Below are 72,089 nucleotides of genomic sequence, written 5' to 3' on the forward strand. Positions count from 1 at the left end.
CGCGCTTGAATAGGTCGGGGCTAGGTATCAGTCTGATCGTCTGGGGAAATGCATTCCAGAGAGCTGGTGCAGCATGAGAGAAGTCTTGGAAACGGAGGTGTGAGGTTCGGATTACAGGAGATGTTAGTCTTAGGTCATTTGTAGAATGGAGGGCACGTGCAGGGCGATAGACAGAGATGAGAGAGGACATATAAGGTGGTGCAGAACTGGAGAGCTTTGTGGGTGAGAGAGATGAGTTTATATTGGACCCTGTAGCGAATGGGTAGCCAGTGTCATGACTGGCACAAGATGGAGGCATCGGTGAAGTGGCTGGACAGAAATATGACTCTGGCTGCAGCATTCAAGATGGATTGGAGAGGAGAAAGTTTGGAAAGAGGGAGACCGATGAGAAGAGAGTTGCAGTAGTCCAGACGGGAATGAATAAGAGCGACAGCAAGAGTTTTAGCAGTTTCTGCGGTGAGGAAAGGTCGGATTCTGGAGATGTTTTTAAGATGCAGGTGACAAGAGCGAGTGAGTGATTGGATATAGGGAGTGAAGGAAAGTTCGGTGTCGAATATGACCCCAAGACAGTGGGCATGCTGCTTGGGAGTTATGGTTGATAACTCCAGGGTAATTTCGATGTTGGGTATAGTGTGGTTAGTAGAAGGGAGAAACACAAGAAGTTCTGTTTTGGAGAGATTTAGTTTCAGGTAGAGGGAGGACATGATGTTAGAGACAGCAGACAGACAATCCTTGGCATTTTGAATTGGGGTAGGGGTGATGTCGGGGGAAGAAGTGTATAATTGGGTGTCATCAGCATAGAGATGATACTGGAACCCAAATCCACTGATTGTTTGTCCAATAGGGGCCATGTAAAGAAAGAAGAGGAGGGGGCCTAGGACTGAGCCTTGCGGAACCCCGATAGTAAGGGGACGAGGAGAGGAAGAGGAGCCGGCAAAAGATACAGTGAAGGAGCGGTCAGAGAGGTAGGAGGAGAACCAGGAGAGGGCTTTGTCCTTGAGGCCTATAGAGCGGAGCATAGTGAGTAGGAGCTGGTGATCCACAGTGTCAAATGCGGCAGAGAGATCCAGGAGAATCAGCAGAGAGCATTGACCTTTGGATTTAGCTGTTATTAGATCATTAGAGACTTTAGTGAGGGCAGTTTCAGTAGAGTGTAAAGAGCGGAAACCAGATTGTAAGGGGTCAGGAAAAGAGTTATCCGAGAGACAGCGGATTAGATGGGAGCGGACCAAGCGTTCCAGGAGTTTAGAGATGAAGGAAAGGTTAGAGACATGTCTGTAGTTAGCAGTGCAGTTCTGGTCCAGGGATGGCTTTTTACGTAAAGGGGTTATGATGGCATGTTTAAATGAGGAGGGAAAGATACCTGAAGAAAGAGAGAGGTTAAATATTTTAGTCAGGTGAACAGTGACCACTGGTGAGAGAGAATGCAGGATATGTGAAGGAATGGGGTCACTGTTGCAGGTTGTAGGCCGAGCAGAAGCGAGGAGCTTGGAAACTTCTCCTGAAACAGGCTCAAAGATGTCTAGTGAGCTTGAGGTGCAGCAGGGAAGGGGATCCAGGCACTGAGGAGATTGCGCTGAGATATTCTGATGGATGTGGTTGATTTTTTCTAAGAAATAAGTGGCCAGATCCTCACCACTGAGATTGGTGATGGGGGCCTGTACTTTAGGTTTTAGGAGGGAGTTTAAGGTTTCAAAAAGTCATTTTAGGTTGTTGGATAGTGAGGTGATGAGGGTGGTGAAGTAGGATTGTTTGGCCAGATAAAGGGCAGTGTTATAGGTTTTGAGCATGAACTTATTGTGGATGAAGTCTTCTGCTAAGAGAGATTTTCTCCACTGCCGCTCTGCACACCTTGAGCAACGCTGAAGAAAGCGTGTTTGCATAGTGTGCCAGGGCTGCCGTTGTCTGTGTCGGGTCTTTCTGCGTGTAGAAGCAAAAAGCTGCTGTGTGTACTTTGCAACCCCGCCTGCGGGAGTACTGTGCTAATAAGCCTCTGGGTGTACTCTGCACCCATATCTGTGGGAGTACTGTGCCAAAAAGCCACTGTATGTATTCTGCAACCTCACATGTGGGTTAGCCAAACACATTTCTTTAAAATGACAAACTGCTAAATAAAAGAGGCTGTGACAAAAATCACTGTGTTTACTCTGCAAACCCGCCTGCAGGAGTTTTGTGCCTATAAACCTCTGTGTGTGTTCTTTACCCATATCTGTGGGAGTACTGTGCCTAAAGCTGCTGTGTGTACTCTGCAACCCCGTCTGTGTAAAAAAAAATATCAGCTGTCATCTCTTTGCCATTTGTAGGCCAAACAGATAATTTTACTGTACTGTGTCTGTACGAGTATTGTGCAAAAAATAAACCTATTCTTCCACCTTTTCCGTGGGTGTAATGTGTAGAAAAAACACTTCTAAAACTGAGAAGAGCATCAAATATTGGACATGGATATGGCCGTAGTGGTGCCAGTTTAGCTGCTGATGGTGGTGGTATTGTAGCTGCCGCAGGGAGAGGACATGATATTTCTGTGCCTACTAGGTGCCTAAATACAACACCTTCCTCTGGGCCATGCAAGCGACGGGACATTGTGCATCCTTTTGTAGAACAAAAAACCTCTGCACGGTATTGCATGAGGCTACATGATGCTGAAAAGGTGTTAGATTGGATGACTGAGAGTGCTTTCAGTTCCTTCATACCATACTCCACAGGGTCCACTACAGAACATGCAAAGTTGGCACATGAGAACCATGGTCATCTGGCTTCCACCTCACCCCTTTGCAAATCAGCCAAGCAGTCTGAGCCCCAAGTAATGTATAGTCCCTTGTGTTTTTTGATGACTCCATTGGCTTGTGTTTCATGGTCCATCCACCTGGCCCTGCCCCAGAAGTGGAAGAGACTGAGTGAACTTATACCCAATCACTTGTTAGGTTGAGGAATGAATATGTGGGATTGCCAGTGCACATGGTCCGTGGACCACCGCAGCATATGTCAGAGGATGATAAAACACAGCTTCCAACTGCAGCATCTTTCTTCAGTGTGCAGACTGGCAAGGCGGGCAGGGGTGGGGAGTGTGTTTAAGATGATGCTGGGAATTATGAAGTACTAGACCCACATGGCCCAAAGGCCATCCTAGTGACGTGAGCAGTTCCAAAGAGCAGGAGGTGGCCATACTGCCCCAGCAGCACCGAAAAACTCAGAGCAGTGTGCAAACGCATTGCGTGTAGCCCCAAGTCAATACATCGGTTGCTACTGCTCACTGCATCACTGAAATCTGAACACCGAAACTAGCTAAAAAGAGCTCCCTGGTGTGGCATTTCATCAAGGAATGTGCTGACGACAAGTGATTGGTGGTTGGAACGCTGTGCCATCAGAGCCTTAAGCAAGGCATAAATCATCTGAACCTGAGCACCACCTGTATGACAAGGATGAGGCATCTGAATTTCAAGCCCGAGGTTCATTGGAGTACACACCTTAAAAAATATACCAGATCTTTTCCTCTTCCTGCTCCCTCTTCTGCCGCAGCCTCTTCCTCCTTCTCACGATCAATAGGACCACCTGCCGTAAAGAGAAGATGTGACAGCACAACCACTACCACACTTTAATTAACCAATCTCTGCTTCATCTCGATGATTTGCTGAATGGTGGCATGATGAGACTGTTCAGTTTAGAATCCAGGAGACACTGAGGTGAGCATCAGAGCACAGCTTCAGTGACCTGCAGTGACATCATTGAGGCTACCGCAAATTACTGAAGCTGCGGTTCCCATGGCCAGCTAATGGTGAGCGGTCCAATGAACTGTGGTGACCTCAATGCAATCACCGCTTACATGAGGAGAAAATTTCTCACTGTGCCAGCAGTGATCTCATTCAGGTCACCGCAGTTCATCAAGCCGCTCACAGTGAACTGAACCTCTATAACGTTATCGCACATCACTGAAGTTGCAACCCCAAGGTCAGCTTAGTGTGTCCTGGATTCATGGCTGAGCAGCGCAGTCTCTACTTAATTCCTGGCTGAGCAGTCGCATCATTCCTCTGCTCAGCCATGTAATCCAGATGTAGCAGAGATGGACTTCATTGTTGGACAAATGAATTGTCGTCAGACAGGTGTGGACTATGTATTTTGATTATTTTCATTTTTACAGTAATAAATAGGAACATGAGGGTGGTGAGTTTTATTTCAATTCAAGGACTTTACTCTTGCTGTGTCTTTTTTACAATATAACTACTGTCTGTTTAGCCTTTGCTGGTTAGAAGTTATAGGGGGACCGTACATCATTTTTTTCTGGGGTCCACCATAAACTAATCAGTAAAGACTAAGCAAACAGCTGTTAGATGTTATTAATAGCCCGGGAACCTTTTGGGATATTGTCGCCTTTCCCAGATTAGTAACATTAGCCCCAATCATGGGCTTTCCCTCTGCTGGTTATTAAAATTATGTGATTGCCCAGGCCAATGTTTTTATTAAATTCTTAATTTTACACAGGAGGGACACAGAAGTTGTTGAATACAACTCCTATCATTGTTGCCTGATCACTCTGATCTCAGGGAGAACAGGCAACAATGATCAGAGCTGTCTTCAGCATCTGGCGCCTGTTAATAGCGTAAACTGTACTGCTTTTTCCCAGGAGCCGGTATGTGCAACGCACGAATATCATCCTTGTGTCTTCAGTGTGTATTGTGCTGGTAAAAAACGGACATGTTTGCAAGTTTTTCACATGGACCATTTGACATTGGCACATCACCATTGAATATAATGGGTGTGCCTTAAAAAACAGACCACGCACTGACATGAAAAACGGATGTGTGAAGGAGGCCTAAATGGGTGTAATTCTGCAGCAGCAGAGAAGAGGAACAATGAGGAGCTGTGAATCTGTTTAGACAGGTGAAGATTCATCATCAGGGTTGAGGTACAGTGAGGAGCTGTCAGTCAAGACGAGGGAAAATGAGGAGCTGTCAATCAGAGTAAATGGGTGTAAATTCTGTTGTAGCAGGGAAGAGGAACATTGAGAAGCTGTGAATCAGTCTAGATAGGTGAAGATTCCACAGAAGGGAAAAGTAACAGTGAGGAGCTGTCAGTCAGGCTGGATTGGTGAATATTCAGCATCAGGGAAGAGGTACAGTGAGACGTTTTTAGTCAAGATGGATACTTGAAGAATCAGCAGCAGCAGAGAGGAGGGACACTGAGGAGCTGTGAATCAGTCTAGATAGGTGAAGATTCCACAGAAGGGAAGAGTAACAGTGAGGAGCTGTCTGTCAGGCTGCATAGGTGAATATTCAGCATCAGGGAAGAGGTACAGTTAGGAGCTTTCAGTCAAGATGGATATGTGAAGAATCATCAGCAGCAGAGAGGAAGGACACTGAGGAGCTGTGAATCAGTCTAGATAGGTGAAGATTCCACAGAAGGGAAAAGTAACAGTGAGAAGCTGGCTGTCAGGCTGGATAGGTGAATATTCAGCATCAGGGAAGAGGTACAGTTAGAAGCTTTCAGTCAAGATGGATATGTGAAGAATCATCAGCAGCAGAGAGGAGGGACACTGAGGAGTAGGGTTGAGCGAAACGGGTCGAAATTGTTCAAAAGTCGCCGACTTTTTGCAAGGTCGGGTTTCATGAAACCCGACCCGACCCCAGTGGGGGGTCAGCCATGAAGTCGGCGATCTTTTGAATCTGGAATCGGAATTCCGATCCCGATTCCCGATATGTTTAAGATATCGGGAATTGGTATCGGAATTCAGATTAAAGTGTAAAATATAGAATTAAAATAAAAAATATTGCAATACTTACCCTCTGACGCGCCCTGGTACTAACCGGCAGCCTTCCTCCTTCGAATCCGCGCTTCTAGGACCTTGCCGTGACGTCGCGGCTTGTGATTGGCCGCGCGGCCGCCCATGTGACCGCTCGCGCGGCCAATCACAAGCCGCGACGTCACCCGCGACGTCACCGAAGGTCCTGGAAGGGCTGATTCTTAGGAAGGAAGGCTGTCGGAAGGAAGCAGGGCGCTTCCGAGGGTGAGTATATACCTAATAGGAATATACTCACCCTCGGAAGCGCTCTGCTTCCTTCCGACAGCCTTCCTTCCTAAGAATCAGCCCTTCCAGGACCTTCGGTGACGTCGCGGGTGACGTCGCGGCTTGTGATTGGCCGCGCGAGCGGTCACATGGGCGGCCGCGCAGCCAATCACAAGCCGCGACGTCACCCGCGACGTCACCGAAGGTCCTGGAAGGCTGATTCTAAGGAAGGAAGGTTCCCGGTTAGTACCAGGGCGCGTCAGAGGGTAAGTATAAGGATATTTTTTATTTTAATTCTATATTTTACACTTAAATATGGATCCCAGGGCCTGAAGGAGAGTTTCCGCTCCTTCAGACCCTGGGAACCATGGAAACCCAATGCACTGCATTGGGTTTCGAGTTTCGGCCGACCCCGACCCCGACTTTTTTATAGGATCGGCCGATTTCACTCGACCCGACTTTTCCAAAAGTCGGGTTTCGTGAAACCCGACCCGATCCTATAAAAGTGAGGGTCGCTCAACCCTACTGAGGAGCTATGAATCGGTCTAGATAGGTGAAGATTCCACAGAAGGGAAAATTGACATTGAGGAGCTGTGAATCAGTCTAGATAGGTGTAGATTCCACAGAAGGGAAGAGTAACAGTGAGAAGCTGTCTGTCAGGCTGGATAGGTGAATATTCAGCATCAGGGAAGAGGTACAGTGAGGAGCTTTCAGTCAAGATGGATATGTGAAGAATCATCAGCAGCAGAGAGGAAGGACACTGAGGAGCTGTGAGTCGGTCTAGATAGGTGAAGATTCCAAGGAAGGGAAGAGTAACAGTGAGGAGCTGTCTGTCAGGCTGGATAGGTGAATATTCAGCATCAGGGAAGGGGTACAGTGAGGAGCTGTTAGTCAGACTGGATAGGTGAACAATCATAATCAGCAAGGAACAAGGACACTGGGCAGCTGTCAATCAGGCTAGATAGGTGGATATTGAATAGCAGCAGGGAAAAGGAACAATGAGGAGCTGTGAATCAATTGTAATCAATTATAAGCGGGTGTTCACACTTATGCAACCACATTATTTTAGTGTTGATTTTTTTTTATTTTTTCCCTCAATTATTTCAGCTTGTTTCTCAATGGACCTGTACACATTATGGGTGACATTAAAGGTGGATAAAGTTCTGAAATTATTATTAGTGGTGTGATATTTTTTTATATGACAAAAACCTTGCATTTTTAAAAGGGTGAAGACACAAAAGAGAATGGTAAAACCAAAAACACTCAGTTTGAAAAAATGTTTGCAGTAATCCGCAAGTGCTAGTAAAAGATGTAAATAACAGGGTATTTGGTTGATACGTTTTTTGCAAAAAATGTATACTAAGCTGCTCTACCAATCTTCACGGTATACCCTTATCAGAGCAGTCCTAACTAATGTATGCATTCCCTATCTGATGTATTTAAAAACCTGATCATCTGTATATAACCTGTGTGAACAGGGTTCAGAGAGGAAAAATCCATGTGTGCATACAGGGCAGAACAGCTTTTGTGCAGCTATTTTTAAAAGGGTGTATAGACTTTTTATAATATGCAAATGGCCTCTTGCGAGAAAAAGAGGACTTAAACTCTATAGGGCCACCTGTTGGAAGTAGCGATCCTACAAGTCACAATCAACCCTTTAATGAGTCCTGCAATATGACTTAGGATAAAAGCCAAATCAGTATCTCAATTCGCAGACACGGTGTTTCGGGCTGTTGGCCCTCGTCAGTGCGAAGCATGAGAACTAATATGGCTAGATGAGAGGCTCTGGACTGGGGTCTAAGGGGTATCGTTTCTCCTTATGGAGAGTGGCATACCAGCTCTGGCTTGTCAAGGTTAGGTACAGTATATAAATGGTATATTAAAGCTGAAAAAACAAACAAATCCTCTTGTAGGTAAAAATGTCTATAAGATTGACCTGAAGTCTGTATGAAAGGAAGAAAGATAACGCATTTTTGGAAAATGTCTGCACCGATGATAAAATTCTATGTTGCTATGTTGTAGCTGTCACGGAAATGCAATAAATTCTAGATGTGGTGGAACAGCACAGCTTCGTCAGGTACATGGTATCCATAGTGAGGTACTGGAGATTCATCCATATTACTCATTTTCGCTATATATTCATTATTAGTGTTGAGCATTCCGATACCGCAAGTATCGGGTATCGGCCGATATTTGCGGTATCGGAATTCCGATACTGAATTCCGATACTTCCCGCGTATCGGATACCGGAATCGGAAGTTCCCAGAATTCAAATTGAACGCAGCAGCCAATGAGGAATGAATGAAAGTGTGGGCACATCCTGTTTAGCATGGTGGGCATGTAAGTACTGGCAAGGCTGGGATTGGCTGCTGAAATGATGTCACTCTGCACTATAAAAAAGCGCTGCCGCCATTTTGCGCTCACTCTGCTGTGATTTCAGTTAGGGACAGGACGCTGTGTTCTAACTGAGGGCCAGTTGAGCTTGCTAATTGCTTTATTTTCCTTTCCAAAGGCTAATTTAGCAAAACGCTGTGTGTTCTTCACTGTTCACCTTGCTCTTGCCTTGCAGCGCTGTTTTAACAGCGTTCTGCAAGGTCTCTGTGTGTGTGTGTGTGTGCAGCTCACTCTGTAGTCTGTGTGCAGCCATATACCCGGTTGTATTCAGCTCAGGGGGGGTTCACACTGCCTCACACAGTTGTTCTTTTTTGCTCTTAGTGCAGCCTGCTGCACATTTTTTCTCAAATTTCCTATTAGTGTTTTTCCACTCGTATCCAGCTAAATTGTGGAAAAACACTATATAGGATAACCTAGAGGGGGGTTTTTGGGCCTTGCAGCGCCGTTTACGGCTGTCTGCACGGTCTCCGTGTGAGCCCAGCTCGCCCTGTAGTCTGTGTGCAGCCATAGCCGGTTGGATTCAGCTCAGGGTTCGTTACTGGCTCATACCTTGAGAAAAATTTTCCTTTTTTTCAAATAGTGCAGCCTGTTTAAAATTTGAAAAAAAAAATTCCTATTAGTGTCTTTCCACTCGTATCCAGCTAAATAGTGGAAAAACACTATATAGGATAACCTAGAGGAGGGTTTTTTGGCCTTGCAGCGCCGTTTACGGCTGTCTGCACGGTCTCCGTGTGAGCCCAGCTCGCCCTGTAGTCTGTGTGCAGCCATAGCCGGTTGGATTCAGCTCAGGGTTCGTTACTGGCTCATAACTTGAGAAAAATTTTCCTTTTTTTGAAATAGTGCAGCCTGTTTAAAATTTGAAAAAAAAAAAATTCCTATTAGTGTCTTTCCACCAGTCTCCAGCTCAATTGTGGAAAAACACTACATAGGATAACCTAGAGGTTTTTTTTGGGGCCTTGCAGCGCCGTTTACGGCTGTCTGCACGGTCTCTGTGTGAGCGCAGCTCGCCCTGTAGTCTGTGTGCAGCCATAGCCGGTTGGATTCAGCTCAGGGTGCGTTACTGCCTCATACCTTGAAAAACAATTTCCTTTTTTTCAAATAGTGCAGCCAGTTTAAAATTTGAAAAAAAAAATTCCTATTAGTGTCTTTCCACTTGTATCCAGCTAAATAGTGGAAAAACACTATATAGGATAACCTAGAGGAGGGTTTTTTGGCCTTGCAGCGCCGTTTACGGCTGTCTGCACGGTCTCCGTGTGAGCCCAGCTCGCCCTGTAGTCTGTGTGCAGCCATAGCCGGTTGGATTCAGCTCAGGGTTCGTTACTGGCTCATACATTGAGAAAAATTTTCCTTTTTTTGAAATAGTGCAGCCTGTTTAAAATTTGAAAAAAAAAAAATTCCTATTAGTGTCTTTCCACCAGTCTCCAGCTCAATTGTGGAAAAACACTACATAGGATAACCTAGAGGGTTTTTTTGGGGCCTTGCAGCGCCGTTTACGGCTGTCTGCACGGTCTCTGTGTGAGCGCAGCTCGCCCTGTAGTCTGTGTGCAGCCATAGCCGGTTGGATTCAGCTCAGGGTGCGTTACTGCCTCATACCTTGAAAAACAATTTCCTTTTTTTCAAATAGTGCAGCCAGTTTAAAATTTGAAAAAAAAAATTCCTATTAGTGTCTTTCCACTTGTATCCAGCTAAATAGTGGAAAAACACTATATAGGATAACCTAGAGGAGGGTTTTTTGGCCTTGCAGCGCCGTTTACGGCTGTCTGCACGGTCTCCGTGTGATTTAAACTAGCTCTGTAGCCCGATCTGCACCAAAAAAAAAGTTAAGTTCACCAAACACAACTTAACACTTGTGTAGGCCACATTTGAAAAATAATAAAGTTTAGTCCACAATTTACAACATTAGTGTTTCTTACACCTGTTAGGAGGAGCATTACAGGAATAAGCACACTAAGGCCTTAGTACTTTTCTGCTTATCTTTATCTGTCAACCAAGATGAAGAGGGCAGGGAGTAAGGCACGTGGGCGTGGGCGCGGAGCAGGGAGAGGAGCAGGGAGAGGACGTGGTGATTCTGTGCCTGCTGCGGGCGCCGGTGACTCGTCGTCACTCAGTTTCAGCAGGGAACAGTCCTTCATGCGCAGCTTTGTCGGAGAGCGCCGTGCACCGCTGCTGCATGAAGACCAAATTGAAGCCGTTGTCGGGTGGATGGCAGCTAACGCCTCGGCATCGACTTCAGTTAGTGCCACATCCTCTCAGGCACAGAGCACTGGAGAGCAGCCATCTGTCTCTTCACCACCTGCCAAATTGGCCAGGCAGTCAGAGAGCCCAGGACAGGAGCCGTCTCTACTTCTGTTCTCTGAATCTCTTGGCTTGGAAACAGGGGGCCAGCCAAGCAGCATTGGAGAAATGGAAGAAGAGGCAGTGTGCAGTGATGCCCAACACCTTTTTCTCTCTGACTCTGAAGAGGCAGGTGGGCCAGTGCCTCCGGTGACCACAGCGCAGTACGCATCTGATGATGAAACTCAGGTGCCGCTTTCTCGTGCGTACTGTGCTGCTGAGACTACCCAGGAGGAGCAGTTGGTGGCAGAGGGTAGTGGAGATGATGAGGTCCTTGACCCATCGTGGCGTGAGGAACAGGAAGGTGGTGGGAGCAGCTCAGAGGAAGAGCTTCCTCTTACGGGCCAAAGAGGGAGAGGGAGGGGGAAGACTGCGGAGCCTGTAGCCTCCACTTTGGCACCCGTTAGGAGCCTGTCTCTTTCCAAAGCCAAAAAGGCGCTCCCAAGACTTGCAGTGCCTGGTCCTTTTTTGACACAGTTGCAGATGACATTTGTTTTGTCAAATGCAAGCTGTGTCATCATAAAGTAAAAAGAGGGAAAAATGTCAGCAACCTCAATACCACAAATATGTGGAAACATGTGCGGACCAGGCACGCGGTGGAGTTACAGAAACACACTGAAGATGTAGGCCAACCAACAGCGGCAGCTACCACCTCTTCAGCTCGTGTTGCCTCTTCCTCCAGCTCACGCACAGCTGGTTTGGCTTCCTCCCAGAGACCTTGTGTAATTCCACCCACAGCACCACCTTCCCAGTCATCCTCACACTCCCAGTCTACTCTACAGCCATCTGTAGTACAGGCATGGGAGAAAAGGCGGGCATTCTCGGCCAACCACCCCTGAGCACAGGCTCTGAATGCAGGCATTGCCAAACTGTTGTCCCTGGAAATGCTCTCGTTCAGGCTGGTGGAGACTGACAGCTTCCGTGACTTGATGGCATTGGCAGTCCCACAGTACAAGGTGCCCAGCCGCTTTTACTTCAGCAGGCAGGCTGTCCCTGCCCTGCACAGGCATGTTGAGGCAAACATAAAACATGCGCTACTGAACGCCGTCAGTAGCAAAGTCCACCTCACCACCGATGCGTGGACCAGTCAGCATGGACAGGGGCGATATGTTTCCCTCACTGCCCATTGGGTTAATGTTGTTGAGCCAGGTACAGATCGTGCGAGTGGCGCAGGACGTGTCCTGCCCACTCCAAGGATTGCAGGAATCCAGTCTGTACGCATCGACTCCTCCTCTTACACCAGTTCCTCTGATTCCTCTCTGCAGGATCCGTCACAGTCCACCCCCACATGGACCCGTGAACGTTTACCTATGACCGACATGAGCACAGCCGTGGCCAAACGTCAGCAGGCCGTCTTGAAACTAGTTTCATTGGGGCATCGAAGCCACACAGCGCAGGAGCTCTGGAATGCCATAAAGCAGGAGAGCGATGTGTGGTTACTGCCAGCGAATCTCCAGCCAGGCATGGTAGTGTGTGACAATGGCCGAAATCTGGTGGCAGCTTTGGCCCTTGGCAACCTCACTCACATCCCATGTCTGGCACATGTGCTCAATTTGGTTGTGCAGAGTTTTCTGAGGGACTATCCGGATCTTGATGCCCTGCTGCACAAGGTCCGCCTAGAGTGTGCTCACTTGCGGCGTTCCAGCTTGGCCGCATTGCTGCTCTGCAGCGCCGATTCCGCCTTCCGGAACACCGCATCATATGTGACCTACCTACCCGGTGGAATTCCACGTTACATATGTTGGAGCGGTTGTGTGAGCAGCAGCAAGCAGTTATGGAGTACCAGCTGCATCAGGCGCAAAGAAGTCGCAGTCAGCGCCGATCAGACTTCACAACCACAGAGTGGGCCACTATGAAGGACGTCTGCCAGGTTTTGCGTCCTTTTGATTATTCCACGCGGATGGCAAGTGCAGATGATGCACTAGTCAGCATGACTGTCCCCCTTATCTGCCTGCTTCAGCAAACTTTGCAAGGGTTAAGGGATGATGTGGTGGAAGAGGTGGAGGATGAGGAGTCACCTTTTCCATCAGCTTCTGGAGAGTCAGCGCCACGTGGTTCCTCACAAAGGGGTACGCAGGGGCCAATTTGTGAGGAGGATGAGGAGGAGTCAATGGAGGAGGAAGAGCTCCGTCCAGAGGAGGGAGCGACACAATTGTCCAGTGGTCAGTGTGTACAGCGAGGGTGGGGTGATGACGAGCGGGCAGAGATCATGTCTCAAGCAGGGGACAGCGTTTCTGGGCCAGTTGGCACTCTGCAGCACATGGTGGATTTCATGCTGCAGTGCCTGAGAAACGACCGCCGCATCGACCACATTCTCAACATGCCTGATTATTGGGTGTTCACCCTCCTTGATCCTCGCTACCGGGACAACGTCCAAAACCTCATCCCTGCGTTGACCCGGGAGCGTAAATTGCGGGAGTACCACGACACACTGGTGAATTCCATCATCTTCTCCTGTCCAACTGAGAGGAGTGCTGCTAGTGCTTTACAAAGCAGCTCAGTGCGTCGAGGCAGTGGGGGAGGCTCTGCCCAAAGAGGGAGCAGAAGCAGTGCCTCTACCCAAGGCAAGCCCAGTATGGCACAACTCTGGCACACTTTTGTGTGCCCGCCCCAAATGTCTACACCATCACCGGCGGCTCCAGTCAGCAGGAGGCAACGGTTCCGTCAGATGGTGACAGACTACATGGCTTGCCCTCTTACTGTACTCCCAGACGGCTCTTCCCCGTTCAAGTTTTGGGTCTCTAAGCTGGATACATGGCCAGAGCTAAGCCAGTATGCATTGGAGGTGCTGGCTTGCCCTGCGGCTAGTGTCTTATCGGAACGTGTCTTTAGTGCCGCAGGTGGTGTACTAACAGACCGTCGCATGCGACTATCCTCCGATAACGTTGACCGGCTTACTTTCCTGAAAATGAACCAGGCCACTCCTCTGCCTGATTAAGTAATTGGGTGTCATCCAGGTCTCCTGCTGTGTTCATCTTTCTACCACCTGAACTGCTATTCCTGGGCTCCAACACCGCCAGTTGCGGCTCAGAAGTGCAGGCTGCACAGTAAAAACATACGACCCAGTGTTATTGGGTTTCAGTAACGTCAGCTGATCCCCAGCTGTGTAGCCGGCAATGTGTCCTGCGACCGCCACGCTGGCACAACAACCTAAATGTAAGGGAACCTGTCCCCCCCCCCCCGTCGTTTGTTACTGAAAGAGCCATCTTGTGCAGCAGTAATGCTGCACAAGGAAAAGGTAGCTTTTTTTTTTTAGCTCTTTGCACACGCAGAACTTAACACTTATAAAATGTGTTCACTGATACCGTTATACCGTCCCGGAGCTGGTACTTTCCTCCGTAATGTGACGCAGCACAGCCGTCATTCCTACCCCCTTGGTGCCATGCGCTGCCTCCTCAGCGTTGTTTTAAGCTGTCACGGAGCCTGCGCTGTTCTGTTATCCCTTGGGCATGCCCTATTTGCGCTGCCTGTCTTCTGACATAATTTGGTGTCAGGCTGGCTGCGCCTGTGCGGCCGCGGTGCCCGAGATCCCGCCTCGCAGTGTCTTCTGATTGAGTCACACTGCGGGCCTGGGATCCATGGGCATGCGCAGTGCATATCTTCCCCTCGGGCTCTCGCTCATTTCCCTCCGCCTTCTTTAGACTGTGCGCCGTCAGCTGATCCCTAGCATGCCACGGCCGTGACACCGCACAGTCTGAAGAAGAGGGAAGGAGGGGAGTGAGAGTCGAGGTTATGCACTGTGCATGCCCATGGTTCCAAGGCCCGCAGTGGGATTACGTTAGATGAGACTGCGAGGTGGGATCTGGAGCAGCGTGGACGCACAGGCACTGACAGCCTGACACCAAATTATGTCAGAAGACAGGCAGCGCTAATTGGGCATGGCCAAGGGCTAACAGAACAGCGCAGGCTCCATGACAGCTTAAAACAACGCTGAGGAGGCAGCGCACGGCATCAAGGGGATAGGAATGACAGCTGTGCTGTGTCCCATTACGAAGGAAATTCGCACCTCCGGAACGGTTTAACGGTATAAAGGGACACATTTTTAGTGTTTACTTCGGTGTTTGCAAGGAGCATAATTAAAAGAGCAACCTTTTCCTTTTGCATCCTTAGTGCTGCACAACATGGCTCTTTCAGCTACAAACGTCTTGGGGGGGGGGTTAAAGGTTTCCTTTCAACTTGCTCCAATCAGGCTTCGGCCTACACTCTGTTCCTCTGCTCCTCCTGCTGTCCCTGGGCTCTAACACCGCCAGTTGGTGCCTGGAAGTGCTGTGTGCACAGTCAACAGTCGCTCCTCTGTTATTGGGGTTCAGTAACGTCAGCTGATCCCCAGCTGTGTGTGCGGCAATACCTCCAATCTGCTCCTCCTGCTGTCCCTGGGCTCTAACACCGCCAGTTGGTGCCTGGAAGTGCTGTGTGCACAGTCAACAGTCGCTCCTCTGTTATTGGGGTTCAGTAACGTCAGCTGATCCCCAGCTGTGTGTGCGGCAATACCTCCAATCTGCTCCTCCTGCTGTCCCTGGGCTCTAACACCGCCAGTTGGTGCCTGGAAGTGCTGTGTGCACAGTCAACAGTCGCTCCTCTGTTATTGGGGTTCAGTAACGTCAGCTGATCCCCAGCTGTGTATCCGGCAACGTGTCATGCGACCGCCACGCTGGCACAACTAAAATGTAAGGGGACCTGTCCCCCCCCCCCCCCCCTAGGCGTTTGTTACTGAAAGAGCCACCATGTGCAGCACTAATACTGCACAAGGGAAAGGTCGCTCTTGAAATTATGCTCCTTGCAAACGCTGAACTACACACTCATGTAATGTGTCCCCTCACACCGTCCAACCGTCCCGGAGGTGGGACTTTCCTTTGTAATGTGACGCAGCACAGCCGTCATTGCTACCCCCTTGGCACCGTGCGCTGCCTCCTTAGCGTTGTTTGATTCCGTCATGGACCCTGCGCTGTTATGTTATCCCTTGGCCATGCACAGTTTGCGCTGCCCGTCCTCTGACATCATTTGTTGTCGTCCTGGCTGCGCCTGTGCGTCCACGCTGCCCGAAATCACACCTCGCAGTGTCGTCTAATGTGATCCCACAGTGGGCCTGGTATCCATGGCCATGCGCAGTGCATATACTAGCCTCTCACTCCCCTTCTTCACGCTTCTTCAGACTAGGCGGCGTCAGCTGATCCCTAATAGCATGCCACGGCCGTGACGCCGCACAGTCTGAAGAAGCAGGAAGGAGGTGAGTGAGAGGCGATGATATGCACTGCGCATGCCCATGGATCCCTGGCCCGCAGTGGGACTACATTAGATGACACTGCAAGGTTGGATCTCGGGCAGCTTGGACGCACAGGCACTGCCAGCCTGACACCTACATGATGTCAGAAGACGGGCACCGCTAACTGTGCATGGCCAAGGGATAACATTACAGCGCGGGCTCCGTGACAGAACCAAACAACGTTGAGGAGGTGGCGCCCGGCACCAAGGGGGTTGGAATGACGGCTGTGCTGTGTCACATTACAAAGGAAAGTCCCACTTCCGGGATGGTTTGACGGTGTGAGGGGACACATTATATGAGTGTGTACTTCAGCGTTTGCAAGGAGCATAATTTTCGGAGCCACCATTTTCCATGTGCAGTATTACTGCTGTACAAGATGGCTCTTTCAGCAACAAATGCCTGGGGGGGGGGGGTTAAAGGTTCCCTTTCAACTTGCTCCACTGCAGGCTTCGGCCTACACTCTGCTCCTCTTTGATTCCCTGGGTTTCAACACTGTCAGTTGCCACCTGGAAGTGTTGTCTACACAGAAAAAACACTAGGTGATGTGTCAGTGGGGTTCAGCACCGCCAGCTGTTCCCCTGCTGTGTAGTCGGCAACGTGTCCAGCACAAGCCACGCTGGCACAACAGAACAAAAGCTGCCACCAGTGCAGGCTTCGGCCTACACTCTGCTCCTCTCCTCCTCCTGCTGACCCTGGGCTCAAACACCGCTAGTTTTTGCCCGGAAGTGCTAGCTGCACAGAGAAAAACACCAGCCAATGTGTTAGTGGGGTTCAGCAACGCCAGCTGTTCCCCTGCTGTGTAGCCGGCAACGTGACCTGCAAACGCCATGCAGGCACAGGAACTGAAATTAAAAGGGAACCTGGCCCCACCCCCCCAGGTGTTTCTATGTATAACAGCCACCTAGTACAGCAGTACTGCTGCATTTGTACAAGGTGGCTGACTTTTTCTCCTTGCCCACGTGGAACTCAACACGTACAAAATGTGTCTCATTGAGACCATTCCACTGTCCCTGAGGTGTGACTTTCCTTTGTAATGATACGCAGCACCCCCCTTGGTAGCGTTTCCCGTCTTTTGTCATCATGGTTAGCTGGCTGCGCCTGTGCATCCGCCCTGCTAGTAACAACGCCCCTCGTTGTCATATTTATTTTGTCAGCGAGGGTGTGGTTTATGGGCACGAGCAGTGCATATGTTCGCCTGTCTTAACTCATCTCCTTCCGCCTTCTTCAGACTGTGCGGCCTCCTGGCCGTGGTAGGCGATAAGGGATCAGCTGAGGCCGCCCAGTCTGGAGCAGGTGTAAGGACATGTGTAAGCGGCAAACCTATTTACTGCACAAGGCCACGAATCCCAGCCACGCAGTGTGATTTTTTGAAAACACACTGTGGGTCTGGGATTCATGTCCATCGCTAACCGCAACGGCCGACATGAAATGAGGTCAGAAGACAGGAAGCGCTCACAGCGCATGGCCAAGGGATCACAATAGCGCAGACTCCTGTACAGCAAATAACAACGCTCAGGAATCTGCGCCCAGTACCTAGGTGCAAATTTTGACACCTGTGCTGCGTCTCGTTAAAAAGACAAGTCACGCCTCCACAACTGTTTGACAGTATAATGGGCTAAATAGTGTACGTGTTTTAGTCAGCGTGTGCAAGGAGCAAAACAAATAGAGCAACCTTTTACTTGTGCAGCATTAATGCTGCACAAGGTGTGGCTCTTGTACCTTGCAACACCTGAGGGGGGTTAAAGGTAACCTTTGAAATTGGTTCAACTAGGCTTCGGCCTACACTATGCTCCTCTACTCCTCCTGCTGACCCTGGGCTCAAACACCGCTAGTTTTTGCCCGGAACTGCTAGCTGCACAGAGAAAAACACCAGCCAATGTGTTAGTGGGGTTCAGCACCGCCAGCTGTTCCCCTGCTGTGTAGTCGGCAACGTGTCCAGCACAAGCCACGCTGGCACAACAGAACAAAAGCTGCCACCAGTGCAGGCTTCGGCCTACACTTTGCTCCTCTCCTCCTCCTGCTGACCCTGGGCTCAAACAACGCCAGTTTCTGCCCGGACATGCTAGCTGCACAGAGAAAAACACCAGCCAATGTGTTAGTGCGGTTCAGCACCGCCAGCTGTTCCCCTGCTGTGTAGCTGGCAACGTTTCCTGCAAACGCCACGCAGGAACATGAACTGAAATTGAAGGGAGCCTGCCCCCCACCCCCCCAGGTGTTTCTATGTATAACAGCCACCTTGTACAGCAGTACTGCTGCATTTGTACAAGGTGGCTGACTTTTTCTCCTTGCACACGTGGAACTCAACAAGTACAAAATGTGTCTCATTACAGACCATTACAATGTCCCTGAGGTGTGACTTTCCTTTTTAATGACACGCAGCACCCCCATTGTTAGCGCTGCCCGTCTCCTGACATCATTGGTTGGCTGGCTGTGCCTGTGCGTCCCCCCTGCCCGACACAACGCCCCCGTTGTCTCATATATTTTGACTGCGAGGGTGTGATTGATGGGCACGAGCAGTGCATATGTTCCCCTGTTTTCACTCCCCTCCTTCCGCCTTCTTCTGACTGTGCGGCCTCATGGCCGCGGCATGCGATAAGGGATCAGCTGAGGCCGCCCAGTCTGAAGCAGGTGTAAGGACATGTGTGAGCGGCGAACATATTTACTGCACAAGGCCACGAATCCCAGCACCGCAGTGTGACTTTAGGAAAAGCCACTGTGGGTCTGGGATTTATGGCCATCGTTAACCGCACCGGCCAACATGAAATGAGGTCATGAGACGGCCTGCACTAACAGGGTATTGCCAAGGGATAACACAAGAGCGCAGTTTCCTGTACTGCAAATAACAACGGTAAGGAATCTGCGCACAGCACCTAGGTGTAAATTTGTACACCTGTGCTGCGTCTCCTTAAAAAGACTAGTAGTCACGCCTCCACTACTGTTTGACAGTATAATGGGCTAAATAGTGTACGTGTTTAATTCAGCGTGTGCAAGGAGCAAAATTAAATAGAGCAACCTTTGACTTGTGCATCATTAATGCTGTTCAAGGTGTGGCTCTTGTACCTTGCAACACCTGAGGGGGGGGTTAAAGGTAACCTTTGAAATTGGTTCAACTAGGCTTCGGCCTACACTCTGCTCCTCTACTCCTCCTGCTGACCCTGGGCTCAAACACGGCTAGTTTTTGCCCGGAAATGCTAGCTGCACAGAGAAAAACACCAGCCAATGTGTTAGTGGGGTTCAGCAACGCCAGCTGTTCCCCTGCTGTGTAGTCGGCAACGTGTCCAGCACAAGCCACGCTGGCACAATAGAACAAAAGCTGCCACCAGTGCAGGCTTCGGCCTACACTTTGCTCCTCTCCTCCTCCTGCTGACCCTGGGCTCAAACAACGCCAGTTTCTGCCCGGACATGCTAGCTGCACAGAGATAAAAAAAACAGCCAATGTGTTAGTGGGGTTCAGCACCGCCAGCTGTTCCCCTGCTGTGTAGCTGGCAACGTGTCCTGCAAACGCCACGTAGGCACATGAACTGAAATTGAAGGGAGCCTGCCCCCCACCCCCCCAGGTGTTTCTATGTATAACAGCCACCTTGTACAGCAGTACTGCTGCATTTGTACAAGGTGGCTGACTTTTTCTCCTTGCACACGTGGAACTCAACAAGTACAAAATGTGTCTCATTACAGACCATTACAATGTCCCTGAGGTGTGACTTTCCTTTTTAATGACACGCAGCACCCCCATTGTTAGCGCTGCCCGTCTCCTGACATCATTGGTTGGCTGGCTGTGCCTGTGCGTCCCCCCTGCCCGACACAAAGCCCCCCGTTGTCTCATATATTTTGACTGCGAGGGTGTGATTGATGGGCATGTGCAGTGCATATGTTTGCCTGTGTTCACTCATCTCCTTCCGCCTTCTTCAGACTGGGTGTCCTCATGGCCGCGGCAGGCGATAAGGGATCAGATGAGGCCGCCCAGTCTGAAGCAGGTGTAAGGACATGTGTGAGCGGCAAACATATTTAGTGCACCAGGGTACGAATCCCAGCACCGCAGTGTGATTTTTTAAAAACACACTGTGGGTCTGGGATTCATGTCCATCGCTAACCGCAACGGCCAACATGAAATGAGGTCATAAGACAGGAAGCGCTCACAGCGCATGGCCAAAGGATCACAAGAGCGCAGAGTCCTGTACAGCAACTAACAACGCTCAGGAAGCTTCGCCCATGCAAAAAGGTGTTGTTTTCGACACCTGTGCTGCTTTTCTTTAAAAAGACAAGTCACGCCTCCACTACTGTTTAACAGTATAATGGGCTAAATAGTGTACGTGTTGCATTCAGCTTGTGCAAGTAGACAAATTAATAGAGCAACCTTTTACTTGTGCAGCATTAATGCTGCAGAAGGAGTGGCTCTTGTACTTTGTAACACCTGAGGGGGGGTTAAAGGTAACCTTTGAAATTGGTTCAACTAGGCTTCGGCCTACACTCTGCTCCTCTCCTCCTCCTGCTGACCCTGGGCTCTAACAACGCTAGTTTTTGCCCGGAAATGCTAGCTGCACAGAGAAAAACACCAGCCAATGTGTTAGTGGGGTTCAGCACCGCCAGCTGTTCCCCCGCTGTGTAGCCGGCATCGTGTCCAGCACAAGCCACGCTGGCACAACCGACCAAAAGCTGCCACCAGTGCAGGCTTCGGCCTACACTTTGCTCCTCTCCTCCTCCTCCTGCTGACCCTGGGCTCTAACACCGCTAGTTTTTGCCCGGACATGCAATCTGCACAGAGAAAAACACCAGTCAATGTGTCAGTGGGGTTCAGCAACGCCAGCTGTTCCCCTGCTGTGTAGCTTGCAACGTGACCTGCAAACGCCACGCAGGCACATGAACTGAAATTGAAGGGAGCCTGCCCCCCACCCACAGGTGTATCTATGTATAACAGCCACCTTGTACAGCAGTACTGCTGCATTTGTACAAGGTGGCTGACTTTTTCTCCTTGCCCACGTGGAACTCAACACGTACAAAATGTGTCTCATTAGAGACCATTACAATGTCCCTGAGGTGTGACTTTCCTTTGTAATGACACGCAGCACCACCCTTGTTAGCGCTGCCCGTCTTTTGACATCATTGGTTAGCTGGCTGCGCCTGTGCATCTCCCCTGCTCGAAACAACGCCCCTTGGTGTCTTATTTTTTTGGACAGCGAGGGTGTGATTGATGGGCATGTGCAGTGCATATGTTTGCCTGTGTTCACTCATCTCCTTCCGCCTTCTTCAGACTGGGTGTCCTCATGGCCGCGGCAGGCGATAAGGGATCAGATGAGGCCGCCCAGTCTGAAGCAGGTGTAAGGACATGTGTGAGCGGCAAACATATTTAGTGCACCAGGGCACGAATCCCAGCACCGCAGTGTGATTTTTTAAAAACACACTGTGGGTCTGGGATTCATGTCCATCGCTAACCGCAACGGCCAACATGAAATGAGGTCATAAGACAGGAAGCGCTCACAGCGCATGGCCAAAGGATCACAAGAGCGCAGACTCCTGTACAGCAACTAACAACGCTCAGGAAGCTGCGCCCATGCAAAAAGGTGTTGTTTTCGACACCTGTGCTGCTTTTCTTTAAAAAGACAAGTCACGCCTCCACTACTGATTAACAGTATAATGGGCTAAATAGTCTACGTGTTGCATTCAGCTTGTGCAAGTAGAAAAATTAATAGAGCAACCTTTTACTTGTGCAGCATTAATGCTGCAGAAGGAGTGGCTCTTGTACTTTGTAACACCTGAGGGGGGGTTAAAGGTAACCTTTGAAATTGGTTCAACTAGGCTTCGGCCTACACTCTGCTCCTCTCCTCCTCCTGCTGACCCTGGGCTCTAACAACGCTAGTTTTTGCCCGTAAATGCTAGCTGCACAGAGAAAAACACCAGCCAATGTGTTAGTGGGGTTCAGCACCGCCAGCTGTTCCCCCGCTGTGTAGCCGGCATCGTGTCCAGCACAAGCCACGCTGGCACAACCGACCAAAAGCTGCCACCAGTGCAGGCTTCGGCCTACACTTTGCTCCTCTCCTCCTCCTCCTGCTGACCCTGGGCTCAAACACCGCTAGTTTTTGCCCGGAAATGCTAGCTGCACAGAGAAAAACACCAGCCAATGTGTTAGTGGGGTTCAGCACCGCCAGCTGTTCCCCTGCTGTGCAGCTTGCAACGTGACCTGCAAACGCCACGCAGGCACATGAACTGAAATTGAAGGGAGCCTGGCCCCCACCCCCAGGTGTTTCTATGTATAACAGCCACCTTGTACAGCAGTACTGCTGCATTTGTACAAGGTGGCTGATGTTTTCTCCTTGCCCACGTGGAACTCAACACGTACAAAATGTGTCTGTTTGAGACCATTCCACTGTCCCTGAGGTGTGACTTTCCTTTCTAATGATACGCAGCACCCCCCTTGGTAGCGCTTCCCGTCTTCTGACATCATTGGTTGGCTACTTGCGCCTGTTCGTCCGCCCTGCCTGAATAAAATGCTCCTCGTTGTCTTAATTATTTTGACTGCGAGGGTGTGATTGATGGGCACGAGCAGTGCATATCTTCGCCTGTCTTAACTCATCTCCTTCCGCCTTCTTCAGACTGTGCAGCCTCATGGCCGCGGCATGCGAGAAGGGATCAGCAGAGGCCGCCCAGTCTGAAGCAGGTGTAAGGACGTGTGTGAGCGGCCAAAATATTTACTGCTCAAGGCCACGAATCCCAGCACCGCAGTGTGGCTTTATGAAAAGACACTGTGGGTCTGGGATTTATGGCCATCGTTAACCGCACCGGCCAACATGAAATGATGTCATAAGATGGGCAGCGCTAACAGGGCATTGCCAAGGGATAACACAAGAGCGCAGACTCCTGTACAGCAAATAACAACGCTCAGGAAGCTGCGCCAAGCACCAAGGCGTTATTTTGGACACCTGTGCTGCGTCTCATCAAAAAACCAAGTCACGCATCCACTACAGTTTGACTGTAGAATGGGGTAAATTGTGTATGTCTTTCATTCAGCGTGTGCAAGTAGACAAATTAATAGAGCAACCTTTCACTTGTGCAGCATTAATACTGCACAAGGTGTGTCTCTTGTACTTTGTAACACCTGAGGGGGGGGTTAAAGGTTTCCTTTGAAATTGGTTCAACTAGGCTTCGGCCTACACTCTGCTCCTCTCCTCCTCCTCCTGCTTCAACACGGGCTCTAACATCGCTAGTTTTTGCCCGCAAGTGCTAGCTGCACAGAGAAAAACACATGCCATTGTGTTAGTGGGGTTCAGCAACGCCAGCTGTTCCCCCAGTGTGTAGCCGGCAAAGTGTCCTGCAAACGCAACGCAGACACAAAGCTGCCTCCAGTGCAGGCTTCGGCCTACACTCATCTCCCCCTGCTTACCCTTTGCTCCAACACCGCTAGTTGGGGCTCTAGGAAGACAATCTTTAATAGGCAAGGCAACGCATCTGGGTTCCAGCACCGCCAGCTGGTTCTCGGCAGTGTTCTTGTCACAGGTACTCCCTCGTGCCAAGCCTGGTTTCAGCACCGTCAGCTGTTTCCGGGTTGTGTCAACTTCACTGAGACGCCTATGCTTGCCCCGTCGTGGTGCGGTCGAGTTAGCCAACTCCAGGGTGCCTCCAGTTTAGGAGCTTCCTATGTGGGCTGCGTGAACTGGTAGTCAAGGCTGGTTCTGTAGTGCCAGTAGGCCCAGCTCCCCCTTTGGACTGTTGGGGTTCGGTAACTGCGGCTGCCTCGCGGCCTAGCTGTTCTCTCCTCTCCTGTGGGCCTTGGGGTTCACCACCTGGTTCCAGCACCGTCAGCTGGTTCCGGGCCGAGCCTTTGGCTTAGGTGCCTCCTCCTGGGTATCCGAGTTCCGCCAACGCCAGGCGGTCCTTGGTAGTGCTTTTAAGAGCGGGCACCTACAGCTTAGTAACCGGGTTCCAGCACCGTCAGCTAGTCCTCGGTCGTGCCATTGGCTCTTGCACACTGGGGCAACGCATCCGGGTTCCAGCACCGCCAGCTGGTTCTCGGCAGTGTTTTTGTCACAGGTACTCCCTCGTGCCAAACCTGGTTTCAGCACCGTCAGCTGTTTCCGGGTTGTGTCAAGCTCACTGAGACACCTATGCTTGCCTCGTCGTGGTGCGGTCGGGTTAGCCAACTCCAGGGTGCCTCCAGTTTAGGAGCTTCCTATGTGGGCTGCGTGAACTGGTAGTCAAGGCTGGTTCTGTAGTGCCAGTAGGCCCAGCTCCCCCTGTAGGACTGTTGGGGTTCGGTAACTGCGGCTGCCTCGCGGCCTAGCTGTTCTCTCCTCTCCTGTGGGCCTTGGGGTCCACCACCTGGTTCCAGCACCGTCAGCTGGTTCCGGGCCGAGCCTTTGGCTTAGGTGCCTCCTCCTGGGTATCCGAGTTCCGCCAACGCCAGGCGGTCCTTGGTAGTGCTTTTAAGCGCGGGCACCTACAGCTTAGTAACCGGGTTCCAGCACCGTCAGCTGGTCCTCGGTCGTGCCATTGGCTCTTGCACACTGGGGCAACGCATCCGGGTTCCAGCACCGCCAGCTGGTTCTCGGCAGTGTTCTTGTCACAGGTACTCCCTCGTGCCAAGCCTGGTTTCTGCACCGTCAGCTGTTTCCGGGTTGTGTCAAGCTCACTGAGACACCTATGCTTGCCTCGTCGTGGTGCGGTCGGGTTAGCCAACTCCAGGGTGCCTCCAGTTTAGGAGCTTCCTATGTGGGCTGCGTGAACTGGTAGTCAAGGCTGGTTCTGTAGTGCCAGTAGGCCCAGCTCCCCCTGTAGGACTGTTGGGGTTCGGTAACTGCGGCTGCCTCGCGGCCTAGCTGTTCTCTCCTCTCCTGTGGGCCTTGGGGTTCACCACCTGGTTCCAGCACCGTCAGCTGGTTCCGGGCCGAGCCTTTGGCTTAGGTGCCTCCTCCTGGGTATCCGAGTTCCGCCAACGCCAGGCGGTCCTTGGTAGTGCTTTTAAGCGCGGGCACCTACAGCTTAGTAACCGGGTTCCAGCACCGTCAGCTGGTCCTCGGTCGTGCCATTGGCTCTTGCACACTGGGGCAACGCATCCGGGTTCCAGCACCGCCAGCTGGTTCTCGGCAGTGTTCTTGTCACAGGTACTCCCTCGTGCCAAGCCTGGTTTCAGCACCGTCAGCTGTTTCCGGGTTGTGTCAAGCTCACTGAGACACCTATGCTTGCCTCGTCGTGGTGCGGTCGGGTTAGCCAACTCCAGGGTGCCTCCAGTTTAGGAGCTTCCTATGTGGGCTGCGTGAACTGGTAGTCAAGGCTGGTTCTGTAGTGCCAGTAGGCCCAGCTCCCCCTGTAGGACTGTTGGGGTTCGGTAACTGCGGCTGCCTCGCGGCCTAGCTGTTCTCTCCTCTCCTGTGGGCCTTGGGGTCCACCACCTGGTTCCAGCACCGTCAGCTGGTTCCGGGCCGAGCCTTTGGCTTAGGTGCCTCCTCCTGGGTATCCGAGTTCCGCCAACGCCAGGCGGTCCTTGGTAGTGCTTTTAAGTGCGGGCACCTACAGCTTAGTAACCGGGTTCCAGCACCGTCAGCTAGTCCTCGGTCGTGCCATTGGCTCTTGCACACTGGGGCAACGCATCCGGGTTCCAGCACCGCCAGCTGGTTCTCGGCAGTGTTTTTGTCACAGGTACTCCCTCGTGCCAAACCTGGTTTCAGCACCGTCAGCTGTTTCCGGGTTGTGTCAAGCTCACTGAGACACCTATGCTTGCCTCGTCGTGGTGCGGTCGGGTTAGCCAACTCCAGGGTGCCTCCAGTTTAGGAGCTTCCTATGTGGGCTGCGTGAACTGGTAGTCAAGGCTGGTTCTGTAGTGCCAGTAGGCCCAGCTCCCCCTGTAGGACTGTTGGGGTTCGGTAACTGCGGCTGCCTCGCGGCCTAGCTGTTCTCTCCTCTCCTGTGGGCCTTGGGGTCCACCACCTGGTTCCAGCACCGTCAGCTGGTTCCGGGCCGAGCCTTTGGCTTAGGTGCCTCCTCCTGGGTATCCGAGTTCCGCCAACGCCAGGCGGTCCTTGGTAGTGCTTTTAAGCGCGGGCACCTACAGCTTAGTAACCGGGTTCCAGCACCGTCAGCTGGTCCTCGGTCGTGCCATTGGCTCTTGCACACTGGGGCAACGCATCCGGGTTCCAGCACCGCCAGCTGGTTCTCGGCAGTGTTCTTGTCACAGGTACTCCCTCGTGCCAAGCCTGGTTTCAGCACCGTCAGCTGTTTCCGGGTTGTGTCAACTTCACTGAGACGCCTATGCTTGCCCCGTCGTGGTGCGGTCGAGTTAGCCAACTCCAGGGTGCCTCCAGTTTAGGAGCTTCCTATGTGGGCTGCGTGAACTGGTAGTCAAGGCTGGTTCTGTAGTGCCAGTAGGCCCAGCTCCCCCTGTAGGACTGTTGGGGTTCGGTAACTGCTGCTGCCTCGTGGCCTAGCTGTTCTCTCCTCTCCTGTGGGCCTTCGGGTCCACCACCTGGTTCCAGCACCGTCAGCTGGTTCTCGGCAGTGTCTTTTGCTCTTGTACCTTCTGCTCCCCATCCTGGTTCCAGTACCGTCAGCTGGTTCCGGGCAGAGCCTTTGGCTTAGGTGCCTCCTTCTGGGTATCCAAGTTCCACCAACGTCAGGTGGTCCTTGGTAGTGCTTTCAGGCACGGGTACCTCCTGCTTAGTAACCGGGTTCCAGTAACGTCAGCTGGTCCTTGGTAGTTCCATTGGCTCTTGGACCTTCGGCTACCCATCCGGGTTCCAGTACCGTCAGCTGGTTCTCGGCAGTGTCTTTTGCTCTTGTACCTTCTGCTCCCCATCCTGGTTCCAGTAACGTCAGCTGGTTCCGGGCAGAGCCTTTGGCTTAGGTGCCTCCTTCTGGGTATCCGAGTTCCGCCAACGTCAGGCGGTCCTTGGTAGTGCTTTTTAGCACGGGTACCTCCTGCTTAGTAACCGGGTTCCAGTAACGTCAGCTGGTCCTCGGTAGTTCCATAGGCTCTTGAACCTTCGGGTAGCCATCCGAGTTCCAGTTCCATCAGCTGGTTCTTGGCATTTTCTCAGCCTTCTTGTACCTTCTGCTACATTTCCAAGTTGAAGACCCTAACGTCGACGACTCGGAAGACCACCCCGATGACGACGACCCGGAAGACCACCCCGATGACGACGACGACGACGGCGGAGACGACGACGGCGGAGACGACGACGGCTGAGACGACGACGGCGGAGATGACGACACTGGAGACGACGACCCTGGAGACGACAACATGGAAGACCGAGAAGCAGAAGAACAAGAGGCTGCAGAACAAAGAGCAGAAGAACATTAAGCATAAGACTTAATATCAGAGCAAAAGATATTATCTAAATTATATGCAGAAGAAGACTAAGCAGTGTATGGGGGTGAGTCCGTTCCTCCTCGTGGTGCCCCTGGATAAAGCCTGATGCTGCAGGCCAAACTGAACGCGGACAAATGTAACTTTTGTGACTGGCAGAACGGAAGGTGTAATCTTCCAACTTTTATAGATAACAACTACGGGAATGCCTGTCACAAATGAGAATATGATGAAGAAGTAGAATAGGAAGAATAATAACAGTGGAATAAAAAGAATATGTAGAATAGGAAGAATAATAATAGTTGAAGAAAATGAATATGAAGAATGTAATAAAAAAAAAATATAGGTAGAAGATGAAGAAGAAGATGAATAAGGTGAAGAAGTTGATGTCAAAGATGCTGATGATGATGAAGATGAAAGTGTGGGAAAAGGAAAAAAAAGAAGGGGAAGGTCGTGGAATAGTGAAACATCAATATCTGACAAAATAAAAAAAATTTACATAGTCAATATCTTTTTCAATCCGAACGTCTTTAAAAAAAAAAAAAAATCATGCTATTCTATTTGATTGGACTAATCCTCATTGCCTTTAATGTCTCCGCCACCTCCCCCATACATCCTACATTATTCTTAGTTGTTTTCCTTCATGTAGAATGAACCTACAAGGAAAGAAAGGGTTTATTTTAATTCCGATATTTTGGTCCCATTGACTTGCATTGGGATCGGGTATCGGTATCGGCGATATCCGATATTTTTTGAATATCGGCCGATCCAAACCGATACCGATACTTTCCGATATCGGAAGGTATCGCTCAACACTATTCATTATTGAAGTATAACAGTTTATGGAACAAGAGAGCAAACAATCACAGTTCTCATATAATATAATAATAAAAATGGAATTCTACTAAATTACATTCTCTTTTCTCTAATTAAGATATCTAGTGATGGGTTATCATACTTGTTTTTGCTGTGTAGAGAACGTTATGCATTACTGTACTTGGAATTATATTATTTTTATTGTGAGAAAAATGAAATAATAATAAAAAAAAACTTTGATAGAAAGTGGTATACAAATGTCACTGGCGCTCGCCACTAATGCCCACAGAGTAAGTGGGAATGAGATAATATAATCCCCCAGCTGCTGGTATCTCCAGAAATTGTGCCACTTCTGTCGAAACCAAAATAAAATTGTTGATATCTGATACCGCTCTTGGGTGATTAGAATGCTGGTAACTCTGGCCACAGGAACACGAACTGAAAACTATACATATACATATATATGCAGCAATGAAATATAAAATGCCAAACTGGGAGTAGTACAACCGATTGCTAGCTAATAGGGTTGAGCGACTTTTACTTTTATAGGATCGGGTTTTCCTGAGTATATTTAGGTATATACTCACCCTCGGACGCGCCCTGCTTCTTTCCGGCAGCCTTCCTTTCTAAGAATCAGCGCTTGAAGGACCTTCGGTGACGTCGCAACTTCTGATTGGTCGCGCAAGCGGTCACATGGGTGGTCGCGCTACCAATCACAAGCCGCGACGTCATCTAAGGCCCTTCACGCGCTGATTCTAAGGAAGGAAGGCTGCCGGTTAGTACTAGGGCACATCAGAGGGTAAGTATAGCAATATTTTTTATTTTAATTCTTTATTTTACACTTAATTATGGATTCCGATACCGATTTCCGATATTGCAAACATATCGGAACTCGGTATCAGAATTCCGATACCATATTCAGAAGATCGCCGACCTCATGGCCGACCCCACACAGGGGTCGGGTCGGGTTTCATGAAACCCGACTTTGCCAAAAGTCGGCGACTTCTGACAATGGCTGACCCGTTTCGCTCAACCCTACTAGCTAATATATAAGCTGCCAAACTGTTACTGCCTAGCAGTGTATGCCGTGCCTCGAGGTTCGGATGTTCACCGGTGGAAATAAACATACACAGGTGTAATGCCCACAATTACTAAAGGTGCTGCACTTCCGTGCTGAAATATGATTAGCAGTGAGGACTCTTACCGTGTCTGAGGTGTAGTCGGCAAGATGTCATGTGCTGCACTGAGTTCCCACAAGGCGGCTTTGTGGAAGGTGCCAAGGGTACTAAGCGGGGTCTACTGGTATCGGTAGCAGGTATGGAGGCGAAGTGATCCCGCAGATGGTAGCGGTCGGGTGGACGCACATGTGTTAGTGCTAACCGCAACCAACATGAGGTATCGCCACTTAGTGCAGGGCCAGGGAACGTCCCGGCCGGAGGCGTCCCTGGTTAAACTGAAAAAAAATGGCCGACGCTGACAAGCAGCATGTGACGTCACAGGCCTCCGGAGCCTTGCTAGGGCAAAACAACTAACCGACGCGTTTTGAAGGGATGCGCCCTTCTTCATCAGGTTGAAGCACTGTGTGTAAGCTCCTCTTATATATATACCTCCGCTGCGCATGTATGTCTTTCTCCCTGACCTCTCAATCCTGCCCCAGCTGCCTTGATCCGTGTAAGCCTGGAACCACAGCCTAATGTAGCCCCACAATATCCGACTCCCCCATGATATAAGATCATAAAGATGCATGATTGTTGTCCGATATTGCTGCGGACCCTGCACAACCCCCATGTATGTGGACCATATTCAGAACTTATATATGAAAAATAAAAATACATTAACCACAAAAATATATATATATATATATATATATATATATATATATATATATATATATATATATATATATATATATATATATAAAAACTGACTACTAGGGTTGAGCGAGTTTTGTTTTTATAGGATCGGGACGGATTTCACGAAACCCGACTTTTTCAAAAGTTGAGTCGAGTGAACTCGGCCGATCCTATAGAAAAGTCGGGGTCGGGGTCGGCCGAAACACGAAACCCAATGCAGTGCATTGGGTTTCTAATGGTTCCCAGGGTCCGAAGGAGAGGAAACGCTCCTTCGGGCCCTGGGATCCATATTAATGTGTAAAATAAAGAATCAAAATAAAAAATATTGAAATACTTACCCTCGGACGCGCCCTGCTTCTTTCCGGCAGCCTTCCTTCCTAAGAAGCCCTCGATGATGTCGCGGCTTGTGATTGGTCGCGTGAGCGGTCACATGGGCGTCACACGACCAATCACAAGCCACGACGTCATCTAAGGTCCTTCAAGCGCTGATTCTTAGGAAGGAAGGCTGCGAGTTAGAACCAGGGCGCGTCCGAGGGTGAGTATATACCTATTAGGGCGCGTCCGAGGGTAAGTATTTCAATAATTTTTATTTTGATTCTTTATTTTACACATTAATATGAATTCCGATACCGATTCCCGATATCTTAAACATATCGGGAATCGGTATCGGAATTCCGATTCCAGTTCAGAAGAATCTGGCCGACCCGTTTCGCTCAACCCTACTGACTACCTTTGTTAATAAAAATACTCAACAACCACAAACATGATGTTCTAAGAACACCCATCACATACTGACTATGTGTCAGATAATGCACCATTAAAATGTATGCATTTGAAGTATATGTGCCTTATCCATACAGATATAAATATAAATATACTATATAAAACTACGTATAAAGCTAACCATACGTGTACATGCATATATACCACGTGACACTAAAAATGGCAAATATTATGAGAACTGTCACATGGACTCTAAAAGCTGACATGAACCACCACATATCCCAAATAGAAGGCGTATAGCTCAAGTTCATGGTTCAGGCCTTTAGGGGTAAGGCAATCTAGTCTAAAAATCCATTCCGACTCGATTTTGGACATCTGCTTCAGGAAGTTGCCCCCCCTTGGATTTTGCCGGACCTTTTGAATGCCGGAAAATTGCACTTATTTAATACTCCTACTATGTTTCTCTATAAAATGACGAGATAGGGGGTGACCCAGGAACCCTTTCTGAATATTCCTTAGATGCTCCTTTATTCGTACCGTTAATTTCCTCTTCGTTCTACCAACATATAGTTTTTTACATGGACATTGGATCACATAGATTATTCCTGTTGAAAAACATGTAATCCTATCCCGAATCTTAAATATCTCAGTATTATTGGAATCCCTGATTGTAACTTGACACGTTTTTTTAAAACCTGTATGTACACAGCAAAAACACCCCCCACACAGTATAAAACCCGTGTTAGGATTGGGTTGCTGGCTCCACAATGAATTCTGCTGGATGCAGGCCAGTTTAGCTGTAGGGGCTAAATGATTGGTTGTTAAGTATTTTTATTAAGAAAGGTAGTCAGTTTTATATATATATATATATATATATATATATATATTTGTGGTTAATGTATTTTTATTTTTCATATATACAGTGGGGCAAAAAAGTATTTAGTCAGTCAGCAATAGTGCAAGTTCCACCACTTAAAAAGATGAGAGGCGTCTGTAATTTACATCATAGGTAGACCTCAACTATGGGAGACAAACTGAGAAAAAAAAATCCAGAAAATCACATTGTCTGTTTTTTTAACATTTTATTTGCATATTATGGTGGAAAATAAGTATTTGGTCAGAAACAAACAATCAAGATTTCTGGTTCTCACAGACCTGTAACTTCTTCTTTAAGAGTCTCCTCTTTCCTCCACTCATTACCTGTAGTAATGGCACCTGTTTAAACTTGTTATCAGTATAAAAAGACACCTGTGCACACCCTCAAACAGTCTGACTCCAAACTCCACTATGGTGAAGACCAAAGAGCTGTCAAAGGACACCAGAAACAAAATTGTAGCCCTGCACCAGGCTGGGAAGACTGAATCTGCAATAGCCAACCAGCTTGGAGTGAAGAAATCAACAGTGGGAGCAATAATTAGAAAATGGAAGACATACAAGACCACTGATAATCTCCCTCGATCTGGGGCTCCACGCAAAATCCCACCCCGTGGGGTCAGAATGATCACAAGAACGGTGAGCAAAAATCCCAGAACCACGCAGGGGGACCTAGTGAATGAACTGCAGAGAGCTGGGACCAATGTAACAAGGCCTACCATAAGTAACACACTACGCCACCATGGACTCAGATCCTGCAGTGCCAGACGTGTCCCACTGCTTAAGCCAGTACATGTCCGGGCCCGTCTGAAGTTTGCTAGAGAGAATTTGGATGATCAAGAGGAGTTTTGGGAGAATGTCCTATGGTCTGATGAAACCAAACTGGAACTGTTTGGTAGAAACACAACTTGTCGTGTTTGGAGGAAAAAGAATACTGAGTTGCATCCATCAAACACCATACCTACTGTAAAGCATGGTGGTGGAAACATCATGCTTTGGGGCTGTTTCTCTGCAAAGGGGCCAGGACGACTGATCCGGGTACATGAAAGAATTAATGGGGCCATGTATCGTGAGATTTTGAGTGCAAACCTCCTTCCATCAGCAAGGGCATTGAAGATGAAACGTGGCTGGGTCTTTCAACATGACAATGATCCAAAGCACACGAAGGAGTGGCTTCGTAAGAAGCATTTCAAGGTCCTGGAGTGGCCTAGCCAGTCTCCAGATCTCAACCCTATAGAAAACCTTTGGAGGGAGTTGAATGTCCGTGTTGCCAAGCGAAAAGCCAAAAACATCACTGCTCTAGAGGAGATCTGCATGGAGGAATGGGCCAACATACCAACAACAGTGTGTGGCAACCTTGTGAAGACTTACAGAAAACGTTTGACCTCTGTCATTGCCAACAAAGGATATATTACAAAGTATTGAGATGAAATTTTGTTTCTGACCAAATACTTATTTTCCACCATAATATGCAAATAAAATGTTAAAAAAACAGACAATGTGATTTTCTGGATTTTTTTTTCTCAGTTTGTCTCCCATAGTTGAGGTCTACCTATGATGTAAATTACAGACGCCTCTCATCTTTTTAAGTGGTGGAACTTGCACTATTGCTGACTGACTAAATACTTTTTTGCCCCACTGTAAGTTCTGAATATGGTCCACATACATGGGGGTCGTGCACGGTCCGCAGCAATATCGGACAACAATCATGCATCTTTATGATCTTATATCATGGGGGAGTCGGATATTGTGGGGCTACATTAGGCTGTGGTTCCAGGCTTACACGGATCAAGGCAGCTGGGGCAGGATTGAGAGGTCAGGGAGAAAGACATACATGCGCAGCGGACGTATATATAAGAGGAGCTTACACACAGGGCTTCAACCCTGATGAAGAAGGGCGCATCCCTTCGAAACGCGTCGGTTAGTTGTTTTGCCCTAGCAAGGCTCCGGAGGCCTGTGACGTCACACGCTGCTTGTCAGTGTCGGCCATTTTTTTTCAGTGTAACCAGGGACGCCTCCGGCCGGGACGTTCCCTGGCCCTGCACTAAGTGGCGATACCTCACGTTGGTTGCGGTTAGCACTAACACATGTGCGTCCACCCGACCGCTACCATCTGCAGGATCTTTGCACCTCCATACCTGCTACCGATACCAGTAGACCCCGCTTAGTACCCTTGGCACCTTCCACAAAGCCGCCTTGTGGGAACTCAGCGCAGCACATGACATCTTGCCGACTACACCTCAGACACGGTAAGAGTCCTCACTGCTAATCATATTTCAGCACGGAAGTGCGGCACCTTTAGTAATTGTGGGCATTACACCTGTGTATGTTTATTTCCGCCGGTGAACATCCGTACCTGGAGACACGGCATACACTGCTAGGCAGTAATAGTTTGGCAGCTTATATATTAGCTAGCAATTGGTTGTACCACTCCCAGTTTGGCATTTTATATTTCATCGCTGCATATATGTATGGTTTTCAGGTCGTGTTCCTGTGGCCAGAGTTACCGGCATTCTAATCACCCAAGCGCGGTATCGGTTATCAGCAATAAAAAAAACTTTACTGTGAAACCAAAAATAAGTGTTGCCAAAAGTTAAAAAAAAGGGCAATAAGCGAGTTGCTTTCCCAAGTTATTGATGATCCCCTCTGACAGTTATGATAGGATATCAAAACTGAACGGGAGAGGATAATATATTCACTGTCAGACCACTTGACATTTTGTCCAACAGCATTTCTTGATGTACAGTTCAATTTATTTTTTGACCACGGATTTCTTGATATAAATTTCAGCTTACAGTATATACACATTTCACGACTGCAAATGGCGTTGCCCTAAGAGAAAACTGGTGCTGATGTCGTATTATGGTTTTGCTGTAAACTATATTTAATAAATGGACTTCCTGATTTATGGACCCGTAGGTTTGACGCATCTGCCGTCTAACGAAGCGTCATTGCTATAAATATATTGGAATTGTCCATAGTGGCAAATATGGTCCAGAAAAGTCTTATAGTTTGGGATGTGCCCAAAACAGTAAATTTAATCTATGCAAATCTCTACACACCCCAGAGCATAAATAAAGTAGAATGGAAAAAATAATAAAACCCCCTCCTTCCTCCTACCCTCTTATCGATGACTGACGGCCTCTATGTAGGGGGCTTTTGCTCACATACAGAAGGACGGCAGATATTCATACCTGGAGCAGCCAGTGCCAGGCAGCAGCTGCCAAGGCAAACAGGATCATGGGGTGCATTAAAAGAGGTCTGGATACACATGATGAGAGCATTATACTGCCTCTGTACAAATCCCTAGTTAGACCGCACATGGAGTACTGTGTCCAGTTTTGGGCACCGGTGCTCAGGAAGGATATAATGGAACTAGAGAGAGTACAAAGGAGGGCAACAAAATTAATAAAGGGGATGGGAGAACTACAATACCCAGATAGATTAGCGAAATTAGCATTATTTAGTCTAGAAAAAAGACGACTGAGGGGCGATCTAATAACCATGTATAAGTATATAAGGGGACAATACAAATATCTCGCTGAGGATCTGTTTATACCAAGGAAGGTGACGGGCACAAGGGGGCATTCTTTGCGTCTGGAGGAGAGAAGGTTTTTCCACCAACATAGAAGAGGATTCTTTACTGTTAGGGCAGTGAGAATCTGGAATTGCTTGCCTGAGGAGGTGGTGATGGCGAACTCAGTCGAGGGGTTCAAGAGAGGCCTGGATGTCTTCCTGGAGCAGAACAATATTGTATCATACAATTATTAGGTTCTGTAGAAGGACGTAGATCTGGGGATTTATTATGATGGAATATAGGCTGAACTGGATGGACAAATGTCTTTTTTCGGCCTCAATAGCTATGTTACTATGTTACTATGTATATTCATGATAGAACAAGTTAAAGGTTCTATTGATAATGTATTGAAATGTTAATACCTACAAATTTTCTTAACTTATGTCCTATTTTATGAACAAAAACTGGAAGCTGGCATCTTAAAGAAAAAATATCTCTACCCAGGTGAAATACACAGGTGTGTCGAAAATATTCTATACTTTGGCCATAGATTCATACTGATTTATACTGTTCCTTAAAATCTAGTAGTCATGAAAGGTGTGTACATTTTAAATAGCATTGTTTCCAGCCATTATTTAACTTGTATCCTGAATTTTCCCCAGTTTACAGGTTCTACCTCTAAGTTTCAGTTGTCTCTGAGCTGGTGGGTGGAGAGTAGCAGCTGTGATATCTCCCATACATAGCACATACAGACATAAGGGACTTATATTCGCCTGTCTCTATGTTGCAAATGTTGAGAAGCAGCAGGAGCATGGAGGACATTATACAAAAGTACTGAGCAGTGTAGATGTGATTTCAGGTGTGTGTTTGTGATTGTTTATACAGTTGTGTGAAAAAGTGTTTGCCCCTTACCTGATTTCCTAATCTTTTGCACGTTTGTCACACATAAATGTTTCAGATCAACAAACAAATGTAAATATTAGACAAAGATAACACAAGTAATCACAAAATGCAGTTTTAATATAAGGTTTTTATTAATGAGGGAAAAGAAATCCAAACCTACGGGGCCCTGTGTAATTTCAGGTGTGCGTGTGTTTATACAGTTGTGTGAAAAAGTGTTTGCCCCTTTTCAGATTTCCTAATCTTGTGCATGTCTGTCACACTTAAATGTTTCAGATTAACAAACAAATGTAAATATTAAACAAAGATAACACAAGTAATCACAAAATGCTGTTTTTACATGAAGGTCTTAATTAATAAGGGAAAAAGAAATCCAAACCTACAGGACCCTGTGGAAAAAGTAATTGCCCCCTAAACCTAATAACTAGCTGGGCCTCCCTTAAAGGGAACCTGTCACCCCGTTTTTTCAGCAGGAGATAAAAATACCGTTAAATAGGGCCTGAGCTGTGCATTACAATAGGGTATTTTTTGTCCCCTGATTCCCTACCTTTGCTGCCGAAATACCTTACAAAAGTGGCCTTTTTCGCCTGTCAATCAGGCTGGTCAGGTCGGATGGGCGTGGTCACAGCGCTGTTTCTTCCCCCACATCTTGCTTATGTTCCCGTTGGTGGCGTAGTGCTTCTCGCATGCGCAAGTGCCGAATGCACTGCGCAGCTGTACAAAAAGAGCGCGCTCGCCGGTATTCAGCGGTTTCTCGGTGGGCGCGGCCATCTTCCTGAGGCCGCGTATGCGCAGATGGAGTCTCCTGCTTCCCGGGGCTTCAGGAAAATGGCCGCGGGGTGCTGCGCGTGCGCAGATGGACATCGCGGCGGCCATTTTCCTGAAGCCGAGTTCGAATCTCGAAGCAGGAGACTCCATCTGCGCACGCGCGGCCTCAGGAAGATGGCCGCGCCCACCAAGAAACCGCTGAATAGCGGCGAGCGCGCTCTTTTTGTACAGCTGCGCAGTGCATTTGGCACTTGCGCATTCGAGAAGCACTACGCCACCAACGTGAACTTAAGCAAGATGTGGGGGAAGAAACAGCGCTGTGACCACGCCCATCCGACCTGACCAGCCTGATTGACAGGCGAAAAAGGCCCCTTTTGTAAGGCATTTCGGCAGCATAGGTAGGGAATCGGGGGACAAAAAATACCCTATTGTAATGCACAGCTCAGGCCCTATTTAACGGTATTTTTATCTCCTACTGAAAAAACGGGGTGACAGGTTCCCTTTAACAACAACAAACACTTTTTCACACAACCATTTGTGTGTGCTTTGCTCTGTTTTTCTGCATAATCCCTACTTAAAGGGGTTATTCACCCTCACAACCCTCACTCCCTTTAGACTCAACTGACATCCAGAAGCAGTGAGAACTGCTGACACTCTCTGATTTCCTCTGGATGTCAGTTACATCTGAAAGAAGTAGGAGTAAAGCAGACATTTTAGCAATGATTGGCTGCGGGGCTTGCATGACATAACATCACATGACCTCTGGGAGAACCAGGCTGGAGGTGAGTGTAGGCTACTTTAATTTTACATAGGTGAATATATTAATTGAGAAGGTGTTGTTCAATTAGTGGACAACCCTTTTAATCGACTTTAGTAGGCAGCTGTAATCTGGCTCCTCAGTGAGCTGGAAATCCTTCGTAGCCAAGATGGATTTTAGCTGTTTTTCAGAATAAAGCATTTCAGGACATGGCATGGTGCCTCGGTTAGCCATGAAGCAAGCATCATGACTTCTTCAATCAGCTAAAATTGCGGCTTTGCTCCAAGAACAGATCAATCATCATTAACATTCCAGAAACCTCCTATTAAAATACATATTATTAATAGTTCAGCCATATATTATGAAAACTGATTCCAGAGCTAAATAGGATGAGTTACGGGCCGTTTTAGATTTCATGACAATGTTTTGCATCTGATCTATTAGAAAACTCGTTAAGAGAAGTTTCTCCGAACGAGACGTTTGCTAAATAAACGATGACAACTAGACATTCACGGCTTTCCACCAATAATATCCGGGTACTTCGTATGTTATGAAATAACAACACATTTGATTTAATTCACGCACCTTGTGCACAATTTGTGTCCTTTAATCCAATCTCAGGAACAGGGAAGCCAAAAAGCAATAGAAGACTAATTAATTTTCAGAATTGTCGTCTTTTGGCTTCATCACGCGGAGATTAGTGAACACAAATAAATATTGGGAACGTTATGAGCTGCCCAAGCTGTGCAAAATAAGCCGTCAAGTAATTATGCAAAATTATGTATGAAAGGGGCAGATTGTAAAGAGATTAGTGGGAGTCAATAACTTGGTTTCATAAGAAAGTACAACTTTTCAAACCATTCAGGAAGGTTCATGGGCTTAACAGCAAATATAATTATTGTGTATTCCAACCTATAATCTCACTGTATAGCGAAACCCACATATTCATGAGCCCAATAGCAGTATTTTTTTTTCACGGATTTGATTGGCTGAAATATAATTTGCATGAAGAGTCAGGACAATAATACTATCTGTGCCTACATCACCTATAAGAAGAGGCCAGGAGGCAGTACTAACTTTTCTTTACAAAAATGATTTGGCAGAACTGATTTTATTGACACTTTTTACAGAAAATGAAAGCGAGACAGTACTATCTGTACATATAACAACTAAAGGAAGAAGGAGAGAGATATTATATGTGCCTACAGAAAATTAACAGGAAGGGGTAGGAGGGTTTTAACTGCATAATTAACAGGAAAAGGCAATATTATCTATATCTGCATTATTTACAGGAAGGGGCAGTACTATCTGTATCTAACAAGAATAGGCAGTATTATCTATTGTATCTATATTATTTATAGGCAGTACTATCTATATCTACATTATTTACAGGAAGAGGCAGTGCCATCTATATCTACATTATTTACAGGAAGAGACAGTACTATCTGTATCTAACAAGAAGAGGCAGTACTATCTGTTATATCTACATTATTTATAGGAAGAGGCAACACTATGTGTATTTACATTACTTACAGAAAGAGGCAGTACTAACTGCATTTACAATTATTTACTGGAAGAGACAGTACTATCTTTAACTAAAGAGGTAGTACTATCAGTATCTACTTAATTAGCAGGAAGATGCAGTGCTACCTATATCTACATTAATTACAGAAAGAGAAAATACTAACTGCATTTATGTTATTCATATGAAGAGGCAGTACTATCTATATCTACATTTCTCTGAGGAAGAGCCAGAACTATCTGCATCCATATTATTTGCAGGAAGAGGCAGTACTATCTGCATCTACATTATTTACAGGAAGAGGCAGTACTGTCTGCATCTATATTATTTACAGGAAGAGGCAGTACTATCTGCATCTATATTATTTACAGGAAGAGGCAGTACTATCTGCATCTACATTATTTACAGGAAGAGGCAGTACTATCTGCAGTATGTCTAATAAGGAAAAAATTCAGCTCATCCCAGAAATGCTGTTCCAATCCAGGAGGAGCACGGTACCCCCGCTGCTGCACAGCACTGTAGTGAAATGAGGAAAATAGTGGTGGAAGTAGCTCAGCACACCGGATGAATTAAAAAAATCACAAAATCTTTATTGAAAATCCTTTAAAAGTAAAAGTCATGAAAAATTGGGCATCTCAGACAACAACACAATAAAAGGGGTGGTGTGTGTAACAGAGATCAATCCATACGCGTTTCAAGTTACATGGCTCTTGAACACTGGACAAAATACCTTTTATTGCTTTGTTGTCTGAGATGCCCAATTTTTCATTATTTTTAAAGGATTTTCAATAAAGATTTTGTAATTTTTTAATTCTTCCGGTGTGTTGAGCTAGTTCCTCCCCTATTTTCCACATTTCACTATATATGTCAGCATTTTGTGCAGGAAGAGGCAGTACTATCTACATCTACATTATTTACAGGAAGAGGCAGGACTATCTACATCTACATTATTTACAGGAAGAAGCAGTAATATCTACATCTACATTATTTACAGGAAGAGGCAGTACTATCTACATCTACATTATTTACAGGAAGAGGCAGTACTATCTACATCTACATTATTTACAGGAAGAAGCAGTAATATCTACATCTACATTATTTACAGGAAGAGGCAGTACTATCTACATCTACATTATTTACAGGAAGAGGCAGGACTATCTACATCTACATTATTTTCAGGAAGAAGCAGTAATATCTACATCTACATTATTTACAGGAAGAGGCAGTACCACCTACATCTACATTATTTACAGGAAGAAGCAGTACTATCTACATCTACATTATTTACAGGAAGAGGCAGTACTATCTACATCTACATTATTTACAGGAAGAGGCAGTACTATCTACATCTACTTTATTTACAGGAAGAAGCAGTAATATCTACATCTACATTATTTATAGGAAGAGACAGTACTATCTACATCTACATTATTTACAGGAAGAGGCAGGACTATCTACATCTACATTATTTACAGGAAGAAGCAGTAATAACTACATCTACATTATTTACAGGAAGAGGCAGTACTATCTGCATCTACATTATTTACAGGAAGAGGCAGGACTATCTACATCTACATTATTTACAGGAAGAAGCAGTACCATCTACATCTACATTATTTACAGGAAGAGGCAGTACTATCTTCATCTACATTATTTACAGGAAGAGGCAGGACTATCTACATCTACATTATTTACAGGAAGAAGCAGTAATATCTACATCTACATTCTTTACAGGAAGAGGCAGTACCATCTACATCTACATTATTTACAGGAAGAAGCAGTAATATCTACATCTACATTATTTACAGGAAGAGGCAGTACCATCTACATCTACATTATTTATAGGAAGAAGCAGTATTATTTACATCTACAATATTCACAGGAAGAGGCAGTACCATCTACATCTACATTATTTACAGGAAGAGGCAGTACTAACTACATCTACATTATTTACAGGAAGAAGCAGTACCATCTATATCTACATTATTTACAGGAAGAGGCAGTAACATCTACATTATTTACAGGAAGAAGCAGTACTATCTACATCTACATTATTTACAGGAAGAAGCAGTAACATCTACATTATTTACAGGAAGAGGCAGTACTATCTACATCTACATTATTTACAGGAAGAGGCAGTACCACCTACATCTACATTATTTACAGGAAGAAGCAGTACTATCTACATCTACATTATTTACAGGAAGAAGCAGTATTATCTACATCTACATTATTTACAGGAAGAGGCAGTACTATCTACATTATTACAGGAAGAAGCAGTACTATCTACATCTACATTATTACAGGAAGAAGCAGTACTATCTACTTCAACATTGTTTACAGGAGGAGGCAGTACTATCTACATTTACATTATTTACAGGAAGAGGCAGTACCATCTACATCTACATGATTTACAGGAAGAGGCAGTACTATCTACATCTACATTATTTACAGGAAGAAGCAGTACTATCTACATCTACATTATTTACAGGAAGAGGCAGTACTATCTGCATCTACATTATTTACAGGAAGAATCAGTACTATCTACATCTACATTATTACAGGAAGAAGCAGTAATATCTACTTCAACATTATTTACAGGAAGAGGCAGTACTATCTACATTTACATTATTTACAGGAAGAGGCAGTACTATCTACATCTACATTATTTACAGGAAGAATCAGTACTATCTACATCTACATTATTACAGGACGAAGCAGTACGATCTACATCTACATTATTTACAGGAAGAGGCAGTACTATCTACATCTACATTATTTACAGGAAGAATCAGTACTATCTACATCTACATTATTTACAGGACGAAGCAGTACGATCTACATCTACATTATTTACAGGAAGAGGCAGTACTATGTACATCTACATTATTTACAGGAAGAGGCAGTGACATCTACACTATTTACAGGAAGAAGCAGTACTATCTACATCTACATTAATTACAGGAAGAAGCAGTACTATCTACATCTACATTATTTACAGGAAGAAGCAGTACTATCTACATCTACACTATTTACAGGAAGAAGCAGTACTATCTACATCTACATTATTTACAGGAAGAAGCAGTACTATCTACATCTACATTATTTACAGGAAGAAGCAGTACTATCTACATCTGCATTATTTACAGGAAGAAGCAGTACTATATACATCTACATTATTTACAGGAAGAGGCAGTACTATCTACATCTACATTATTACAGGAAGAAGCAGTACTATCTACATCTACATTATTACAGGAAGAAGCAGTACTATCTACTTCAACATTGTTTACAGGAAGAGGCAGTACTATCTACATTTACATTATTTACAGGAAGAGGCAGTACCATCTACATCTACATTATTTACAGGAAGAGGCAGTACTATCTACATCTACATTATTTACAGGAAGAAGCAGTACTATCTACATCTACATTATTTACAGGAAGAGGCAGTACTATCTACATCTACATTATTTACAGGAAGAGGCAGTACTGACTGTGCCTTTATTTTTTAAATTTAGACAGAGAGTCAGAACTACAAGTTTCTGTGTCTACATCCCTTATAGAGAAACACTTGGCCGCAATATTATCTGTTCCTATTTTACTTAAACCATATTTACTTATATTCATAGTGGGGCGGTGAGCCCGCATCAAAGCCAGGACATGTCAGCTGTTTTGAACAGCTAACATGTGCCTGCAATAGGAGCAGGTGGAATCGCGATCCACCCACGCCTATTAACTAGTTAAATGCAACTGTCAAACTCTGACAGCGGCGTTTAACAAGCGCTTCCGGCCATCCGGCCAGAAATGCGCGCATCGGTGACCCCCGTCACATGATCGGGTGTCATCGGTGCATTGGCATGACAACCAGAAGTCTCCTGCAGACCTCTATGGTTGCTGATGCCGGTTTGCTATGAGCGCCACCCTGTGGTCGGCGTTCATAGCAATCCTGTAATTCTACTACATAGGGGAGACCTGATCATCACCTGTATGTAGCAGAGCCGATGGAGTTATGGCAGCTTCTAGCTTCTCATGAAGGCTATTGAAGCATACCAAAATAAAAAAAATGTTTTTAAAAAAAATTCAAAAATTAAAAAAATAAAAGTTTAAATCACCCCCCTTTTACCTCATTTAAATAAAACATTAAAAAAATCTAACCTACAGATATTTGGTATCGCCGAGTTTAGAATCACCTGATCTATCAATAAAAAAAGGATTAATCTGATCGCTAAGCATCATAGCAAGAAAAAAAGTCAAAACACCAGAATTACGTTTTTTGGTAGCCGCGACATTTTATTAAAATGCAATAACGGGCGATCAAAAGAACCTATTTGCACCAAAATGTTATCATTAAAAAGTCAGCTCAGCATGCAAAAAATAAGCCCTCACCAAACCCCAGATCACGAAAAATGGAGATGCTATGGGTAACAGAAAATTGAGCAAATTTTTTTTTAGCAAAGTTTGGAATTTCTTTTCACCACTTAGATAAAAAAACCTAGACATATTTGGTGTCTATAAACTTGTAATGACCCGGAGAATCATAATGTCAGGTCAGTTTTAGCATTTAATGAACCTAGCAAAAAAGTCAAACAAAAAACAAGTTTGTGATTGCACTGTTTTTGCAATTTCACCGCACTTGTAATTTTTTTCCCATTTTCTAGTACACTTCATGGTAAAACCAATGGTGTCATTCAAAAGTACAATTTGTCCCACAAAATATAAGCTCTCACATGGCCATATTGATGGAAAAATAAAAAAGTTATGGCTCTGGGGAGGAGGGGACCAAAAAAAACAAACGCAAAACTGATAAAAAACTGCGGTCAATAAAGGGTTAAAAAACCTTCATTTGCCCAAATCTGGATTTTTGGGCAACTTGCTGATGCAGCAAAATTGGCAGATGCTGGTTGTGAGGCAGAGACTGGTGTTACATGTGAGGGTCACTGTATGCTCCCCCAAGGATGCGCACGGAGGCGTATTGAGGCCATGGGAGTGTATTGCAGTCACTGGCGTAGCTGTGGTTGCAATGCAGACTAAAGTGAGTATAGTTCTTGGACATGCTGATTGTCCAAGGCAGATTTAGGGAAAACCTGCTTTGGGCTTTTGTGTTTTGAAAGAGACTGCAGGATGGTAGTTGTGCAGTCCGCTTAATTCCGGGCCACGTTTTCCATGTTAAAAACCCTGCAGTATATAGTTTGGGTGTGTCAGAGGTTCAGTGTCAGTCTGGGGTTGGCAGGAGTATAGAGCAGGAGGCTCTGCAGTGCTCCATAGTGTGTGAGGCAATACAGACCAGTGGAGCCAAACGACCAAGGTAGCTGAAAAGCCTGGCACCCACAGCATACACAGCAGTGCAGTCCCAATGGCAACTGGTCTCAGGAGGTGGACTGGCGTGTTTAGTGACTGTAAACTGGAGGATATGGTTCCTGGCTGTGATTCGGAGGATATCGTGTACTGTGTATTGCTGTGAGTAAAGAGACATTAACATGGTGGTGCAGTCGCCCACAGTAACTGTCAGAGGTGGGCTGGCGTGTTTAGTGACTGTAATCCAGAGGATATGTGCCCAGCTGCAATCCAGAGGATATCGTGTGCTGTTTTTTTTAGTTGAACATTAAAGAGATGTCTTGCTTTGAACTTTGCTGGGTCACTACCTCATCACTGCACAGAGCGCTACCACTGCACTATATGGTGTAAAAGTCATCAAAGTGATGAAGAATTAAAAAATTACTTGGTCTCACTTTACTGCTCACCTTTCCCTGAAGTTCACAATGAAATCCCCGGGCCCTTCACATGTAGCGACAACTTACAGCTCTGAAGAGGCCTGAGACAGTTTTGCACATGTACACGTAAAGTCAAGCCGCATGTCCTGATGCCATGAATTTGCATGCACTTGCGCATAATCCAAATGGGCCTTACCAAGAGGAGGTCTGAGCTCAGTAGGAAATACCCCGGTATTTCAGTGTGAGTGACAGGCATCAAAAGATGTGATAAGGACCATATGAGTGGTGATTATTCAGCATAATAAGGGACATTCCTTTCACAGAAAATATCTTCTCTGCAAATCGAATTTCCTAGGAAAATCCATGCGAAGATACGAGTTTAAATTTGTCCGAATCCGCTCATCTATAATACCAGCCCAATTCGGTCGAAAAGGACATTTGTTTCGACTGTTCTTTGTCTAATCCTATAGACTAGAGATGAGCAAATACATTTCATTTGAATTAAATTCTACTTGAAGTATGAAAAAAATCAATATTTACTAAAATATGGAATTTTATAATTCTCTTTCGAGCAAATTCAGCAAAATGGAAGCCGCTGACGGCTATTTTTCTTCTCCATCGAAAGATGAAAAAAATAAAAGATTTGTTATGCTCACCTCAATGCTGACCTCTGCGACTTGTCCACTACTCATCACCACCTGTCCGATGGCAAATAACTTCTCGACAAATTGAAAAACTGCAAACAGGTGAATTCAAATTTTGCCTGATCCGCTCATCTCTACAATGGGCACATTTGGAAGCATTCTTGTCATACACGCTAAGCACTGGGAAAAAATATGATGTAAAAGAGAATTTGGAAACATCCCTTTTAGCTTTGCCTGGCTCGTTAAAATGCTCATATACTTAAATCTATGCATGCATAATTCATCAAGCACCACAGGAATGGAGAGAGAGAGAAAGGGGCCCCTGTGCATATATAGTATATGGGCCCTTTGCAGTACAATAACTCATCATAATGCAAAATTACACCTGCTTTTTAGATAGTCGTGCCTCCTTTACTTTTTGTGCTCCTCTGAGGCTGCACAGGTTGCCTCAATGATATGCCCGCCCCTGAGGCACCAGATTATAATATTTGTATATGAAGTCCTACTCTTCTCTCTGCCCACTAACCCAAAAAACAAAACAGTGGTTAAATGAGTTCCTGTTTTGGAAAAATCCTTATTTCTTAGAAAAGTTTCTTGACAATAAGCACATAAAAAAGTTAAAATATATAATCTAGTATAGGTTGTTTGTGGATTTTATTGAAGAACAGCTATGGATTTACTCCCTGAATTGCAAATGGGGGAAATTCATGGTGAAAATTTTGGTAAAATTGTATCTATTTTTTCTTTTACTCAAAGGGTTTTTCTTATTATAAATATTCAGAAAAGCAGCTCTTTTGTGTCTACTGGTTTCCTGCTTGTCAAGGGTGGTGCATTCTTCAATAATTGATTCGAACAAGTAGCATGTCAGCACCTTTTGACAAACTGTGCACTCTCATTTGCACATGGAAACATGAGAAGCAATGGGATGAAACTGAAAGGGAGAAGATACAGATTAAATATTAGAAAAAAAAAACTTTTTGACAGTGAAGGTGATCAGTGAGTGGAACAGGCTGCCACGAGATGTGGTGAGTTCTCCTTCAATGGAAGTCTTCAAACAGAGGCTGGACAGACATCTGTCTGAGATGGTTTAGTGAATCCTACATCAAGCAGGGGGTTGGACATGATGGCCCTGGTGGCCCCTTCCAACGTTAACATTCTATGATTTTCTATGATTCTATGGTAAGTTCTTCTTTAATGGAAGTCTTCAAACAGGCTGGACAGACATCTGTCAGAGATGGTTTAGTGAATCCTGCATTGAACATAGGGTTGGACTCAAGGAACCTGGTGATCCCTTCCAACTCTAACATTCTATGATTCTATGGTGAGTTCTCCGTCAATGGAAGTCTTCAAGCAGAGGCTGGACAAACATCTGTCTGAGATGGATTAGTAACTCCTACGTCGAGCAGCGGGTTGGACATGATGGCCCTGGAAGTACCTTCCAACTCTAAAATTCTATGATTATATGATGAGTTCTCAGCCAATGGAAGTCTTCAAACAGAAGCTGGACAGACATCTGTCTGAGATGGTTTAGTGAATCCTGCATTGAGCAGGGGGTTGGACACAATGACCCTGGTGGTCCCTTCCAAATCTAACATTCTATGACTCTATGGTAAGTTCTTCTTCAATGGAAGTCTTCAAATAGAAGCTGGACAGACATCTGTCTGAGATGGTTTAGTGAATCCTGCACTGAGCAGGGTGCTGGCATGATGACCCTGCAGGTCCCTTCCAACTCTAAAATTCTATGATTCTATGATGAGTTCTCAGCCAATGGAAGTCTTCAAACTGAAGCTGGACAGACATCTGTCTGAGATGGTTTAGTGAATCCTACATGGAGCAGGGGGTTGGACACAATGACCCTGGTGGTCCCTTTCAAATCTAGGATTTTATGAAATGAGCATTAAACAATAACTTAAAAAAAATCCTTCCATCCTTAAAAACGGAGAAGATTTAAAAAAAAAAGAAATAGCAAAGTTGATTGTTTCTACAAGCACTTTGCAATTGTAACCAATTCGGATGCTGAAAATACTCTTTTAATTCGCACATATAGTAATTCCCTTTAATTATGTACAAACTGAACTATTCTGATAAGGTTCTAACAAGAGCGCGTGTCCTGTACACATTGTTACACAGATAAATACCGGTACGTCATATCCACATCAAAAGTCCTTTACCTCCCAATGATAAATAATTTCTTTTTATCCATGTTTCATCTAAAAAGTCACCATTCGGTCCTCGTTTCCAACATGATTCCATATGAACATACTGTAACTCATCACTGCATTGATACTTACTTCTTCCTTGAGCATTTTAATCCAATCAAACAAATAAATTCCTTTAGAAACTGAGAAGAGGAGGCGACCTGCGCTCATCAGTACCGATAGAGTTGGATGAAATATGTCTATTTGCTTGCAGATGGAATCAATTATTGCCAGCCATTGTCTTGTTTCTTTAGTGCTTTTAGACGGAATTTCGTGCTTGTTGCTGCAAACCATTTATGAGCGGCAACTCGGCCGGGCTCTGACAGCTGGTATATTTCTGAAGAATTCAATTTGTTTTGATGCTTTTAGTGGAAGTGCAATCAAACACAATGGAGCTCTGTGTACGGCAAGTAAGGGATGGAGCAGAAAAATTCTTGGGGGCGAAAAAACATAAAGTGGAACATAAAGCGGAAAAGTCCTAATTTATCATCAAAAGGGATTGTCTCCATTGTCACCATCAATTCCTATCATACGGCTAGTTATACAACCTGAAAATATTTATAGTGACTGAGCAAATGTTGCTATTGCCAAAAGTTCTACACTTCATTGCTTCTAGAAAGCAATGGGAACGACTTCTCTTAACATGGGCAATCAGAAAAGAGGTGGAAATCACCCCTAAAAGTGATGTCTCCCGGATTTTACTTTGGATTCCGTAATGTTTTTCGATGAAGGATCAGTTCTATCTTTATTATTTTATTTTGCGGCCGTACATTTTTGTTATATTTGTTTTCTTTATTTGTTTTATTATTATTATTTTTTTTTTCATTTTCAAAAAATGTATAGGAGCCGCTAGCTGTTTTCCTGTATTTATTGGTCATATGTTTTTGTTGTTGGAAGACTTCTTTAATTAGACTGATTTAGTTTATGACCTTAACCATAATCTAGCAAACAGAGGTTAATAGATTGAACTAATCATGATATAATATTAGAGATGAGCAAATTTCTTTGAAGTGAATTGATTCTCCTGAACCTGAATTTTTTTGGAATTCATGTTGTGTAATTTATACAAAATGGTGTCTAGCCAGCCGCAGTTTGGTTGAAATGTAGAGGGTTAGGCAATGGGTTTAAAAACGAAAAAAAATTAGTACACATCTTAGCAAATCTATGTCGACTCATAGCGCCCCTGTTGAAAAAGCATCTGGCAAAACGGCGTCGTCCCAGGGTGGTGACACAATACTATCCATCTCACAAACTCTTTGGCACTTTGTAAGTATACCTACTAGTGATGAGCGAGTATAGTCATTGCTCTGGTTTTCCCGAGCATGCTCGAGTGTCCTCCAAGTATTCTGGCATGCTTCAATAATATGTTACTATGTTAGTTTGAGTTTTGTGTAGGCAGTGAGTACGGAAAGAGAGAGAAAGGAATAAGTGGAGACACCCTCAGAAAAAAGTGCTCATGACTGGGTGTGCGTGTGGGCAAAGAGAATAGGAAGCAAGAGGATCCCATTGGCATCGGTGGCGCCCCTTATCTGTAAGCAGGCAACTCGGGGGAAAACCTACAGTCAGGAATTTTACAAGGGTCCAAAAGGACTATAGGGGACAGAATAGTGTCAGCCAGGCCTCGGAAGCAGCAGCCGGATCTGCAGTGCATCAGTAATACAGAAAAGGTTGTCAGTGCCAGGGCATGTTTACAACCACCGCTCTCAGTCCTGTGATCGGTCAATGAAGCCGTACTTGCATGACTGAAATCCAGCGGCTCCCAGGAGAAATAAAAGATATTTTTTTCCCGGGTGCTGCACTTTCAATACTGAGGCTGGGCACCTTCATAACCTGCAGAATAACCCTATCTCTGAAGGTTAATAGCATTATCAGGCTTGAAAAGTTCCCTTTAAATTCCACTCACAAATATTTGCCCAATTCTGAATATAATACATTAAAAAGTTATCCTATTCCAATCTAATTATTATCACCTATCCATAGAAACGTACTGAAACCCCACTGATTCCAAGAACAGCGTACTAAAGCGAGTACCTTGCAGGACTGAGACTATGGCTGCACATATACACCACTCTACTCTTTGTCTGCTGGATTGCCGGAGATAGCCAAGCACTGCAGAAAGTCCTATGGAGAAAGAATGGAGGTGACATGCACACGGAATGACCTGATAGTTACTGATAATAAGGACGAGCTCTGGGACGTGGGAACTCTGCTGACCGCAATCCCTAAACCTATCAAACACACTAGAAATAGCCGTGGATTGCGCCTAACGCTCCCTATGCAACTCGGCACAGCCTAAGAAACTAGATAGCCCTGAAGATAGAAAAATAAAGCCTACCTTGCTTCAGAGAAATTCCCCAAAGGAAAAGGCAGCCCCCCACATATAATGACTGTGAGTAAAGATGAAAATACAAACACAGAGATGAAATAGATTTAGCAAAGTGAGGCCCGACTTACTGAACAGACAGAAGATAGGAAAGGTTACTTTGCGGTCAGCACAAAAACCTACAAAAAGACCACGCAGAGGGCGCAAAAAAACCCTCCGCACCGACTCACGGTGCGGAGGCGCTCCCTCTGCGTCCCAGAGCTTCCAGCAAGCAAGACAACAAATTAAATAGCAAGCTGGACAGAAAAATAGCAAACCAAAGAAATACAAGCTGGAACTTAGCTTCTGATGGGAAGACAGGTCACAAGAACGATCCAGGAGTGAACAGACCAATACTGGAACATTGACAGGTGGCATGGAGCAAAGATCTAAGTGGAGTTAAATAGAGCAGCAGCTAATGAATTAACCTCGTCACCTGTGAAACTCAGAAACACCCACCAGAGGAAGTCCATGGACAGAACCAGCCGAAGTACCATTCATGACCACAGGAGGGAGCCCGACAACAGAATTCACAACAGTACCCACCCTTGAGGAGGGGTCACCGAACCCTCACCAGAGCCCCCAGGCCGACCAGGATGAGCCAAATGAAAGGCTCGAACCAGATCGGCAGCATGAACATCAGAGGTAAAAACCCAGGAATTATCTTCCTGACCATAACCCTTCCACTTGACCAGGTACTGGAGTTTCCGTCTCGAAACACGAGAATCCAAAATCTTCTCCACCACATACTCCAACTCCCCCTCAACTAACACCAGGGCAGGAGGATCAACGGATGGAACCACAGGCGCCACGTATCTCCGCAATAACGACCTATGGAACACATTATGGATGGCAAAAGAAGCAGGAAGGGCCAAACGAAATGACACAGGATTGATAACCTCAGAAATCTTATACGGACCAATGAAACGAGGCTTAAACTTAGGAGAGGAAACCTTCATAGGAACATAATGAGACGATAACCAAACCAAATCCCCAACACGAAGTCGGGGACCCACACAGCGCCGGCGGTTAGTGAAACGTTGAGCCTTCTCCTGGGACAATGTCAAATTATCCACCACATGAGTCCAAATCAGCTACAACCTATCCACCACAGTATCTACACCAGGACAGTCTGAAGACTCAACCTGCCCTGAAGAGAAACGAGGATGGAAACCAGAATTGCAGAAAAACGGCGAAACCAAAGTAGCCGAGCTGGCCCGATTATTAAGGGCGAACTCAGCCAACGGCAAAAAGGACACCCAATCATCCTGATCTGTTATGACCAGGTAATTCAGTACCACAATGGACATAGAAGTCAGAGCACATACAGTGACCTGACAAAAACCCAAAAACATAGAACGAGCTCTGAGACGTGGGAACTCTGCTGACCGCAATCCCTAATCCTCTCCAACCACACTAGAAGCCGCCGTGGATTGCGCCTAACGCTCCCTATGCAACTCGGCACAGCCTGAGAAACTAGCTTGCCTGAAGATAGAAAATAAGCCTACCTTGCCTCAGAGAAATACCCCAAAGGAAAAGGCAGCCCCCACATATAATGACTGTGAGATAAGATGAAAAGACAAACGTAGAGATGAAATAGATTTAGCAAAGTGAGGCCCGACTTTCTGAACAGAGCGAGGATAGGAAAGGTAACTTTGTGGTCAACACAAAACCAGACAAATAACCACGCAAAGGGGGCAAAAAGACCCTCCGTACCGACTAACGGCACGGAGGTACACCCTCTGCGTCCCAGAGCTTCCAGCAAGCAAGAAAAACAAAACAAGCAAGCTGGACAGAAAAAACAGCAAACAAAAAATAACAAAAGCGGAACTTAGCTATGCAGAGCAGCAGGCCACAGGAACGATCCAGGAGGAAGCAAGTCCTATACTAGAACATTGCCTGGAGGCCAGAATAAAAGCACTAGGTGGAGTTAAATAGAGCAGCACCTAACGACTTCACCACATCACCTGAGGAAGGAAACTCAGAAGCCGCAGTACCACTCTCCTCCACCAACGGAAGCTCATAGAGAGAATCAGCCGAAGTACCACTTGTGACCACAGGAGGGAGCTCTGCCACAGAATTCACAACAGTACCCCCCCCTTGAGGAGGGGTCACCGAACCCTCACCAGAGCCCCCAGGACAACCAGGATGAGCCATATGAAAGGCACAAACAAGATCGGGAGCATGGACATCAGAGGCAAAGACCCAGGAATTATCTTCCTGAGCATAACCCTTCCACTTAACCAGATACTGGAGTTTCCATCTTGAAACACGAGAATCCAAAATCTTCTCCACAATATACTCCAACTCCCCCTCCACCAAAACTGGGGCAGGAGGATCAACAGATGGAACCATAGGTGCCACGTATCTCCGCAACAATGACCTATGGAATACGTTATGGATGGAGAAAGAATCAGGAAGGGTCAAACGAAAAGACCCAGGATTAAGTACCTCAGAAATCCTATACGGACCAATGAAACGAGGTTTAAACTTAGGAGAGGAAACCTTCATAGGAATATGACGAGAAGACAACCAAACCAAATCCCCAACACGAAGTCGGGGACCCACACAGCGTCTGCGATTAGCGAAACGTTGAGCCTTCTCATGGGACAAGGTCAAATTGTCCACTACATGAGTCCAAATCTGCTGCAACCTGTCCACCACAGTATCCACACCAGGACAGTCCGAAGACTCAACTTGCCCTGAAGAGAAACGAGGATGGAACCCAGAGTTGCAGAAAAATGGCGAAACCAAGGTAGCCGAGCTGGCCCGATTATTAAGAGCGAACTCAGCCAAAGGCAAAAAGGACACCCAGTCATCCTGATCAGCAGAAACAAAGCATCTCAGATATGTTTCCAAGTTCTGATTGGTTCGTTCGGTCTGGCCATTAGTCTGAGGATGGAAAGCTGAGTAAAAAGACAAGTCAATGCCCATCCTTGCACAAAAGGCTCGCCAAAACCTCGAAACAAACTGGGAACCTCTGTCAGAAACGATATTCTCTGGAATGCCATGTAAACGAACCACATGCTGGAAAAACAACGGCACCAAATCAGAGGAGGAAGGCAATTTAGACAAGGGCACCAAATGGACCATCTTAGAGAAGCGATCACAAACCACCCAAATGACCGACATTCTTTGAGAGACGGGGAGATCCGAAATAAAATCCATAGAGATATGTGTCCAAGGCCTCTTCGGGACCGGCAAGGGCAAAAGCAACCCACTGGCACGAGAACAGCAGGGCTTAGCCCGAGCACAAATCCCCCAGGACTGCACAAAAGAACGCACATCCCGCGACAGAGATGGCCACCAAAAGGATCTAGCCACTAACTCTCTGGTACCAAAGATTCCAGGATGACCAGCCAACACCGAACAATGAACCTCAGAGATAACTTTATTCGTCCACCTATCAGGGACAAACAGTTTCTCCGCTGGGCAACGATCAGGTTTATTAGCCTGAAATTTTTGCAGCACCCGCCGCAAATCAGGGGAGATGGCAGACACAATTACTCCCTCTTTGAGAATACCCGCCGGCTCAGATAAACCCAGAGAGTCGGCACAAAACTCCTAGACAGGGCATCCGCCTTCACATTTTTAGAGCCCGGAAGGTACGAAACCACAAAGTCAAAACGGGCAAAAAACAGCGACCAACGAGCCTGTCTAGGATTCAACCGCTTAGCAGACTCGAGATAAGTCAAGTTCTTATGAACAGTCAAGACCACCACGCGATGCTTAGCTCCTTCAAGCCAATGACGCCACTCCTCGAATGCCCACTTCATGGCCAGCAACTCTCGATTGCCAACATCATAATTTCGCTCAGCAGGCGAAAACTTCCTGGAAAAGAAGGAGCATGGTTTCATCACCGAGCAACCAGAACTTCTCTGCGACAAAACAGCCCCTGCTCCAATCTCAGAAGCATCAACCTCGACCTGGAATAGAAGCGAAACATCTGGTTGACACAACACAGGGGCAGAAGTAAAACGATGCTTCAACTTTTGAAAAGCTTCCACAGCAGCAGAAGACCAATTGACCACATCAGCACCCTTCTTGGTCAAATCAGTCAATGGTTTAGCAATACTAGAAAAATTGCAGATGAAGCGACGATAAAAATTAGCAAAGCCCAGGAACCTTTGCAGACTTTTCAGAGATGTCGGCTGAGTCCAATCATGGATGGCTTGGACCTTAACAGGGTCCATCTCGATAGTAGAAGGGGAAAAAATGAACCCCAAAAATGAAACCTTCTGAACACCAAAGAGACACTTTGATCCCTTCACAAACAAAGAATTAGCACGCAGGACCTGAAACACCGTTCTGACCTGCTTCACATGCGACTCCCAATCATCCGAGAAGACCAAAATATCATCCAAGTATACAATCAGGAATTTATCCAGGTACTCTCGGAAGATGTCATGCATAAAGGACTGAAACACTGATGGAGCATTGGCAAGTCCGAATGGTATTACTAGGTACTCAAAATGGCTCTCGGGCATATTAAATGCAGTTTTCCATTCATCGCCTCGCTTAATACGCACTAGATTATATGCACCACGAAGATCTATCTTGGTGAACCAACTAGCCCCCTTAATCCGAGCAAACAAATCAGATAACAGCGGCAAGGGGTACTGAAATTTAACCGTGATCTTATTTAGAAGGCGGTAATCTATACAAGGTCTCAACGAACCATCCTTCTTGGCCACAAAAAAGGAACCCCGCTCCCAATGGCGACGACGACGGGCAAATATGCCCCTTCTCCAGGACTCCTTCACGTAACTCCACATAGCGGCGTGCTCAGGCACAGATAAATTAAACAGTCGACCTTTTGGGAATTTACTACCAGGAATCAAATCGATAGCACAATCACAATCCCTATGCGGAGGTAGGGTATCGGACTTGGGCTCATCAAATACATCCCGGTAATCAGACAAGAACTCTGGGACCTCAGAAGGGGTGGATGACAAAATAGACAGAAATGGGACATCACTATGTACCCCCTGACAACCCCAGCTGGACACAGACATGGATTTCCAATCTAATACTGGATTATGGACTTGTAGCCATGGCAACCCCAACACGACCACATCATGCAGATTATGCAACAACAGAAAGCGAATATCCTCCTGGTGCGCAGGAGCCATGCACATGGTCAGCTGGGTCCAGTACTGAGGCTTATTATTGGCCAAAGGCGTAGCATCAATTCCTCTCAATGGAATAGGACACTGCAAGGGCTCCAAGAAAAACCCACAACGCCTAGCATACTCCAAGTCCATCAAATTCAGGGCAGCGCCTAAATCCACAAATGCCATGACAGAATAAGATGACAAAGAGCAGATCAAGGTTACGGACAAAAGAAATTTTGACTGTACCGTACCAATGGTGGCAGACCTAGCGAACCGCTTAGTGCGCTTAGGACAATCAGAGATAGCATGAGTGGAATCACCACAGTAGAAACACAGCCCATTCTGACGTCTGTGTTCTTGCCGTTCAACTCTGGTCAAAGTCCTATCGCACTGCATAGGCTCAGGTTTATGCTCAGATAATACCGCCAAATGGTGCACAGATTTATGCTCACGCAAGCGTCGACCGATCTGAATGGCCAAAGACATAGACTCATTCAGACCAGCAGGCATAGAAAATCCCACCATGACATCCTTAAGGGCTTCAGAGAGACCCTTTCTGAAAATAGCTGCGAGTGCACCTTCATTCCATTGAGTGAGTACGGACCACTTTCTAAATTTCTGACAATATACCTCAATCTCATCCTGACCCTGACACAGAGCCAGCAAATTTTTCTCTGCCTGATCCACTGAATTAGGTTCATCGTACAGCAATCCGAGCGCCAGGAAAAACGCATCAATATTACTTAATGCAGGATCTCCTGGCGCAAGAGAAAATGCCCAGTCCTGAGGGTCGCCACGTAAAAAAGAAATAACGATCCTAACTTGTTGAACTGGGTCACTAGAGGAGCGAGGTTTCAAAGCCAAAAATAGTTTACAATTATTTTTGAAACTCAGAAATTTAGTTCTATCTCCAAAAAACAAATCAGGAATAGGAATTCTTGGTTCTAACATAGAATTCTGAACCACAAAGTCTTGAATATTTTGTACTCTTGCCGTGAGCTGATCCACACATGAAGGCAGACCTTTAATGTCCATCGCTACACCTGTGTCTTGAACCACCGAAATGTCTAGGGGAAAAAAAGGCAAAACACAGTGCAGAGAAAAAAAAATGGTCTCAGAACTTCTTTTTTCCCTCTATTGAGAATCATTAGTACTTTCGGCCTCCAGTACTGTTATGACCAGGTAATTCAGTACCACAATGGACATAGAAGTCAGAGCACAAACAGTGACCTGACAAAAACCCAAAAACATAGAACGAGCTCTGAGACGTGGGAACTCTGCTGACCGCAATCCCTAATCCTCTCCAACCACACTAGAAGCAGCCGTGGATTGCGCCTAACGCTCCCTATGCAACTCGGCACAGCCTGAGAAACTAGCTAGCCTGAAGATAGAAAATAAGCCTACCTTGCCTCAGAGAAATACCCCAAAGGAAAAGGCAGCCCCCACATATAATGACTGTGAGATAAGATGAAAAGACAAACGTAGAGATGAAATAGATTTAGCAAAGTGAGGCCCGACTTTCTGAACAGAGCGAGGATAGGAAAGGTAACTTTGTGGTCAACACAAAACCAGACAAATAACCACGCAAAGGGGCAAAAAGACCCTCCGTACCGACTAACGGCACGGAGGTACACCCTCTGCGTCCCAGAGCTTCCAGCAAGCAAGAAAAACAAAACAAGCAAGCTGGACAGAAAAAACAGCAAACAAAAAATAACAAAAGCGGAACTTAGCTATGCAGAGCAGCAGGCCACAGGAACGATCCAGGAGGAAGCAAGTCCTATACTAGAACATTGCCTGGAGGCCAGGATAAAAGCACTAGGTGGAGTTAAATAGAGCAGCACCTAACGACTTCACCACATCACCTGAGGAAGGAAACTCAGAAGCCGCAGTACCACTCTCCTCCACCAACGGAAGCTCATAGAGAGAATCAGCCGAAGTACCACTTGTGACCACAGGAGGGAGCTCTGCCACAGAATTCACAACACTGATCAGCAGAAACAAAGCCTATCAGATATGTTTCCAAAGTTTGATTAGTTCGTTCGGTTTGGCCATTTGTCTGAGGATGGAAAGCCGAGGAAAAAGACAAATCAATGCCCATCCTAGCACAAAAGGATTGCCAAAACCTTGAAACAAACTGGGAACCTCTGTCAGAAACGATGTTCTCCGGGATACCATGTAAACGAACCACATGCTGGAAAAATAATGGCACCAAATCAGAGGAGGAAGGCAATTTAGACAAAGGTACCAAATGGACCATCTTAGAGAAGCGATCACAAACCACCCAAATGACCGACATCTTTTGAGAGACGGAGAGATCCGAAATAAAATCCATAGAAATATGCGTCCAGGGCCTCTTCGGGACCGGCAAGGGCAAAAGCAACCCACTGGCACGAGAACAGCAGGGCTTAGCCCGAGCACAAGTCCCACAGGACTGCACAAAAGAACGCACATCCCGCGACAAAGACGGCCACCAGAAGGATCTAGCCACCAAATCTCTGGTACCAAAGATTCCAGGATGCCCAGCCAACACTGAACAATGAATCTCAGAGATAACTCTACTAGTCCATCTATCAGGGACAAACAGTTTCTCTGCTGGGCAATGGTCAGGTCTATCAGCCTGAAATTTTTGCAGCACCCGCCGCAAATCAGGGGAGATGGCAGACAAAATTACCCCCTCTTTGAGAATACCCGCCGGCTCAGGAACACCCGGAGAGTCAGGCACAAAACTCCTAGACAGGGCATCAGCCTTCACGTTCTTAGAGCCCAGAAGGTACGAAACCACAAAATCAAAACGGGAGAAAAATAATGACCATCGAGCCTGTCTCAGATTCAACCGTTTGGCAGACTCAAGATAAGTCAAATTCTTGTGATCTGTCAAGACCACCACGCGATGCTTGGCTCCTTCCAGCCAATGACGCCACTCCTCGAATGCCCACTTCATGGCCAACAACTCACGATTACCAACATCATAGTTATGCTCAGCAGGCGAAAACTTTCTAGAAAAGAAAGCACATGGCTTCATCACCGAGCCCTCAGAACTTCTTTGCGACAAAACAGCCCCTGCTCCAATCTCAGAAGCATCAACCTCAACCTGAAACGGAAGCAAAACATCTGGCTGGCACAACACAGGGGCAGAAGAAAAACGACGCTTCAACTCCTGAAAAGCCTCTACAGCCGCAGAAGACCAATTGACCACATCAACACCCTTCTTGGTCAAATCAGTCAACGGGTTAGCAACAGTAGAAAAATTAGCGATGAAGCGCCGATAAAAATTAGCAAAGCCCAGGAACTTTTGCAGGCTCTTCACAGATGTCGGCTGAGTCCAATCGTAAATGGCCTGGACTTTAACAGGGTCCATCTCGATAGTAGAAGGGGAAAAAATGAACCCCAAAAATGAAACCTTCTGAACTCCAAAGAGACACTTTGACCACTTCACAAACAAGGAATTCGCACGAAGGACCTGGAACACCATTCTGAGCTGCTTCACATGAGAATCCCAAACATCCGAAAAGACCAAAATATCATCCAAATACACAATCAGGAATTTATCCAGGTACTCTCGGAATATGTCATGCATAAAGGACTGAAATACTGATGGAGCATTGGAAAGCCCGAATGGCATAATCAGGTACTCAAAATGGCCCTCAGGCATATTAAATGCTGTTTTCCATTCATCGCCTTGTTTAATATGCACAAGATTATATGCCCCTCGAAGATCTATCTTGGTGAACCAACTAGCCCCTTTAATACGAGCAAACAAATCAGACAGCAACGGCAAAGGATACTGAAATTTGACTGTAATTTTATTAAGAAGGCGGTAATCAATACAAGGTCTCAAAGAACCATCCTTCTTGGCCACAAAAATGAACCCTGCTCCTAACGGTGATGACGACGGGCGAATATGGCCTTTCTCCAAGGATTCCTTTATATAACTCCGCATAGCGGCGTGTTCTGGCACAGATAAATTGAACAATCGGCCCTTAGGAAACTTACTACCAGGAATCAAATTAATTGCGCAATCGCAATCCCTATGAGGAGGTAGGGCACTGGCTTTGGGCTCATCAAATACATCCCGATAATCCGACAAAAACTCTGGAACTTCAGAAGGAGTGGAAGACGAAATAGACAAACCATGTACCCCCTGGCAACCCCAGCTGGACACAGACATAGATTTCCAGTCCAATACTGGATTATGAACCTGTAGCCATGGCAACCCCAAAACAACCACATCATGCAGATTATGCAACACCAGAAAGCGGATATCCTCCTGATGTGCAGGAGCCATGCACATGGTCAATTGGGTCCAATACTGAGGCTTATTCTTGGCCAAAGGCGTAGCATCAATTCCTCTCAATGGAATAGGATACTGCAAGGGCTCCAAGAAAAAACCACAGCGCCTAGCATACTCCAAGTCCATCAAATTCAGGGCAGCGCCTGAATCCACAAATGCCATAACAGAATGGGATGACAAAGAGCAAATCAGAGTAATAGACTATAGAAATTTAGACTGTACCGTACCAATGGTGGCAGACCTAGCAAACCGCTTAGTGCGCTTAGGACAATCGGAGATAGCATGAGTGGAATCACCACAGTAAAAACATAGCCCATTCCGACGTCTGTGTTCTTGCCGTTCAGCTCTGGTCAAAGTCCTATCACATTGCATAGGCTCAGGCCCATGCTCAGATAGTACCGCCAAATGGTGCACAGCTTTACGTTCATGCAAGCGTCGATCGATCTGAATGGCCAAGGACATAGACTCATTCAGACCAGCATGCATGGGAAACCCCACCATGACATCCTTAAGGGCTTCAGAGAGACACTTTCTGAAGATTGCTGCCAGGGCACATTCATTCCACTGAGTGAGCACAGACCACTTTCTAAACTTCTGACAATATATTTCCGCTTCATCCTGACCCTGACACAGAGCCAGCAAGATTTTCTCTGCCTGATCCACTGAATTAGGTTCGTCATAAAGCAATCCAAGCGCCAGGAAAAACGCATCAACATCACGCAATGCCGGATCTCCTGGCGCAAGGGAAAATGCCCAGTCTTGAGGGTCACCACGTAACAAAGAAATAATGATCTTTACTTGTTGAACAGGGTCACCTGAGGAGCGAGGTTTCAAGGCAAGAAACAATTTACAATTATTTTTGAAATTCAAGAACCTAGATCTATCACCAAAAAACAAATCAGGAATTGGAATCCTAGGCTCTGACATCGGATTCTGAACCACAAAATCTTGAATGTTTTGTATCCTTGTAGTGAGATTATCCATCCAAGAGGACAGACCTTGAATGTCCATGTTTACACCAGTGTCCTGAACCACCCAGAGGTAAAGGGGAAAATAGAGACAAAACACACTGCAAAGAAAAAAAAATGGTCTCAGAACTTCTCTTATCCCTCTATTGAGATGCATTAGTACTTTGGGCCACCTGTTCTGTTAGGACCTGGTGGTCAGGACAATAATGGACCTGGTGGTTAAGAGCACACGGAATGACCTGATAGTTACTGATAATAAGGACGAGCTCTGGGACGTGGGAACTCTGCTGACCGCAATCCCTAAACCTAGGGTTGAGCGACCTTGACCTTTTTAGAGTCGAGTCGTGTTTCGCGAAACCCGACTATCTTAGAAGTCGAGTCGAGTGGAATCGGCCGATTATGGCGAAAAGTCGGGTATCGCCCGAAACACGAAACCCAATGCAAGTCAATGGGGGAGCATAGTCGGCAGTGAGTGGAGGCCAGGAAAACACCTACACTGCCCATTTTAATGGCAAAAACATCCATTCTTGTCACAGAAGCTTGTCAATCGTAATTTAGCTTATAATAATTGGAAGGCATTTGAAATTGGGGGTCATTTGGCTAAAGTTGTGGGGGGTAGGGCTGGTTCAAGTAATTAGTATGACATTTATTAGATACTTCATCATAAAACAATCTACGTATAGCAATACAAAGGTAGTTATAGAAAAAGAGGGTTTCTCACTATTGTTCAAGGATCCAGGTAAAATGTTCCTACACCCACACAAACATAAAGTATATCGGCCAGAGGTTCAAGTTCTCAGTAACATATAACTAACAGTTACAGATAGCCACCATACATGGGCTACCATTACAGGATGGTAAAGATGTTATAAGGAATGAACCTCACCCATATTTGCCTTAGTGTGGATGCGGAACTGCCAGCCCCTACACGCGTTTCGCGTAGGCTTCTTCAGGGGGCCGTATCAAGTGTGTCATTCCCGGGTCTTAAATAGTGTTACCGCACCTGATGTAAATAAGCGGACCTAAACAGCGGCGCATGTACGCGCGACGAAGGCGCCGGAAATTGCATCATTCCCGGCCTCCCGAGCGACTCGCGACGCTAGGGAGCCATCTCCATGGCAACCGTGGTCAGCGCGAATCACCCAATGGGCGCCAGGAACGATGCTCCGAAGCACCGACGTCACGGTCATGCGCACTAGCCCGTGATGGAAAAGACGGGAGCGGGGACTAAACAAAAAGTGCAAAGTGCTGTGCTGCACGAAACGCTGAAAACGACCCTCAGCGAGATATTTGTATTGTCCCCTTATATACTTAACCATGTATAAGTATATAAGGGGACAATACAAATATCTCGCTGAGGATCTGTTTATACCAAGGAAGGTGATGGGCACAAGGGGGCATTCTTTGCGTCTGGAGGAGAGAAGGTTTTTCCACCAACATAGAAGAGGATTCTTTACTGTTAGGGCAGTGAGAATCTGGAATTGCTTGCCTGAGGAGGTGGTGATGGCGAACTCAGTCGAGGGGTTCAAGAGAGGCCTGGATGTCTTCCTGGAGCAGAACAATATTGTATCATACAATTATTAGGTTCTGTAGAAGGACGTAGATCTGGGGATTTATTATGATGGAATATAGGCTGAACTGGATGGACAAATGTCTTTTTTCGGCCTTACTAACTATGTTACTATGTTACTATGACCCTTAATGCGCCCAGAATTCAAGGGTACCTAACAGCACAATCTTAAAAGTGCGTAAAATCGTGCTAAATAGAGCACGAAAACGTTCCTAAAAGTGTATCAGATTTAAGGCACATAGTAGTGAAATCATACAAGTGCATAGAACCGTATCAAATATTATTGATACGTATCAAGCCGGAAGATCGAAGCTCAGGAAAGGCAACCTGGAGAACACCTTGGAGTGGAACACACCATCTCTCTACACCCCATACCCAATTTGTAGGTCTAATGCAGCGTAGTTTCCAACAACTACTAAACGAGAGCATGAAGATCGAAGCAATGGAGAGGAAACCTGGGGAACAGCTTGGAGTGGAACACACCATCTCTCTACACCCCATACCCAATTTGTAGGCCTAATGCAGTGTAGTTTCCAACAACTACTAAACGAGAGCCGGAAGATCGAAGCTCAGGAAAGGCAACCTGGAGAACACCTTCGAGTGGAACACACCATCTCTCTACACCCCATACCCAATTTGTAGGCCTAATGCAGTGTAGTTTTCAACAACTACTAAACAAGAGCATGAAGATCGAAGCATTGGCGAGGAAACCTGGGGAACACCTTGAAGTGGAACACACCATCTCTCTACACCCCATACCAAATTTGTAGGCCTAATGCAGCGTAGTTTCCAACAACTACTAAACGAGAGCCGGAAGATCGAAGCTCAGGAAAGGCAACCTGGAGAACACCTTGGAGTGGAACACACCAACTCTCTACACCCCATACCCAATTTGTAGGCCTAATGCAGTGTAGTTTCCAAGAACTACTAAACGAGAGCCGGAAGATCGAAGCTCAGGAAAGGCAACCTGGAGAACACCTTGGAGTGGAACACACCATCTCTCTACACCCCATACCCAATTTGTAGGCCTAATGCAGTGTAGTTTCCAACAACTACTAAACGAGAGCATGAAGATCAAAGCAATGGAGAGGAAACCTGGGGAACAGCTTGGAGTGGAACACACCATCTCTCTACACCCCATACCCAATTTGTAGGCCTAATGCAGCGTAGTTTCCAACAACTACTAAACGAGAGCCGGAAGATCTAAGCTCAGGAAAGGCAACATGGAGAACACCTTGGAGTGGAGCACACCATCTCTCTACACCCCATACCCAATTTGTAGGCCTAATGCAGTGTAGTTTCCAACAACTACTAAACGAGAGCATGAAGATCAAAGCAATGGAGAGGAATCCTGGGGAACACCTTGGAGTGGAACACACCATCTCTCTACACCCCATACCCAATTTGTAGGCCTAATGCAGTGTAGTTTCCAAGAACTACTAAACGAGAGCCGGAAGATCGAAGCTCAGGAAAGGCAACCTGGAGAACACCTTGGAGTGGAACACACCATCTCTCTACACCCCATACCCAATTTGTAGGCCTAATGCAGTGTAGTTTCCAACAACTACTAAACGAGAGCATGAAGATCAAAGCAATGGAGAGGAAACCTGGGGAACACCTTGGAGTGGAACACACCATCTCTCTACACCCCATACCCAATTTGTAGGCCTAATGCAGCGTAGTTTCCAACAACTACTAAACGAGAGCCGGAAGATCGAAGCTCAGGAAAGGCAACCTGGAGAACACCTTGGAGTGGAACACACCATCTCTCTACACCCCATACCCAATTTGTAGGCCTAATGCAGCGTAGTTTCCAACAACTACTAAACGAGAGCATTAAGATCGAAGCAATGGCGAGGAAACCTGGGGAACACCTTGAAGTGGAACACACCATCTCTCTACACCCCATACCCAATTTGTAGGCCTAATGCAGTGTAGTTTCCAACAACTGCTAAACGAGAGCATGAAGATCAAAGCAATGGAGAGGAAACCTGGGGAACACCTTGGAGTGGAACGCACCATCTCTCTACACCCCATACCCAATTTGTAGGCCTAATGCAGTGTAGTTTCCAAGAACTACTAAACGAGAGCCGGAAGATCGTAGCTCAGGAAAGGCAACCTGGAGAACACCTTGGAGTGGAACACACCATCTCTCTACACCCCATACCCAATTTGTAGGCCTAATGCAGTGTAGTTTCCAACAACTACTAAACGAGAGCATGAAGATCAAAGCAATGGAGAGGAAACCTGGGGAACACCTTGGAGTGGAACACACCATCTCTCTACACCCCATACCCAATTTGTAGGCCTAATGCAGCGTAGTTTCCAACAACTACTAAACAAGAGCCGGAAGATCGAAGCTCAGGAAAGGCAACCTGGAGAACACCTTGGAGTGGAACACCCCATACCCAATTTGTAGGCTTAATGCAGTGTAGTTTCCAACAACTACTAAACGAGAGCATGAAGATCGAAGCAATGGAGAGGAAACCTGGGGAACACCTTGGAGTGGAACACACCATCTCTCTACACCCCATACCCAATTTATAGGCCTAATACAGCGTAGTTTCCAACAACTACTAAACGAGAGCATGAAGATCGAAGCAATGGAGAGGAAACCTGGGGAACACCTTGGAGTGGAACACACCATCTCTCTACACCCCATACCCAATTTGTAGGCCTAATGCAGAGTAGTTTCCAACAACTACTAAACGAGAGCATTAAGATCGAAGCAATGGCGAGGAAACCTGGGGCACACCTTGGGGAGGCAGACACCGTTAGTAGGCCCTACCAAAGTTGTACCCCCAATGCAGTTTTAAAATTCCTAGAGGCGGAAAACAAGAATATTGACGCTCAGCTTTTTTCAAAGGAACACAGCTGAATTGAGTGGCGCAGACAGACACAGGTAGTAGGACTTAAACCAAAAATGTGGCTCACTGCAGCTTAAAAAAGTTACAGGGGTACACAAGCAGCAGTGCTCTGGGCAGTGGAGGACAATTTCAATAGTGGACCGCAGACAGACTTTGTACGCCTACTATTAAAAAAAGGATGCTCTATGCAATTAAAAATAGGTTTCAGGGGTCCACGGGCAGCAGTGGTGTGGTCAGTGGACGAGTATTGGAAGGAGGGACCGCAGACAGGCATAGTAGGCCTAACATAACAAAATTAGGCTGTAGACACTGTAAAATTGGTTCCAGGGGTACACGGGCAGCAGTGGTGTGGTCAGCGGAGGAAAATTGGAATTAGGGACTGCAGACAGACTTTGTAGGCTGTCCCCTGTGGACCATGCATCCAACACATTAACCCAGTGCGCCGTAATGGACACGTAACTTTTTGTGGACATGCCTACTGGTCCATGCGTCTCTTGTCAGGTGCACCTTTCTACTGTTTGATTGCCTGAGTGCTATGACAATGCTGACTTTTTCATGCCGGTGGAGGGCTGGGATGGCAAAAGAAATGTCGACTGGGTAGCTTAAACCGTTGCACAGCGTAGTTCATCTGGGCTTTCTAAATATAAAACAAAGAGAAAAAGGAGGCTACATGCACTTTCAGCTGGGTTCCAGGGGTACACGGCCAGCATTGGTCTGGTCAGTGGAGAACTATTGGAAGGAAGGACCACAGACACGCTTCAAAGGCCTAACATAATAATAGATGGCTGTAGGCAATTTAAAATTGGTTCCGTGGGTACACGGGCAGCAGTGGTGTGGTCAGTGGAGGCCTAGTGGAAGGAGTGACCGCAAACAGGCATCGAAGGCCTAACATAATAACACATTGCTGTTGGCAATTTTAAATTGGTTCCAGGGGAACACGGGCAGCAGTGGTGTGGTCAGTGGAGGCCTAGTGGAAGGAGTGACCGCAAACAGGCATCGAAGGCCTAACATAATAACACATTGCTGTTGGCAATTTTAAATTGGTTCCAGGGGAACACGGGCAGCAGTGGCCTGGTCAGTGTAGTAGTAGTAGAAAGAACGGACCGCAGACAGTCATCGAAGGCCTAAAATAAAAAAATTGGGCTGGCTGTAGGCAATTTTAAATTGGTTCCAGGGGAACACGGGCAGCAGTGGTGTGGTCAGTGGAGGCCTAGTGGAAGGAGTGACCGCAGACAGGCATCGAAGGCCTAACATAATAACACATTGCTGTTGGCAATTTTAAATTGGTTCCAGGGGAACACGGGCAGCAGTGGCCTGGTCAGTGTAGTAGTAGTAGAAAGAACGGACCGCAGACAGGCATCAAAGGCCTAAAATAAAAAAATTGGGCTGGCTGTAGGCAATTTTAAATTGGTTCCAGGGGTACACGGGCAGCAGTGGTGTGGTCAGTGGAGGCCTAGTGGAAGGAGTGACCGCAGACAGGCATCGAAGGCCTAACATAATAACACATGGCTGTAGGCAATTTTAAATTGGTTCCGTGGGTACACGGGCAGCAGTGGTGTGGTCAGTGGAGGCCTAGTGGAAGGAGGGACCGCAGACAGGCTTCGAAGGTCTAACATAAAAAAATAGGGCTGTTGGCAATTTAAAATTGGTTCCAGTGGTACAAGGGCAGCAGTACAATGGTCAGTGGAGGCCTAGTGGAAGGAGGGACCGCAGACAGGCATCGAAGGCCTAACATAATAACACATGGCTGTAGGCAATTTTAAATTGGTTCCGTGGGTACACGGGCAGCAGTGGTGTGGTCAGTGGAGGCCTAGTGGAAGGAGGGACTGCAGACAGGCTTCGAAGGCCTAACATAAAAAAATAGGGCTGTTGGCAATTTAAAATTGGTTCCAGTGGTACAAGGGCGGCAGTACAATGGTCAGTGGAAGTCTAGTGGAAGGAGGGACCGCAGACAGGCTTCGAAGGCCTAACATAAAAAAATAGGGCTGTTGGCAATTTAAAATTGGTTCCAGGGGTACACGGGCAGCAGTACAATGGTCAGTGGAGGCCTAGTGGAAGGAGGGACCGCAGACAGGCTTCGAAGGCCTAACATAACAAAAATGTCAATACAATGGTATTGTCAGTGCCAGGCATTGAAGGATGTCAGCGCATAGACTAAACATTGGTGGAGCTGTGAGAGATAATTTTGCAAGTGGTAGAGCACTGTTTGAGCTGGGGGGGGAACTGTCTTGTGGCCGGCGGTACAGGCCCAGGGCCCCTCATATTACAACGGTGTGTCTGATGTTGGGTGCGCACCACCACCGCCAGAGACACTTTATTGTACTATGAGGGACCCAGTGGCAGTGCCGTCGACCAAAAGCGGGCACACCCACCTCTTTAGACAAACAGCACTCTCACGGGTGCTGGCGCCAAGTGGTGATACCACGGCCCCGTGTGGGGAGTTTGGCCATTTAGTGAGGTGTAAACATGTCGTATGCTGGACAATCAGGTGCAGAAAATTACGAGATTGGAAAAGTCATTCAGAATAGTCCACAGGCAAGACCTTTTCATAGGAAAGCTAGGTGTCAGCCGGGCAAGGTGGGGCAAAAGATTTCGAAATCCAGTTGTGGTTCATTTTAATGAAGGTTAGATCATCTACATTTTGGGTAGCCAGACGAGTCCTTTTTTCTGTTAGTATTGAACCTGCAGCACTGAATACTCTTTCTGATAGGACACTAGCTGCCGGGCAAGCAAGCTCCTGCAATGCATATTCTGCCAATTCTGGCCAGGTGTCTAATTTGGATGCCCAGTAATCAAATGGGAATGACGGTTGAGGGAGAACGTCGATAAGGGATGAAAAATAGTTTGTAACCATACTGGACAAATGTTGTCTCCTGTCACTTTGAATTGATGCTGCAGTACCTGTCCTGTCTGCGGTCATAGCAAAATCACTCCACAACCTGGTCAGAAAACCCCTCTGGCCAACGCCACTTCTGATTTCTGCCCCTCTAACACCTCTGGTCTGCTGGCCCCTGCAGCTCGTGTGAGAACGATCACGGGCGCTGTGTGCAGGGAATGCCAGAAGCAAACGGTCAACAAGAGTTGATTGTTTGGTTGCTAATATTAGTTCCAAGTTCTCATGTGGCATTATATTTTGCAATTTGCCTTTATAGCGAGGATCAAGGAGGCAGGCCAACCAGTAATCGTCATCGTTCATCACTTTAGTTATGCGTGTGTCCCTTTTGAGGATACGTAAGGCATAATCCGCCATGTGGGCCAAAGTTCCTGTTCTCAAATCTGCTGTTGTGCTTGGTTGAGGGGCAGTTTCAGGCAAATCCACGTCACTTGTGTCCCTCCAAAAACCAGAACCCGGCCTTGCCGCGCCAAAAATTTCCAGTGGCCCCGGAAAAGCTTCCTCATTAAAAATATAATCATCCCCATCATCCTCCTCGTCCTCCTCCTCCTCTTCGCCCGATACCTCGTCCTGTACACTGCCCTGGCCAGACAATGGCTGACTGTCATCAAGGCTTTCCTCTTCCTCAGCTGCAGATGCCTGATCCTTTATGTGCGTCAAACTTTGCATCAGCAGACGCATTAGGGGGATGCTCATGCTTATTATGGCGTTGTCTGCAGTAACCAGCCGTGTGCATTCCTCAAAACACTGAAGGACTTGACACATGTCTTGAATCTTCGACCACTGCACACCTGACAACTCCATGTCTGCCATCCTACTGCCTGCCCGTGTATGTGTATCCTGCCACAAAAACATAACAGCCCGCCTCTGTTCGCACAGTCTCTGAAGCATGTGCAGTGTTGAGTTCCACCTTGTTGCAACGTCTATGATTAGGCGATGCTGGGGAAGGTTCAAAGAACGCTGATAGGTCTGCATACGGCTGGAGTGTACGGGCGAACGGCGGATATGTGAGCAAAGTCCACGCACTTTGAGGAGCAGGTCGGATAACCCCGGATAACTTTTCAGAAAGCACTGCACCACCAGGTTTAAGGTGTGAGCCAGGCAAGGAATGTGTTTCAGTTGGGAAAGGGAGATGGCAGCCATGAAATTCCTTCCGTTATCACTCACTACCTTGCCTGCCTCAAGATCTACAGTGCCCAGCCACGACTGCGTTTCTTTCTGCAAGAACTCGGACAGAACTTCCGTGGTGTGTCTGTTGTCGCCCAAACACTTCATAGCCAATACAGCCTGCTGACATTTGCCAGTAGCTGCCCCATAATGGGAGACCTGGTGTGCAACAGTGGCAGCTGCGGATGGAGTGGTTGTGCGACTGCGGTCTGTGGACGAGCTCTCGCTTCTGCAGGAGGACGAGGAGGAGGAGGAGGGGGTGCAAACGGCTACAGCCAACTGTTTCCTAGGCCGTGGGCTAGGCAGAAGTGTCCCAAACTTGCTGTCCCCTGTGGACCCTGCATCCACAACATTCACCCAGTGTGCCGTGATGGACACGTAACATCCCTGGCCATGCCTACTGGTCCATGCATCTGTTGTCAGGTGCACCTTTGTGCTCACAGATTGCCTGAGTGCATGGACGATGCGCTCTTTAACATGCTGGTGGAGGGCTGGGATGGCTTTTCTGGAAAAAAAGTGTCGACTGGGTAGCTCGTAGCGTGGTACAGCGTAGTCCATCAGGGCTTTGAAAGCTTCGCTTTCAACTAACCGGTAGGGCATCATCTCTAACGAGATTAGTCTAGCTATGTGGGCGTTCAAACCCTGTGCACGCGGGTGCGAGGCTAAGTACTTCCTTTTTCTAACCATAGTCTCATGTAGGGTGAGCTGGACTGGAGAGCTGGAGATCGTGGAACTAGCGGGGGTGCCGGTGGACATGGCAGACTGAGAGATGGTGGGAGATGGTATTGTTGCCGCCGGTGCCCTAGATGCAGTGTTTCCTACGACGAAACTGGTGATTCCCTGACCCTGATTGCTTTGGCCTGGCAAAGAAACCTGCACAGATACGGCAGGTGGTGCAGAAAATGGTGGCCCTACACTGCCGGAAGGGATGTTGCGTTGATGACTAGCTTCATTGGCCGAGGGTGCTACAACCTTAAGGGACGTTTGGTAGTTAGTCCAAGCTTGCAAATGCATGGTGGTTAAATGTCTATGCATGCAACTTGTATTGAGACTTTTCAGATTCTGCCCTCTGCTTAAGGTAGTTGAACATTTTTGACAGATGACTTTGCGCTGATCAATTGGATGTTGTTTAAAAAAATGCCAGACTGCACTCTTTCTAGCATCGGATACCTTTTCAGGCATTGCAGACTGAGCTTTAACCGGATGGCCACGCTGTCCTCCAACAGGTTTTGGCTTTGCCACGCGTTTTGGGCAAGATACGGGCCCGGCAGATGGAACCTGTTGCGATGTTGATGCCTGCTGCGGCCCCTCCTCCTCCGCTTCAGAACTGCTGCCGCCTGCACCCTGTTCCCCCAATGGCTGCCAATCGGGGTCAACAACTGGGTCATCTATTACCTCTTCTTGTAGCTCGTGTGCAACTTCGTCTGTGTCACCGTGTCGGTCGGTGGTATAGTATTCATGATGGGGCAACATAGTCTCATCAGGGTCTGATTCTTGATCATTACCCTGCGAGGGCAATGTTGTGGTCTGAGTCAAAGGACCAGCATAGTAGTCTGGCTGTGGCTGTGCATCTGTGCACTCCATGTCAGATTCAACTTGTAATGGGCATGGACTGTTAACTGCTTCACTTTCTAAGCCAGGGACGGTATGTGTAAAGAGCTCCATGGAGTAACCCATTGTGTCGCCTGCTGCATTCTTCTCTGTTGTTGTTTTTGCTGAAGAGGACAAGGAAGCGACTTGTCCCTGACCGTGAACATCCACTAACGACGCGCTGCTTTTACATTTACCAGTTTCACGAGAGGAGGCAAAAGAGCTAGAGGCTGAGTCAGCAAGATAAGCCAAAACTTGCTCTTGCTGCTCCGGCTTTAAAAGCGGTTTTCCTACTCCCAGAAAAGGGAGCATTCGAGGCCTTGTGTAGCCAGACGACGAACCTGGCTCCACAGCTCCAGACTTAGGTGCAATATTTTTTTTCCCACGACCACCTGATGCTCCACCACTACCACTACCCTCATTACCAGCTGACAATGAACGCCCCCGGCCACGACCTCTTCCACCAGACTTCCTCATTGTTTTAAAAACGTAACCAAACTAACGGTATTTGTTGCTGTCACACAACTTACACGGTGAGCTATAACTTCAGTATGATTTAGCTACCCCTTTACAGGTGGGTGAGACCGCAAGGAAAATCAGGCACAATGTTACACACTCTGTTGTTGGTGGCAACAAATGAGAGAGATGCCACACACGCAGGACTGTCACTGAAGCACAAATGTAAATATTAATCTCCCACTGATTTGTTTTTTTTTTTTTTTTTTTAAGGGAGACTTTAGAAAAAAATAATAATAAAAAAAAATGATTTTTTCAGGAAGAATTTAGAAACCAAATAAAATAAAATGATTTTTTCAGGGAGAATATAGAAAACAAATAAAACAAAAAATAGGCTTTCTATGGCCCACTGAGTGAGAGATGACGCACACAGGAGTCAGGAGTGGCACACAAGCCCAGAGGCCAATATTGTTCTCCCACTGATTGATTTAGTGATTTTTTCAGGTAGATTTTGGAACGCAAATCAAGCAAAAAAAAATAATAGGCTTTCTATGGCCCACAATTGGAGAGAGAGAGAGAGATGGCACACCCAGGAGTCAAGACTGGCACACAAGCAAAAAGGGCAATATTAATCTCCCACTGATTTTTTTTTTTTTTCAGGGAGACTTTAGAAAAAAAAATAATAGAATAAAATGATTTTTTAAGGAAGAATTTAGAAACCAAATAAAATAAAATGATTTCTTCAGGGAGAATTTAGAAAACAAATAAAACAAAAAATAGGCTTTCTATGGCCCACTGAGTGAGAGATGACACACACAGGAGTCGGAAGTGGCACACAAGCCCAGAGGCCAATATTGTTCTCCCACTGATTGATGTAGTGATTTGTTCAGGTAGATTTTGGAACCCAAATCAAGCAAAAAAAATAATAGGCTTTCTATGGCCCACAATTGGAGAGAGAGAGAGAGATGGCACACCCAGGAGTCAAGACTGGCACACAAGCAGAAAGGGCAATATTAATCTCCCACTGATTTTTTTTTTTTTTTTTTTTCAGGGAGACTTTAGAAAAAAAAATAATAAAAAAAAATGATTTTTTCAGGAAGAATTTAGAAACCAAATAAAATAAAACGATTTTTTCAGGGAGAATTTAGAAAACAAATAAAACAAAAAATAGGCTTTCTATGGCCCACTGAGTGAGAGATGACGCACACAGGAGTCAGGAGTGGCACACAAGCCCAGAGGCCAATATT

Source organism: Ranitomeya imitator, chromosome 6, assembly GCF_032444005.1.
Source record: "Ranitomeya imitator isolate aRanImi1 chromosome 6, aRanImi1.pri, whole genome shotgun sequence".
NCBI classification, from domain to species: Eukaryota; Metazoa; Chordata; class Amphibia; order Anura; family Dendrobatidae; genus Ranitomeya; species Ranitomeya imitator.